The sequence below is a fragment of the Trematomus bernacchii genome, unplaced genomic scaffold, assembly GCF_902827165.1.
Source record: "Trematomus bernacchii unplaced genomic scaffold, fTreBer1.1, whole genome shotgun sequence".
Classification (NCBI taxonomy): Eukaryota; Metazoa; Chordata; class Actinopteri; order Perciformes; family Nototheniidae; genus Trematomus; species Trematomus bernacchii.
In genome coordinates, this window is record NW_022987558.1 from 589495 (window position 1) to 660962 (window position 71468).

General features: G+C 38.0%; 6 protein-coding genes across 8 annotated transcripts; 3 read left to right on the plus strand and 3 right to left on the minus strand.

The window, feature by feature from the left end:
• Positions 1-5894: 5894 nt before the first annotated feature.
• LOC117477266 (carcinoembryonic antigen-related cell adhesion molecule 5-like) lies at positions 5895-17744 on the minus strand. Of its 3 annotated transcripts, XM_034123935.1 has the most exons (14): positions 17568-17744; positions 16580-16897; positions 15985-16266; positions 15398-15661; positions 14265-14543; positions 13842-14108; positions 12854-13132; positions 12431-12697; positions 11508-11780; positions 11148-11411; positions 10281-10386; positions 9570-9616; positions 9433-9473; positions 5895-7755 (listed from the first exon to the last, which is right to left on the minus strand). In XM_034123935.1, the coding sequence occupies exons 1-14, from the start codon at positions 17611-17613 to the stop codon at positions 7531-7533; spliced, it is 2958 nt and encodes a 985-aa protein (XP_033979826.1). In that variant the 5' UTR covers positions 17614-17744; the 3' UTR covers positions 5895-7530. The 3 variants fall into 3 exon arrangements, with proteins under 3 accessions (XP_033979826.1, XP_033979827.1, XP_033979829.1); XM_034123936.1 differs by lacking the exons at positions 14265-14543; positions 15398-15661 and having other exon boundaries at positions 17568-17743; XM_034123938.1 differs by lacking the exons at positions 12431-12697; positions 12854-13132 and having other exon boundaries at positions 17568-17740.
• On the plus strand, positions 17638-21117 carry LOC117477280 (carcinoembryonic antigen-related cell adhesion molecule 8-like). The gene is made up of 8 exons (XM_034123951.1): positions 17638-17744; positions 18114-18517; positions 18793-19071; positions 19274-19298; positions 19480-19802; positions 19900-20157; positions 20497-20603; positions 21085-21117. The coding sequence occupies exons 1-8, from the start codon at positions 17638-17640 to the stop codon at positions 21115-21117; spliced, it is 1536 nt and encodes a 511-aa protein (XP_033979842.1).
• Positions 21118-33184: 12067 nt separating this feature from the next.
• LOC117477282 (carcinoembryonic antigen-related cell adhesion molecule 5-like) lies at positions 33185-42032 on the minus strand. Its single transcript, XM_034123952.1, is given in 13 exon segments — positions 33185-35212; positions 35376-35454; positions 35526-35593; positions 36058-36163; positions 36932-37204; positions 37306-37578; positions 38435-38701; positions 38858-38904; positions 38906-39125; positions 39981-40244; positions 40545-40826; positions 41079-41396; positions 41987-42032. Coding segments are annotated over 12 exon segments (2217 nt in total). The 3' UTR covers positions 33185-35212; positions 35376-35401.
• Positions 42033-44521: 2489 nt separating this feature from the next.
• LOC117477283 (carcinoembryonic antigen-related cell adhesion molecule 5-like) lies at positions 44522-47817 on the minus strand. Its single transcript, XM_034123953.1, has 5 exons — positions 47565-47817; positions 47215-47361; positions 46343-46606; positions 44932-45204; positions 44522-44835 (listed from the first exon to the last, which is right to left on the minus strand). Exons 1-5 carry the CDS (start codon positions 47815-47817, stop codon positions 44522-44524), a joined length of 1251 nt encoding a protein of 416 aa, XP_033979844.1.
• Positions 47818-48249: 432 nt separating this feature from the next.
• LOC117477268 (carcinoembryonic antigen-related cell adhesion molecule 5-like) lies at positions 48250-53837 on the plus strand. The gene is made up of 10 exons (XM_034123940.1): positions 48250-48514; positions 49186-49503; positions 49792-50070; positions 50396-50659; positions 51356-51628; positions 51725-51997; positions 52314-52413; positions 52513-52580; positions 52654-52732; positions 52896-53837. Exons 1-9 carry the CDS (start codon positions 48469-48471, stop codon positions 52704-52706), a joined length of 1674 nt encoding a protein of 557 aa, XP_033979831.1. The 5' UTR covers positions 48250-48468; the 3' UTR covers positions 52707-52732; positions 52896-53837.
• A 6994-nt stretch (positions 53838-60831) lies between these two features.
• On the plus strand, positions 60832-67812 carry LOC117477267 (carcinoembryonic antigen-related cell adhesion molecule 5-like). Its single transcript, XM_034123939.1, has 10 exons — positions 60832-60935; positions 61362-61676; positions 61767-62042; positions 62639-62908; positions 63290-63568; positions 63763-64023; positions 66605-66707; positions 66807-66874; positions 66946-67024; positions 67202-67812. The coding sequence occupies exons 1-9, from the start codon at positions 60872-60874 to the stop codon at positions 66996-66998; spliced, it is 1689 nt and encodes a 562-aa protein (XP_033979830.1). The 5' UTR covers positions 60832-60871; the 3' UTR covers positions 66999-67024; positions 67202-67812.
• The last annotated feature ends 3656 nt before the right edge of the window (positions 67813-71468 follow it).

The following is a 71468-nucleotide window of genomic DNA, read 5'->3' on the forward strand; positions in this document are numbered from 1 at the left end:
AAACCCCTAACCTATTGCAAAGCCAGCTTATATTGACACAGACCACTGCAGGGTGGCCCAACACATCATGAAGAAAGGGAAGAAACACACTCTGGTGAAGAGTAGGACTATGAGCCAATATATAAGATGTATATATATGTGTGTGTGTGTGTGTGTGTGTGTGTGTGTGTGTGTGTGTGTGTGTGTGTGTGTGTGTGTGTGTGTGTGTGTGTGTGTGTGTGTGTGTGTGTGTGTGTGTGTAGTATCAACGTACTTATTTGTTAGAGTGATCCTTTAAAGGAGAGGTGTCATGGCCATTTCCACTGATCATAATTCCATTGTTGAGGTATACTAAAATAGATTTATACTGTGCATTTTTCCAAACTCACATTGGTTTCTCATACAGCATCTCTGTAAACTACTTGTATTCACCGAATTTCACTATTTGCCTTTAACGGCTCGTTGTAGCTCCAAAAGCTCCAGCCCCCACCCTCCCTGTGAGCACAGTGTGCTCTGATTGGTCGGGACGTTGTGAATCGCGCTGAGCTCCGTGGAGGTGTTGCTTCCTTGTTTAGGATACACAGCCAAACACAGCCAAACTCATCCTGAGCACACACAAACTCACATCCGAAGTAAAAACAATAAGTGTGGCTTGATATTGAGTAAGAAAAAGGTTGATAAACGCTGTGAGAATGGGTCTGCAGAGAGAATTTTGCCGCGATCCCAACTGTCTGTTATCAGCCTGCAGCCAGGGAGGAGAAATCAGCTGAGCTGCCTGCTCCCTGCACACAGATGTGTGTGTGAGGAAGTCCGTGGATCGGTCAATTTGGACCAATCAGCGGGGGCTTAACGTAACGGCTCCGCGGACGTAACGTAACGGCTCTTCGGGATTGGTCCATTTCGTTCCGGGTACCGCATGACATCAGGCGGTACCCGGAAGAATCAAATGGGCAGTGACGTATCTCCAACGAGGCGTTTTGGGGAGGTATTTTCTGTGTTAGAGTTTTACTCGCTACAGGGTGTACTTTGAGGGTTTTGACTCTGCACACCGTTTACATGCATAAAAACCTTCATAACACACAAGGGGACGGGTAATAACCGGAAAAGCATGACATGGGAGCTTTAAATTTATTTTGTTGTTAGTCCAATTGTTTCTGTTTTGTTGTGAGCTTGTTATGTTGTCTCATCATACCGGTGGAGGAGAGTTAGCACGTACATTTACTCAAGTGCTGTACTTAAGTAAAGTACAAGTAACTCAACATTTTACTTAAGTACTTCCATTATTAAATGCTACTTTATGCTTCTACTCCATTATATCTCAAAGGTGAATATAGAACTTGTACTCCACTTGATATATCTGACATGCTGTACATGTCACTTGTTAGACACTTTTATTCACAGCGACTTACATACATTACATTCTGTGGAAAACTATTATATCCCACTGCGCCACAGCCTCACTTTAGGTACTTTTTCAGATTGTGCATTAAAAAACATGTGATAAACCTTTAAGGTGATGAATCCTTCAAGATTAAACCAGTGGAATAACTGTTTAATGTACAAAAGGTAAACAATTATCAAATGCTTGATAAGGACAGCTGTAAACAACACTATTAACTCCAATAATGTCATTTATATTATGAGATATAAGATATGAAAGACTGAGGCAGAATGAGTACTTTAACATTAACAGCAAATGTTGCTGTTAAGCCCTCTGTATTTTTCATTTCATTTAATCGTTTATTTGAAGAGGGACAGTGCACATTGATGAACATTTAAAACAAATAATGGTTTAAAAACGTAAACATGCCGGATTTTAGCTTTGAGCTAGTTTCCATCCGTAGTCCCTCACATACAACATTTAAGAACATGACATTTATATACATAGCAAAATAAATACATGATATGCAGAAAGAGCATGAGCAGAGCAGCATATAAGCATTTACCACATGGCAGTACAATGTAGCAGCTACGAAATATAAAGTGCTGTATTTATGCTTGAGTGAGGTTTTAAACACAGGAGTTTTACTTTTAATGGAGTACTTTGACATTAATGTATTGGTACTTTCACTTAAGTTAGGAACTGAATACTTCTCCGACCCCTGCATCATACACTTGTGTCTATTGGGTTTATTTCTGGTCTATACTAAATAAAACAATATACAAGTTCCCTATACTCTTTAAAATAAAGCCTATAATTAAAATACAGGAAATGAGTCAATGGCCTAAGTTACACAACAGCTTCTCAGCAAGCCAACAAAAATTATGTAAAAAAGCTTTAAGGTGTACCATCTGTTAACCGCCTACAGTACATATACAATATAATGTTTGACTCCTCTTGCCTTTTTCTGATGCAGATCACTAAACTAAAAGTTATTTTTTAGCCATCTGGATGTGACATTTGAGTACTGTCATACATGTGAGATGTACTTTGAACTAGAGGAGGTACACTTACGGAAACATGTCCTACTATAACAACATGTATTACAGTAATGATTACTTTTTATTACATTAAAAGATCATTATCACTGGAGATCTCTCTGTGGCAGAACATGGTGAAATGCTTTGAAAGGCAAAACAGTCAAATGTCTGTTTATGTGATAATGAAAATAGAAAGACGAAGGAAACATCCCTAAACAATGCATTTCTTTCACTCATGCAAACCCTTGGTGGAGTTTTAGTGCACCGCCATAAGAGAAGATTGTGTTTCTGATTACGGCTGGTTGACGTAATGTTTACTCATTCATGTTGAACTTTGAATTTATTGCAGTAATTGAAATTCAGTGTCATTACCAGAAATGGATGTGATGTTTGCATAGTATTTGCATACAGCTCTCCCCCCCCCCCCCCCCCCCCCTTTCTTCTCGTCATGATCTTTTTTTTTTAGATATGTTTTAGTAGTTCACATTTGCATGTTCTTGTCATATTCATTTCACACTTACAGTAAGCCGGAAACATGAAAGAAAGTCAGACAGGTGGATGTCATCTCTCGCAAATTATGTTAGTTTAGTTTAGTGTTTTTGTCTTTGTCTAGTGATTTTCCCCTTTATTTTTGAATAGTAACCTTCCCTCTCGTTTCAGATACTCTGACCTCCCTTCCTTGTGTGTCTCCCACACCTGTGATTGTCGACCGCGCCCCTGATTGTTTCCACCTGTTCTCCATTACCTGGTGTATTCATTTTCCTCGTCTCCCTTTGTCCTCCTGTGCCAGTTTGTTTCGTTTCTTGTGACAAACTACCAGCGTATCATGCCAGGAATAATCCCAAGCAGAGCTTTGAGCCACGTCTTGTTGTCTGAGTATTTCGTTATTCATGCTCCTAGTGTTTTTCCTCATTGAGAGTGACTTTGTTTTGAAACTGTTTTTCCTCGTTAAGAGTAATTTAGTTTTTGACCACTGTAGTAGAGCTTTGGTTTGAATAAACCTTTTTTGTTAAAACCTGTGTGAGTCGTGCATTTGAGTTCAAACCCAGTCGTAACAGGGGATTACAAATATTCGTCCTACTGACTTTTCCGTTATCACTTTTTTAAACTAATGACACAAAGTAATTGTCAATAACAGATTATACAATGACTATGAGTAACAGAGGTGACTCTTCACAATAAGACTGTCTCATATTTCCACTGAACTGAATCAACCTCCACAATTCCCCCTTCATTTATGATCCACTATTGACTTTAGGCATTGTATATTCACCCACAATACAAACAGACACCCACACGCTGTTGTGCCATCGGATTATTTCCATGTTCTTTATATTCAGGGGATATACCATAAACTTTGCAAATAAGAAAAATAAAGCCCTCTTTGCCTTTTACATACGTGAGAAAAAGAAACACTGTTTATGTGGGTGGATATCCACATACAGTACACAGCATATATACAGTACAATATCGTTTTTAATCTGAATGAGCACTCAATTTAATACAAATGTGACATGAGAGTTACATACAATGCATTCATTCTTTAGTCGAACATTATTCAAATGTCACTTTGTGAGACATGTAAAGAAATAGCTCAGGTTGAACGGTGAAACAAACACACAATGGTTAATGTGAACAAATCATGATGCAAGCTAAGTCAAGATAAATCATTCATTCAACCCTAATTTACTCCTGAAAACGTTTTAATAGTATATTAAGGATTGTATTATGGTAGCCAGACATACTATAACTTATCTATACATTTCAAAAGGTGGAATCTCATTCCTAAAACATCGTCTTTTAAAAAGAGCTTAAAGTGCACATCATTAATTATGAATTATATGCAGAGTTTATACAATTATGTGGTAAAAAAAATAACTTAAACTGACCACAAACCTTCAAAACAACACCTTAATGTATGGCTTTACTGAATGAAAAGCTACGGTCTCGTAAGATTGTAAATGAAGGGGTGGTTTTTGGTTTTGGTCAGTCCTAATGGAACGTTATACCCTTAAAGTATGCATACAATCCATTCATAACGCCATGATATATTAAATTCCAATATATTTTCAAATATATTTTTAATGGTATTTGAAGCCATAAAATACCTTAACTTCATTTAAGGTTGAACAATGACAGGGATTTGCTTTGATATGATTAAGGTGTGGAAAAGTTTCCTATACAATACTTGCTGACAGTGCAGGTGAAGTGAACCGTGTGAATAACTGACGGGTAGTCTGGTCCACTTTAATGAGTAACTAATGGGGGGAGGGGACACTAGCCAAACACTAATTCATTCATTCATTACCCTTAGTTTAAAAAAAGGGAGTAACTAAAATATAACTTGTGTATATGGTCTTGTTGCATTGATCTGCGTTAACGTGGAGCCGGCTGAAGACTCAAGACTTTGCGTCTAACTGAGGGCTCGCTCTTTCAAGGCACCAACACAACTAAGAAAGGCTCCTTCTATACTCGTTATTTCATGTATTTGGTGTGATCAGATACAGTGCATCACCTTAAAAATAATTGTTATCAGGGCTGCAAAATATATTAACAGAAATGGACAAGTGCAATATCCAAATCTAAGCAAGTGCAATGTTTGGTAAAGGCAAAATATGTGAACATATTCTAAATGAAGTATCGTGTATTCTAATCATGATTAATTACCAGTATACTTGTATTTTGGATGGAGATACAACCAAAACATGAGTGGTGGTGGTGGTGGTTGAAAAATGCATGACAAACTGATAAGAGAAATTGTAGGGTTTTTAACCTTTAGTATTACATGATTTCTGAATTATGAATTCCCACAATTTTCCGACACTTTGCTAAAACTTTGACAAGCTGCCATCACTGAGAGCTTCTTCACTCCTGTGCAACTTCAAGAAACTGGCTATCGCTTGTTGGTCAAAATGCCTTTCCTCCATCTTCACCACACCTAAAGCCAACAGGTGCATCGCAGCAGTTACAGTTGAGGTAGTTATGGCTGCTCACTGATGTCCGCTTATCTCAAGTCAATGCAAAGCGTGTCTCTTGTGCCGATTCCTATGTTATTTTTTGGCTTTTCACTGCCATGTGATTCATGATAAACTGGTAGTTCGGGAGCAACTTTGGGCCAAAATTGATAATGTGAATAAATTGCCCTAATTCTTTTTGTAAACAGGCTGAGGTCTCCAGATTTATCACGAGTGTTTGACATTGACATCTTATCTTAATATAAAAAATTATATATCTTAATTGCTTTATCAGCCAAAATCATGGCACTTCCAAATTGTGCAACCCTTCTGTATTTAATAAAACAGATGTAATCAATACTTTTATACTCACAATTAAATGACAATAGGAGAACAATGCAAAAAAGGTCGCTCCTTATGGATCTACTTAGACTTATTGCCCAAATCTACCATTCCCCTCAGAGCTTTAGTGAGTTTCAGCTCATTGATTAGTTGTTCATTTACCTCTTTATAGTGTCTTCAGAAATAAAAGTAACACTCTTGATGGATCAAATAATCCTTTTATTTGTCAAATAAATCATACAATCACAAGTCCTTGCTTATGGCATTACCATCTTTTAAACCAACGCCAAACATACATTGGTAACTTCAATGGGAACCACCATACCAACCAGTCTGTTCTTTTCTATTAACAAATGTAAATAAACTGTATTTAAGGCCTGAGATAATGTGAAAATCCATACATTGATACTGAATATTTCAAAAAACCAAAACACATTGATTTGTTACAAACTTAGAATTATTTCTTTTAAATGACATATTTACATAAATAATGTATCTATAGACCAAGTCCAAGAGAAAAAGCTCCTGGGAATCATCTTAGATTACTGAATTATCACAAAACACTTAAATAACATTGTAGCAGAGGTGAGAAAATGGAGTTGCTGCATTTAAAATATGCAAATTTAACACTCAGCAGTATCGTCACATTTTACAGTAGATTAAATAATGAAACAGAGCAAAGCGAAATAAGAATACAGAACAGGTGATGTTGAAATGCATAATTGTCCATGTGGGTTATTTGTTAACAATCGTTTGGCACATGCATTCATTAGAAAAAGTTGTGTTTAGACTCTATGCTATAGTCTGACATTTTATAAAACTGAAACAAAGCATAAACGGAACATACTAAGATTTGCATTGAGTTGAGGAAACCGAGAGTCTGCAGCAATGCAAATGTGCTTCTATTTTCTACTAGTGCAATGTTTCACTTCCCTGTTTAACTTCCCTTTTGGCTGCAGGCCTTTCGGGGAAACATGTTGACAGATATTGCACCTTATCATTTTATCACACAGCAACTTTTATTGACATTTACTGTAAATCTTTTCCTGAATTACCCTGATGATCACTTGCGGGATATATTGGCATTTCTTCAAAAGCTAGTTTCCGCATTTCTGTTGGAGGCAGACTTACAGTAAGGCACTTATTGTATACAAAGATATCCTTCATTAACCTTTTTTTCGTTGATGGCTTTTAAGGATTGTTGTGGCTTCACACCTCCCCTATGTGGCATTATAAAGTGTATCTTTATGAAATTAAACTACAATGATTCATCTCTATATTGATCTTTCAACTTGTCCTTTGGACCAACAGATGGAATTAATCTTTCCGCCATAACAATGTCATTATAGTTCACAAATCAAAGAGAATCAATGCCCTGACAAATGATACTGACATTTTAATGAAATAATTTTCAAATAACTGATTTAGCATTTTAATATAAAATAAATATGAAATTGATGTGATCACTGAATATGCATAGGGAGTCCAATATGGCACCACACCGGTATCAAACATTATGCTAAAGCTAACAACAGAGTAGCACATAGTACATTTCCACTCATCTATGTGCACTTTTGATTAACTGTACACAAGAAAGCTATTGTTATGATTGCGAGCTAGTAGGCCTACATTGTGCAGTCTGACCTCAGTCACTGCAATAACTGTCACAAACTGGTTGACCATTAACCCCGGCTAAAGTGCTTTGGAGAAAGCTAACTCAAGGCAAATGAGCCCTCCATCAAAAAAAGAAAGACTGAGAGGGAAGTGAAGGTTTCTCATGTTAGCTGCTTCCAGTGAGACCCCCCCCCAACATTATCCATTGCATCCAGTGTGGTCAGTTCTTGCGAACTTGAGCGTAGAGGTCGGCGATTTCAGGCTGAGGAGCCGGCCTCTTGTTGCGCTGTTGGTGAGCATCGTAGGTTGGGAGTGAGGACGCAGCAGCACGAGGATTGTTGTTCACTCTGACCTCAGCGTAGTCTGACGGTTTATTCTGGTCTCCCATCTGGACTGTTTCCCCGTTATTGTTTTTGGTAAAACTGACATCTGCATAGTGCATCTCCTAGGAAAAAGAAAAAGAAAGGAAATGAATGTAAGATTACATTTACAGTTACATTGGATTGAATCATACCTCAGTGGTAGGCGTCAGCATGTTATCGTCAATAATCAACTCTCTCCAGCTCTAGACTTAAAGAGCAACTTGCAGGGTTTTTTTTATACTACATTTATGCTTAACCTTGCCTGAAAATTTGAATTAAAAAAGTTAATGCAGGATTTGATATGTTTTACGAGACATAAGGGCAGGAATTCAGAGGGGAAAGGAGCCGTTTTGAGCTCTGCTACTAAAAACTGCTTTTTTCAAATGCCATACGTCAAACGCGTCATATTACGTCACATGGGGGAGCAACTTTCTCGGACTCCTTCTCTGCCCAATCCGCAGTAGTAGTTTGTAGTTGGTTTGAGCGGTTGTGTTTTAGTGAGTTGGTATTTTTTCGGTAATTTTACATTGCATTTCACCATTTTTAATCATGGTGAGACTCCAGACGTAGTGTGGAATTGCATTAGGTAACGCGAGATACGGCTGATACTTGTGCATTCGTTTCTGTTATGGATCAGTATCAACAGTCCTGCCAGTAACGTTACTATATTATCAATACTACTTTAGTTATAGCCTGATATATGATAGCTAACTTTACAATGTTGTGATGTGACCGACGTTAGCTAACATTAACTGTAGCTAACGCCGGTCACTCACCAAGACAGCTGCCCTGTTCTCCACTGATTCTCCTCACACCACAGCTCAATTTCTCTCCGATGGCCGTTATTTCTTCTAATCCTTGGCTGCTCCTGGTCTCTTGGCCGCCTAGCAGGCTCATAATGATAAGGTTGTGGTCCGTCATATGCATACGAATATACATTTTCAACCTCTTCTGTGTCAAAACTAGCATTGTGAACCATGTTTATTAATACATTAGACCGGCCGCTCTCCCCCATGTGATGTTACACGCGGGTTGTCTTTTTTTATGCGGAAGTAAAAATGTCTTATAAAAACGACGCCAGATGTCACTGTAGTGTATATTTATGTATATTTTTTTGAAAATCTAGTGTATACATCATTTTCCTACACATTTATTTACTGGGGTCTCTAACCTGCAAGTTGCTCTTTAAGCACCGGAGTACCACAAGGTTCAATACTTGGTCCACTTCTTTTTACCTTATATATTATTGACCTGTCATCTGTCTGTCCTGATGTGGAAACACAGCTATATGCCGATGACACAGTGATATATGTGCATGCCGATACAAAAGGCTGCTGCTAAACTGACCTCTATCTACTTGTCTCTCATCCTTTTTTTATAACTAATGCTGTTGATGTATTGTGATTTTAAAAAGGTGTCTATTATCATCTGGCCGGGGACAACAGCTGGAAATTAGCAATGTTGGCTAAAGCTGCCCCATTTACTGTTTGTTGGGACAGTTGATCAATGGGGACTGTCCACAACACTATAAACAAATAAACTAAACTAAACATCACATTTGATGTAAAAAAAGAAAAAAGGAGGTAATCGTTAACAGGATAAGCTATCTCTATAATGTTGATCTAATGACACATATTCACTTCTTCTTCATTGTGTCAGCTTGATATCTCATTCCTGGTTCAAAGTCTGATGTTCAGCCATGTGTTTACAACATCTCTTAGTAACCAGCAGAGCATGTAAACGACTATGATAACTTTTACCTGACTTCTTGTGTACGCCCCGTTGTCCTGGCCTTCATCTCCTTAAAAACGTGAGAAATAAACAAAGCTTAGAATAACTCAATGAAGGACAAATACCTCTGTGAATAACAAACTCATGTTACACGTAATAGACTTACCCGTTCTGGGGTTAGGGTTTCCAGCAGCAGTATTTTTACCTGGTTTTCTGTTTAGAGAGATCATTAGTCATTAGTCTCAGCAACATAATAATGATACAAGCAGCAATATATCTAGTTATTGGTATTGCAAGCATGATAGAAAAAGTAGTTATTTCTTCATAAGAGCTGCCACTTTAATTTGATCTGCATCTATAGTCCTGAAAGTATTTGTTACGAATGATTTACAAGCAAAGACTTTCAAACAGTAATGTAGAGCTCTATAAGGGTCTCACCATACTTTAACTCATGGTGGTGAATCATATATTCCATCAGAGTTAAATATTTATACCTTACAGAAACAAAATGTTAAACTTTGAAGTTGTACAGTGTTGAAGTGCGGCTCCATTGTGAAATAACACAAACGAGTCATAACTAAAGGGCTTAGGAACATATGGAGAATATATAATAAGAGCAGGCCCTTTGGTGAACATCAACCTTTTGTAGGTTGAGTAAACAAGGTTGTTACACACAATGTCTACACCATTCTGGCTCCACATTTTCTGTCTGATATCTTCCAATGTGCTGATCCTGAATCTTCCTCCTGCCTGGTTTTTGAGTCAAGCTTTTGGGTCTAAACTTGGAGATACTGAGCCATCACCTTTTCCAAACTTGTAATTGAGTATTACTATGAAAATAGGTCTATGTTATATACTTAAGATATTTTCCACTTACTGTTTGTAACAAAGGAAGTACCACACAATAGCAGCTACAACACCGAGGACGACTAAAACTCCGATTACTATTCCAGCGATGCCACCACCCGACAAGCCTTGTGGGCCTTGAATAAAACAGGATAAAAGAACATGATTTTAATATTATTCTGTGAACAGGAACTGTCTCATTATCTCAAAATGCCTGTGGATAAAAAGCTTATTACATTTTTCCCAATAGGATATTTCAAAGCCAGTTATAAAAACCTGTACAATGATTCTGTTAAGAGTTGATTATGTTGTTTAAAATGCATTTTAAATTACCATAAGCCCTCGAGTGCAGGCTCATTTTCTAGTTCCTGTTCTATCGATGGCATTAAAAGAAAACGTATAAAAGCACATAAACACAATTAAAGCACATTAGAACAGAGAAAATAAACAATAGAGCCATCAAAAGAAAAGCACATGCACAAGCGCAGACAAATCCTTATAGGCAACGACAATTAGAAAAAGGAAAACACATAACAACAATTAAAATAAGGAGAGCATCTGATTGTTTGATTTGATGTATAGATTGGAAAAATAGTTGTTATGTTCCTTAGATCTTAAGGTACGTGCTGCCAGTTAGAATAGTAGTTGTACTTTTACTGAAAGGTATTTTACAATCCCCTCCGCTAGTCCTTCTAGTTAACGAGATTTTATTTTGTTTAATGAATGTATTGAACGGAGAGGGGGACAGAGAATTCTTTTTTAAACACATGTAAATTATCTGCAAATTGATCATGTTTCCTTAGTTTAAAATAATCAAAATTGATGACATCAATTTGACTTTTATAAATTGTTTAGAGCCTGCTTACATATGTTCTTACTGACTTTAATGTGCTCCTACCTGGCTTTGTTAGTGTTACAGTCAATTCATGGACCACAGATGAGTTTCTCCTGGTTATATCATTCATCGCTTTACAGTAGTAGTTGCCACTGTCAGATAATTCAGTGTTGTTTTTATAAATCACAGCAGAAGTGTGCATCACTGCCCCATTCAGCGTCCAGGTGTAATTCGCAGTTGGTACAGATGCAGCCGAGCAGGTTAATTTAAATGTGCCTCCAACATGTATCTGACTTGGACCTGTGATTTGAACTGTTTCTGGTCCATCTGGAAAACAGATATTTGGAAGAATTTATTGTTCAATAGTTGACTCAATAATCCGATGTATCATTGTGAACAGTAGAGTTATAGTTTGTTACCTACAGTTAACAATCATGGGGTACTTTGCTTCCTCGCTGCTGAGGGGGTTGCTGATATTACAGGAATAATCTCCTGTGTCGTCTTTATTCAGACTGCTAAAAGACAGCTCTCTGTTGTTGTTGGTGAGGGTCATGTTTACAGTCAGAGTCAGATCTAAGACACCCTTTCTCCACTTTCTGGTAAAGACAGAGCCAGCAGCGTCACAGATTAATCTGAAAGATTTCCCCTCAATCGGCAGGTTTGATGTAGATGTGACAGAAGCGCCGGATACTTTCTCTGTTGGGCAAAAGATCAGGTGAAAGATATAAAAGCAGGAACAAAAGAAGCTGATTTAATGCCTGAGTTAATACATATAAAAGGAACAGTTTATTTTTATAAGATGCAAACATGTTACTACTTCTCCCTGAATAATGTATATAACATGCTGAGTGTCTGACTGCCCTCATTAAAAAAAAATGCACCGCGTTGGACAACCTATAGCTCAGAAATATCATCTATACAAGAAGTACATATCATCACGTGTTCTTAGAAAGATAGTGTGTTAATTAACACACTGAATAACAGAGAAGAAAACAGATTATTGTAGCATTTCTTTGACAACTGAATCAAAACAGTGGGAGTTTAAGGAACTAAACTTTTTCAGGTAAAGAAATAATCACTATTTGAAATGATTTAACTGTTGTTAACAAACCTTTAGGAACACATCCAGAACATATTGAGCAACTGATCTTGCATCAATATGGTTTATTGATGGATTCTCTATATTAGTCTCAAATACTCACAATAGTAGGAATTGAATGCTTTAAGTTAAACAAAGGTTTTATTTTCTGCCTTTTTTTAACTGATATTTTATATTAAGGACAATTGATTTGAGTACACCTTTCTTTTCACACCTATATGCATTAACCCTCTCAATGCAAACTTACCCAGTACAGAAACAACTGAAGGCTGAGACATTTCATATCTCAGAGTTTTGTCGTTGAAGGCCTGACAGCTGTAGTTCCCACTCTGACTGATCTGAACGTTCATCAGACTGAGATCTGATCCAGTATCAGACAGCTGGGCTCCATTCAGAAACCACTTAAATACAGCAGAAGGTCTGGAGTCAGCTGAGCACATCAGACTGATGTCTGACCCGTTCTCATAATATTTTTGTGGCTGAGATATTGTCAAATGCGTTTTTTCAGGACCATCTATGTGCCATACGGGGAGTAAAGAAATGAATTAAAGTAATGCTGGCAGCTTAAAGACAATGTTACGTGACAGCTTAGCTCAGTGTGAAGCCTCATAATACCATCAACTTTAAAGCAATGTGCAGAATCAAATGTATGCACATATGAGAAACTCACAGTAGATGGTGAGGTTTAGTGGATCACTGGTGCCATTACTGATAGGATTAAACACCTGACAGCTGAATGGTCCCTGGTCGTAGCGGGTCACATTAATTATAGTTAAAGTGGAGTTTCCATCAGTGATCTGAACTCTGTCACTTCCTGTAACCTCAGAGCTGCTGTTCAGCCAGAGGAAAGAGAGAGAGGATCCAGAGGAGGAGCAGGACAGACTGACGGAGCTGTTGAACTCCACCAGCTCTGTTAGTTCTGAAGTTACCACAACATTGGAAACAAGTGCTGTGGGTGGAAAACACAGGGGGTTTACACTGACCAGCTTTCTTGCATAAGAAGTTGAGTGGAGCAATGTTTAACCCCCTAACCCTAACCCTAAGGGTACTATGATGTGTAATTAGGGTTAGATGTTAGTTTGACATTTGGATATAAACATGTTGCAGAGCACACAGCACACAGCACACACAGTGACATGTGTTCTCTGCTTTTAACCCATCCTAGTACCAGTAGTCTAGTACTAGGAGCAGTGGGCAGCTATTGTACAGCGCCCGGGAGCAATGGGAGTGGGGGCATGTCCAGTGCCTTGCTCAAGGGCACCATGGCAGGGCAGGAGGTGAACTGGGACCTCTCCAAGTAGCAGTGCACACTCCATATGTTAGGTCTGTTTGGGGACTTGAACCGGCGACCCTACAGCTCACAGTCAAAGCCCCTACTGACTGAGCCACTGCCAGATTAGTAAATATGTTTAATCTTAGCTTGTCACTCCATGTATTTTTGTGTGACTCCATACACTTCTATTCTCAGCCTCAGTTGTTCTTGTAAAAGCAAATATTGTAGAACTTCCTTCGTTGCGAATGCATTGTTTCTTTTTGTAACACAAATGTTTGTGATGAACATTTTTTTAAGACAGTTGCATCTGATGCTAAAGTCACAAGTACTGTACATCCCATTTGTATTTGTTTTCTTTGCACAAACAACTTCTTTTCAAACTTACCCAGTACAGAAACAACTGAAGGCTGAGACATTTCATATCTCAGAGTCTTGTCGTTGAAGGCCTGACAGCTGTAGTTGCCACTCTGACTGATCTGAACGTTTATCAGACTGAGATCTGATCCAGTATCAGACAGCAGGTCTCCATTCAGAAACCACGTAAATACAGCAGAAGGTCTGGAGTCAGCTGAGCACATCAAGCTGATGTCTGACCCGTTCTCATAATATTTTTGTGGCTGAGATATTGTCAAATTAGTTTTTTCTGGACCATCTATGTGGCATACGGGGAGTAAAGAAATGAATTAAAGTAATGCTGGCAGCTTAAAGACAATGTTACGTGACAGCTTAGCTCAGTGTGAAGCCTCATAATACCATCAACTTTAAAGCAATGTGCAGAATCAAATGTATGCACATATGAGTAACTCACAGTAGATGGTGAGGTTTAGTGGAGCACTGGTTCCCTCACTGATAGGGTTAGAAACACGACACTCGAATGGTCCCTGGTCGTACCGGGTCACATTATTTATAGTTAAAGTGGATCCTCCATCAGTGATCTGAACTCTGTCACTTCCTGTAACCTCAGAGCTGCTGTTCAGCCAGAGGAAAGAGAGAGAGGATCCAGAGGAGGAGCAGGACAGACTGACGGAGCTGTTGAACTCCACCAGCTCTGTTGGTTCTGAAGTTACCACAACATTGGTAACATTTGCTGTGGGTGGAAAACACAGGGGGTTTACACTGACCAGCTTTCTTGCATAAGAAGTAGAGTTGAGTGTTTTGAATGTCTAATTCTCCATGGTCAGTAATAATGGCGTTGAACATAAACATGTAAACATGGGAATGTTCAGTTACCTGTGATCCTGCAGTTATTCTTAGTTTATACTTTACAGTTTTTACTGATAGTCTTTTACCAGTAACCGGTCTAACAACGTTGATGCATTGATCATCAGTTAAGCTAGTCACCAGATTATTAAGCATGTTTAAATATTTGATTTTATCCTGTTTCAAAATGTTGCACCAAGCCTAGTACCTGGTGCAACATTTTACCGGTGTCGGCTGACCTTACAGGATATATTGTCCATTAGCCACAGCAACATTTACCTTGGTTATACAACAATTCAAGTTTTTGTTAGCCTAATACTCACTCTGAATGGCAATTTTATATATTTTATCACTGAAAAACTAATTTGAGATTTGAAAGGTGATTTTATCTGTTAACAGAATATTTCTGCCATATTGCTATATCAATGTGTTTAACTATGATTGTCCTGCATTGTGTGTATTAGTTGTATCTGCTCGCCACATATTTTGCTCTGCTGCTGGCCACTTCAGGAAGTATTTTTGTGCGACTTCATACATTTTTATTCTCAGCCTCAGTTGTCCTTGTAAAAGCAAATATTGCAGCACTCTCTAAAGTGGAAGTGCATTGTTTCTTTTTGTCCCACAAAGGTTTTGCACAACCTTCATTTTATCTAAGACAGTTGCATCTGATGCTATAGTCCCAAGTACACCCCATTTTTTTCATCGGTATTTCTTTGCGCAAAAACATATTTTCAAACTTACTCAGTACAGAGATGGATGCAGGCATCGACGTCTCATATCTCAGAGTCTTGTCGTTGAAGGCCTGACAGCTGTAGCTTCCACTTTGATTTATCTGAACGTTCATCAGTTTGTGCTCTGGTCCATCAGACAGCGCGCTACCATTCAGAAACCACGTAAACTGGGCAGGAGGGTTGGAGTCAGCTGAGCAGGACAGGACGATGTCTGATCCTTCCTGATGGTGTTTTTCGGGCGGAGATATTGTCAAATTAGTATTTTCTGGGCCATCTGAATTTAGGGGTAATACAAAAGCAATAAGTTAGTATTCACAACTGCATTATTATAGATATACAAGGATCTTATATTACAGCAAGCATGCAATGAACAGTTTCTAAATATAAGTATCCAATTTACAATGATTTAGTTCAGACTGTGCTGTAGTGTGCAGGGAGGATGTGCTGGATTCAAATAGGAGGGGAAAATGTGTTTTAATATTTTAGAAACCCATGCGTGACCAAAAGGACAACAAAACAAACTGACAATTATCTAAACTCTGTTTGCATTCAGATCTTGTTTGGTAAATATACTGAGCATGCAGGTTAGTAACTCACAGTAGATGGTGAGGTTTAGTGGAGGAGCACTGGTGCCCTCACTGACAGGATTAAACACACGACACCTGAACGGTCCCTGGTCGTAGCGGGTCACATTATTTATAGTTAAAGTGGATCCTCCATTAGTGATCTGAACTCTGTCACTTCCTGTAACCTCAGAGCTGCTGTTCAGCCAGAGGAAAGAGAGAGGGGATCCAGAGGAGGAGCAGGACAGACTGACGGAGCTGTTGAACTCCACCAACTCTGTGCTGCTGGAGGTTACCGTTACATTGGAGACTGGCTCTGTGGGTGAAGCACAACAAAAAACATATTATAAAATTACAGTAGAAAATAAACACTGAAGCCGATGGGAGTGAATATCATCTTAAAATGAAATATTGATTATTCATGGCTCCACATTGAAAGTTTATACACGTTCCTTCCACTAAAAAAAGCAACTAATAAAAATGCAGAAAAAGTTGCTTTTTTCTGCATTTTTATTTGATGATGATAGTGCAAAGAATGAAAAGCCCTATATCATTGTTTACTTGCTCAATCGCTACACCAAACCTGTATTGAGCATAGAAAGAGATGCAACATGTGAAACTTCTCTCACCGTATACGTTCAGTCTTGTGGTCCCTGACTTTGATGGTTCTCCAAGTAGTGAAATGGTAACTGTGTAATCTCCACTGTCATTTAGAGCCAGGTTCCTGAGCTCCAGAGATCCAGTAGACATGAAGAAGGTGATCCTGCCTTCATACTCTGGTTCAGTGAAGTTGTTAACGTTCCAAGTAAATATATCTTCATTACCAAACTTCCAGGTCACTGATTGAAAAGTTGTTCCTGGAGTCAGTGTTATGGTGAACATCACTTTCCCTCCCACAGCTGCATTCAGAGGACCGTCTGGCAACACACCAGCTCCTTCAGTTAAACCTGGAGAGAGACAGTTAGAGGTCATTGGAAAATAAGCCCTGGGACGAAATCCTTCATAACTCCAGTATTCCATAATACTGTACAGTAGCATCAATGTCTAGCTGTTTATAACAATTTCCAAAAAAATGTGGATGCTTGTAAATCTTAAGCATTTAGAAAAGATCAAACGTTTGCCACTTCATTCCCATATTGAAGTCTATAGGCAAAAAGTGTTTTCTTTTCTTTTAGTCTTACAATGAGATCAAATTAGCAAGATACCATTGTGCTATCTATTTGAAAAAGCAACAATCGATCAAAATGTTGATTCACATAATGTTTAATAAAGCTACATTTATGTTTACATACATTTTGTTCACTTTGTATTTGTATAAGTCAGAAAATAAACATCTTGATATTTCCTCAATCACATGCAAAATGCCTTACTATAAGTAAATGTTTTGTTTCAGCAATTAGGTTTTATCAGTCCTGCTTTTGGTCTGCTAACCATGCTGCTTTTGGTCTGCTAACCATGCTGCTTTTGAGTCACAAAATAATGAAAAGTAGACCTCCTGATTATTAGCTAAACTCCTTTCCAAACACTTTTTAACAATTCAGCAATTGTTATAAAGTATAGGAAGTCATAAACATAACAGCAGAAGATGGAAACACTTTTAAAAACCAAGATTCTTACCTGTGAAAGCCAGAGAGACTATCCATAGTAAAGCGAAAATATCCATTGTTGGAACTCTGTGAGATATCAAATGCAGAGGAAATGTCAGCCATCAAACTTTGACTGTCCTGATAAATGTGAGCCTCTTGCCGCTCTCAACATATCAGTGAGGAAATGCAGAACTACCTTCGTGTTGAGGTACAAAGTTTCTGCATAATTAGTCAAACCCTGTGAAGCTTCAGACATGTCCTAAAGCTGCAAGACATCGTCCTCTAGTGGTGTTAAAGTGTTTGCATGCCATACTGATGGTTGATAAAGAGACGTGAATACTACTGTGGTATTAATAATCAGACTACAGCTGATTTACATCAAACATTTGGTGAGGCCTATTTACTTTAGGCAAAACTTTGTACATAATCACTTACGGCATATTCTTTATTAATAATAATATGCATGAAAGAAACTAAGTAGTTGGTATAGATCTATCAATTTTGCTGTTAGACCAAAGAAAACTTGAACATTGAAAACACTCAGGAAGCTTCTTGAATTCTGTATTTCGAACTTCAGAGAGAACAGAGATTATTTTGTCTGCTGCAGTTTTGTGTTTTGTAGAGTTTCTACAGTCGATCCTCTCTCTCTCTGTCTCTCTCCAGGTTTAACTGAAGGAGCTGGTGTGTTGCCAGACGGTCCTCTGAATGCAGCTGTGAGAGAAACAGTGATGTTCACCACAAATCTGACTCCAGGAACACCATTTCAATCAGTGACCTGGAAATTTGGTCCTGAAAATATATTCAGATTCTATGGTAGCAACCTCACTGCACCAGAATATGAAGGCAGGATCACCTTCTTCATGTCTACTGGATCTCTGGAGCTCAGGAACCTGGCTCTAACTGACAGAGGAGATTACTCAGTTGACATGTTTATAGCTGAAGCACGACCACAGTCAGGGAGAACAAGACTGGACGTATACGGTGAGAAAGTTTCACATGTTGCATATCTTTCTCTGCTGAATGAATATGTGCGTAGCGATTGAGCAAGTAAACAATGATATAGGGCCCTTTATTGTTTGCACCATCATCATCAAATAAAAATGTAGAAAATGTTGCTTTTTTTTGGATGGAGCTTGTAAAAACTTTCAATGTAGAACCATGAATAATCAATATATCATCTTAAGAAGAGACTTTAGCCACTTCAGTGTTTTCTTCTACTGTAACTTTATAACATATTTGTCGTGTTTCTCCCACAGAGCCAGTCTCTAATGTAACAGTAACCTCCAGCAGCACAGAGCTGGTGGAGTTCAACAGCTCCGTCAGTCTGTCCTGCTCCTCCTCTGGATCCTCTCTCTCTTTCCTCTGGCTGAACAGCAGCTCTGAGGTTACAGGAAGTGACAGAGTTCAGATCACTGATGGAGGATCCACTTTAACTATAATTAATGTGACCCGCTACGACCAGGGACCCTTCAGGTGTCGTGTATCTAATCCTTTCAGTGAGGGAACCAGTAAGGAAGTAAACCTCTCCATCAGCTGTGAGTCACTAAACATGCTCACTTTTTTTATCTTTCTTTTAATTGCTGTTTTGTTTTCCTTTACATTCAGTTGGCCCATCAATTATTTATGACAATATTTCCTGTGCAAGACTCATAATACTACGATCCCTTAAACTCTCCACTGTTTTGATTCTGTTGTCAAAGATCCTAAAATTAATTAAACTTCTTCTCTGTTATTCAGTCGGTAAATTCTCATTTAACTCAATGTTATGCTCTTCTCATAGAGATTATATTTCTGAGCTACAGTATAGTTATTTAAAACTGATAACCTATAGCAGTCAGACACTCCACACATGATATACATTATTCAGGGAGGAGTAGTAAAATGTTCGCATCTTATAAAGAAGAACTGTTCCTTTATTTGTATTAACTCAGTCATTAAATCAGCTACTTTTGTTCCTGCTTTTATATCTTTCACCTGATCTTTTGCCCAACAGAGAAAGTATCAGGCGCTTCTGTCACATCTCCATCAAACCTGCCGATTGAGGGGAACTCTTTCAGATTAATCTGTGACGCTGCTGGCTCTGTCTTTACCAGAGAGTGGAGAAAGGGTGTCTTAGATCTGACTCTGACTGTAAACATGACCCTCACCAACAACAACAGAGAGCTGTCTTTCAGCAGTCTGAATAAAGAGGACAAAGGAGATTATTCCTGTATTATCAGCAACCCCCTCAGCAGCGAGGAAGCAAAGTACTCCATGATTGTTATCTGTAGGTAACAAACTATAACTTTACTGTTCACAATGATACATTCAGATTATTGAGTCAACTATTGAACAATAAATTCTTCCAAATATCTGTTTTCCAGACGGACCAGAAACAGTTCAAATCACAGGTCCAAGTCAGATACATGTTGGAGGCACATTTAAATTAACCTGCTCGGCTGCATCTGTACCAACTGCAAAATACACCTGGATGCCGAACACCGGGGCGATAGTCAATTCTGCTGTGATTTATAGAAACAACACTGAACTCTATGACAGTGGCAACTACTACTGTGAAGCGAGGAATGATATAACCGGGAGAAGATCATCAGCGGTCCATGAACTGACCGTAACACATACAGGTAGCGAGTTAGTAAGAGCACATTAAAATCAGAAGGAACATATATTAGCGGGCTCCAACAAATTATTATCATTATTATAAAACCGGCACCTTTATAATCAGAATTAAGGAACGTGACATCTCTCAAAATCTTAAACTCAAATCAAACAATCAAACATGCTGTTCTAATTTCTAGAAGTGCTTATGATTTAATCTTTTTTAATTCTCTGTGCCTGTGAGCTTTTGTTTGCTCTTATGTGCTTGTGCTTATTTGTGCCTTTTATCCACAGGGATGATGAAGAGACAGTTCCAGTTACCAGAATGATGTAAAAGTTATGTTTTATCTCCTGTTTTATTTTAGTACCACCAGGCTGTTCGGGTGGTTGCATCGCTGGAATAGTAATCGCTGTTTTAGTCGTCCTCGGTGTTGTAGCCGCTATTGTGTGGTACTGCTTTCATAACAAAAAAGTAAGTGGAAAAGATCTTAAGTATATTACATAAACCTATTTTCATAGTAATACTCAATTACAAGTATGGGAAAGGTGATGGCTCAGTATCTCCAAGTCTAGACCCAAAAGCTTGACTCAAAAACCAGGCAGGAGGAAGATTCAGGATCAGCACATTGGAAGATATCAGACAGAACATGTGGAGCCAGAATGGTGTGGACATTGTGTGTAACAACCTTGTTTACTCAACCTACAAAAGGTTGATGTTCATCAAAGGGCCTGCTCTTATTATATATTCTCCATATGTTCCTAAGCCCTTTAGTTATGACTCCTTTGTGTTATGTGTCATTGGAGCTGGTTTCTGTAGAAATATTTAACTTAGTTTATCTGAAGGAACCACTATAGAACCACATTATCAGACCACTCATTGTAACATACACTTGATCAAAGCTCAAACTCTTGCCATGAGTGACACTTCCCTCTTTTCACTTCTCGTCCAACAGGCCGTTCAGAGGAAGAAGAGCTTCACAACATAATGACAAGGCGGCTCTGAAATGTTATCACATTATTATTTAAAATGCTTTTTCTAATGTGTCAGCAAACTCTTATCATTTACAGTGTAGTAATACCATGAATTTCACATCTTAAAGGTCACCTATTGTGCAAAATCCACTTTTTCATGTCTCTTCTACATCAACATGTGTCCCCTCTGTGTAAAGAGACTCTGAAAGTTTCATGAAAAAGGATTCCCCCCCTTATCACCTGAATCTCCTCCTAGAGCACCATTGTGTGGTGGATCAGTCAACTCCAGCAGAGAAACATGTCCATTTGTGAATTGTAAATATGTCAGAGCGGCTGGTATAAAACCTAATTACATAAAGAAAAATTGATGTAAGGACCAGTATGAATGAATAAATAAATGTATGAATGTTTAAAAACTTAAACTAAGGTATGACTTCATGAATAGACAAATATTTATTTTCCTGTGTAAGTTTCAGCTCTAATGGCCTTTTTTGTTTTTGTTTGTCTATGATTTTTAATGTTTATTTGTGATATGACTGTTGTATTGAAAAGGAATTAAGAGGGATTTTGAGTCCATGAATTCAGTAAAAGAAGAGTGGTAACAGAAAAGATGTCAGAATAACATTTCAACCTAAGTTTCTGGCAATTTATCATTTTGATCTTAAAATGATTAACAGGATAAATGAAATGTTTGGGAGCTGGTGACTAGAGACAAAGTCAAAAGATCACTGAAGTCATTGTACTAATCGTCACAAGTTTAGATATTTGACCATAAAAACTTCAACCACACAGTAGGGCCAGAAGATAAATCAGAAGATCGTCAACTTTTAAGTTTATAGCAACCAATCAAACAGTTTTTTAAATATCTTAGTCCCAATCAAAGTCAGACATTGCCATTTTTTTACTGTTTTCTGGCGCCCCAGCTGCCAGAAGATTTCAGTTTTTTTGCAAACATTTTTTTACAGTGTACTTAAATTCATCTACATTGGAAACTTTTTGACATTTTGAAATGTTTTGATTGCATTCTTGTAATCGATTTACAAATACAAGATGATACATTTTCGAATTTCTCAAGGTGTCTACTTTATGTGCAACAATTAAAGTTTTAGGATATTTTTCACAATGCATGGCTTAATTTGACCCAACACGGAAAACCTCACCCGGCCCGGACACGGAAAGGATTGACAGATTGATATAAGCCACCATTTTACCTGATGTTCCAGTGTATACATTCATGAATAAACCCCTAAATGTTTAGTCGCATCAAACTGTGATGTTACCAGCCCCGACAGCGATACTGGTATTGTTGTTTTCACCTCGTGAGCATTAGTGTGTGTGTCATTTTAAACATATTTGGTGCAAGATGAATATGATAAATATGTTTGCATGCCATACCGATGGTTGATAAAGAGACGTGAATACTACTGTGGTATTAATAATCAGACAACAGCTGATTTAGTAAATAAATATTGAATTTAGGCAAAATTAAGGACATTTCAGGTTACAGCATAATTTGTAAACAATAATAAAATGCATGAAGCAAAAATAATTATTTGGTATAGATTCCGTTTTGTTGTTTGACCAAAGAAAACTTGAAATGATATAACAGCAACCCTGCATGACAATCGTGACCTGAAAGTCGGACCTCTGAGATGAAAGTCTGAATTCTGAGAAAAAACGTGAGAATTCAAAAATAATTCATTTTTTTTCAGAAAATCTCAGAATTCTGACTTTTTTTCACAGGCTGACTGCAGTTCAATTAAAAATTCAAACGTTCTAATGTCATATGCTCATAAGCTACAGTGTAGAAATGGCAATGAAAATCCTAAGTCCCGAGCTTCTCCAACAATGCAACATAGTTATATAAGAAAAAGAAAAAAATACAACAAAAAAAAAGAATGTGTGCAAGAAGTCTATATACATTATACACGTAAATAAAATATGATATATACAAGAACAGAATGTACAATTAAATATTGTACAGTAAAATTAAATTAAACACGGTTTATTATAGTGATAACTATTTAGATAAATAAATTGAAAGATTGGTTGTTCCAATTGCTGATTGGAAGGTTGTGCTAGAGAAAACGTAAATAGATCACTGAAGTCATCAAATAACTTTTACTTTAACCTATGAATTAATTATTAAGGATCTTTCCAAAGATGCTTGTTGCATACCCTGTGAATGATCAAATGTTCAGGTAAACCTTTCAGAGCCATTAAAAATGGGGAAACCCCGTCTTCACAATACTTCCTTGTTTTACCTTATTGAAATCAGCATTCTTTAACCCGAAAGGCAAGTTGAAGGAGTGTGATCTCTTTTCAACCCGGTATCACGGCAAGACGTGAACATGTGACGATCTACCATGCTGGGAGACGTGAATATGTCACGGTTTCGTCCCTTCAAACGTGACAGTTACACGGTATTGTTAACATGGCCGAACCAGTGGAGAAATACCCGGAAGTGCCAAGCAAATGGTCTACCGCGCCTATTGGTCGGTTTTTATTGTCAAAATGAGATGTTTTTAATTGATTTTTTAATCGTCACACTCGATTTCGCCGATTTTCTTGTTGCCCTAGCTGGTCGACACCTCTTTTAGCAGAAACAAAGGCTACATTAATGTATTAAATCGATGTTAATCCATGTGTGTGGATCATAGACTGGTGTGGATGTGGAATTAACGGACGTGACGTTGTGCGATTGCGTTGCCAGGCAACTCTTCAACCCCTAAACATTTTAGAAGGCCTCACGAAATACTTTAATGTAAATCAAAATGTAAATGTGAAGGGATGTGTGTAATGTACTGTATGTGAAACAGACTTACTGTTGATGTGAAATCCGAAAGAAAATTTAAAAATAAAATAATACTTTATTCCGAGTTTGCTTGCTTTTCTCTTTGGATGTCATCACATAACGACATTGTAATACACGGTTCGGCTGCATTTTTATTACATATCTGCCGTAGTTCTGTATTTATAGAGCCCTGATGAGAAGACTTCTGGACAAACAGGAAGCACTGCCGCCAAAACTGAAAACGTGACGTGGATCATAAATATATCAGCAATTAAACAACATCTTACATTTCTTTTCACACAATACGTCTCCTTGCAGTATCAAAACTAATTCGGCTGACTTTTATATTTGATCCAATTGGTAGATAGGCTGTATTTACACCATAACGGTGCACAGCTGATAGAAAGGCACATCTAGTGGTTAAAGCACGTTATTGAATTTTATTATTTTATTATTTTTCACAAAAATTAATCCATCAATAGCAGAAACAGAATTAACTGTCATTAGTAAACCACCCAAAAAAAAGATCATAAGTGGTTTTGTTTTATATATATTTTAAGGATAATAATAGCAATGTAACACTGTCTATGACACTTACTGTATAACACTGATTTGAAAAACATACAGAAAAAACTAATTCACTGCCCTTAATAAAGTATTTAAATATACATTTCAGGTGTGCTGTTTTGTTTAGATCATTGACATCTGGAGCTCTTTTAATGTCCTTTTTAATACGTTTTAACCGTTTGTTTTTTAGTTCTAATTGAAACAAAAAAAAAAACAGAAACGGGTCGTTTTTTTGTTTTTCAATTTTGCCCCAAAACCAAAAAACGGAAATTCAGCTCGTTTTTTCGTTTTTCTGTTCTTACTGTTAAAACAAGTATACCACTCAATGTTTCGTTTCCATAGGTGGGTGGGTCTCCAGTGCCTCCTTGCTTCGGATTGGCTAGTTTGCCCTATGCTTGCGCTGTACTCTTCAAAATAAAGGTTCTAACTCTTTGCCTTTACACAGTGCAAAAACGACAAGCTTCTGCTATCTTTGATGAGCGATAACATTATTTTTGGCCATACGTTTTTCATAAGACTGATGAAGTTGGAATCAGTTGTAGTTACAACTATCCCAAATACTATGAAATACTTTTACTGTGTAGTTCTTGATACTCTCCTGTCAAAGTCCCCTCCATGGTACAACAATGCCTGTCTTGCTGCTATATGTGACGAGCAATACAAATACTTTTAAGTTCGAAGACTGATCATTTTGGACTCAGTAGTTAGACTACTAGCGCAAAGACTATAAAATACTTTTATTTTGTACTTTCAGAGAAATCCTCTGTCAAATTGTCCACCCTGAATACCCCATGCAGATGCTCCTGTTGTCTGTCAAACACAAGCAGAAACATTACTTTCCAAAAATGGAAAGTTATCTTGGTCCCGCTCCCCACGTGAAAAACAGGGTACGTTTAGTGCTGCTAATGTAATGAAAATGGCTAGTAGTGTTTTATTTAAATGGATATTTAGATAGTCAACTAAGAAACATAAAGTACTTGAAACGCACATTTTGGTAACAATTTTGAATATGATCATTTTCTTGAGCTTTAAACTCCTGGGGTCAAAATGACCACCAAGGATAGAGGGTGTAAAGCAAATGTGAAGATAAAGGAGGGTTAAGAATACATTATATAGCAGTTTTTTGTTTTACAATATCCTAAAGTCTATTTTTAACAAACTATTGAGTTGGCTTTTTCATTACATTTAAAATATAAATTGTACCTAAAATAATACGGAGTGAGCAGGGTATACATATTCACACCATATGCAATCATAGGATATTTTTAGTTCGAAAGATATTTGTCCAAATTGACTAAAAAATAGTACAAATGCAAAACATAAAAAAAGAAAATGTTTGGTGAGTGAAGTCCAAAGCCGTATTATAGATTATTTGATTGTGTAATTACAAGGTGAGAGAAAATAAATCCAAATTGTCCTATTAAACTTGTATTTTTCTCAGAAAAACCTTTTCTAAATTAAAGTAAATTATTTAAAAAGGTTGAATAGTTGAAATTGAATGTAAACTGTGTCAAACACCACTCCTGAAATTGACTTTGGTTGAAGTTTATTATAATATTGATATTATATAAAGATCTATATATATAACATTGATTAAGCCTTACGGGTCCCTTTTAAAATATATATATATATTGTGTAATGTTCTGGGCTTACAGTGCCTTATTTTCAATTTGAAAACACATGGCAATTTTATTAATACAGCAGATGAAAAGATTTGCAATTCTTCATGGGTGTCATTGGCTCTCTAGATAAAGGCAGTATCTGTTTGCTAACCTCAGATATTGATTTATTTAAATAAGTGACCTTTGAATACATATTGCAAACATAGCCTTAAAAAGGTGCAGGAAAAGGACTTGAAATATTACTTAAAGACTGGACTTTTTAATTCAGTCAAGAGAAGAGAAAAGAGAAGAAAGGAAAGAAAATTGTTATCAGGGGTTATTAATGAGAGACATAATATGGCTAGGGAGGCTGTGGCTGATCGTGCGTTGATCTTTGGATCAGGGGGGCACTGGTTCAATCCCCACTGCAGTCAGCATGTCGTTGTGTCCCTGGGCTTCACCCCAAATAGCTCCTGTGAGGATTGTCCACAGTATTAAGTGTATGTAAGTCTCTTTAAGGTAAAAGCAACTAACTAGTGACATGTAGAGGTCAGTGGCACTCAGACTCTACAGGGGTCATTTTTTGATCATGGGGCATCACCCTTGGACAGCATCAGGACAATATCTCTATGGAGTCAGACACTGAAAGTGTGCTGGAGGCTGATGCGTTGACTGGGACTGATGGAAAGATGAGGCTGATGAGACTGAAGAATCTGCGAGCAACGAACTAGGGGCAGAGAAATAATCATATTTTAACCCTTTAATTGCCAGACCAAGAAGAAATCTATGGACAAATTATTTCTTTGCATTTTTTTATCAAATAGGACAAATAACCACAAACCATTTTTATTTGTTTTACTGACTACACAGTTTTGTTTTTATGAGCCTCTACCAACTGGTCGAGCTGGTCAACAATCATCATATAGTACAGTATTTGTATGCATCAAACTCAAATAAAACACAAACTCAAATACATGTTTTTCTTTTATGGAAGATGAGCAATATATACAACCAGATATATTCATAAAAAATAATAAATTATTATTGTAAAACAAAAAAGAAATGGAAAAAAGTAATGGAAAGTGTTTTTCATTATAAAAAGTTTGGCCTAACAACAAACAACTGGCCTAACAGCAAATGTCTATATCCTGTGTTGGCCTAACTTGCTCATCTGTGTGCAACTTTGGGCTGCATTTCATGCATGAAAGGTGCTATATAAATTATTATCGCTCTTTCACTCTGAGACTCATAAGGCAGTACTAGATTTAGTAATATTACCATGAATCTAGCCATTTATTTACCATATTTTATTGGAAAACATCTCTGAAACTCTGAAAAAGTCATATTGCTAGTTTACCATAAAAGGCCAATTCGACCAGTTGGTTGAGCATATTTTCAAAAAAGTAATTACACAATTGTTACAAAAATGTTTTGTGCATCAAGTTATATAATTCTGTTCAGTAAGTGCTCTGACACTAAAATATGTCAAAAATGATATGAACCTTCCAAAAGTTGACCAAAAAGAGTGATTTCTTCAGAAGTGATTTTTAGCATGCCAACTTTCTCAGTTGAAGCTAGCTGAAGGGCTTTCTGTTCGAACCACAGTGACATCTAGAGGTTGTTTTGTGCATAACATGTCAACAACAGTTCTGGTAAGGTAAACCTTTTAGAGGCATAATTATAGTAACACCCCGCCCACAAAGGGCTGCCTTGTTCTGTCTTATCTGAAATAAGCAAAGCAAAGCTGAAGGACTGTGATCCCATGTTTAGGTTGTTTGATGATAATGCAGGAAAACATGGAAAAAGCTGTGATACACTTCATCATCCTGGGAGTCATCTCAGGTGAGCTCTTTCTATTTAGTTCTAGTAACGACTGAATTCTGTATCCAAAAACAAATGGTGAAGGCGGCCCCTCTAACCCCTCACAAAAGGAGGAAAATGGTTTAGTCCTCCCCGCACTAGTTGTCCTTAAGCCCCGCCTCCCAGCCGCTGAGTCTCAGCCGCTCTCGGCTCTGTCACATGAATGCAGGAGGGAAAATAACCCTCTGTTATGTCTTCCTTATTGCAATAGTAATTGTGATATGTGTGCACATGTAGGCCTACGTTTTAAGTTGTGGCTATAGGCTGTTGCTGAGTAAAGCAAAAGTAATGTAAAGAGTAATGTAACAAAGTAAAGTAATATATTACTTCTTTTTTTTTGGAGTAACGACCCCATCACTGCTGTTGGGGCTAGTAACATCCCAGTTTGATACGACTAAACATTTAGGGGTTTATTTATAAATTAAGACATGTGTTAAAAATGTCATGTACATACTAGAACATCAGGTACATTGGGGAATGTCCAAAGGCCTTTTAAAATCAAGTATACACAACCATGGTTTAACCACTATTATACGGTGGCCGACAGGTACAAACGCACTACAATGATAACAATACAAAAGAAAAGCTCATCATATTAAGCATTCAAGGTTAAGATCTTTCTATGTCAATATGTTTGACAAAATAATGAGCCATGCTTTGTGAAAAATATCCTAAAACTTGAATTGTTGCACATAAACAAACATTTTGTTGCACATAACAGGGATGCAAACTTGTCACCTTTCGGCGAAATTCGCCGTTTTGAATCCAAAATAGGTCGTTTGTGTGATTCATGTAGATCTGCAATAAAAATATTTTTGGGTTATGGGGGGGTCTGGGACCCGGAGTAATCTGCGGCCGCGAGCTGTTATGTGCCATCATGACACGCATGGTGTTCTTTTTTTTATATATTATAATGAAGCGCGAGCTGTGTGCTCGAGTCTTCCTGCCTGTCGGCTCTGCTCATGGATGTATAATAAGGCTCTGCTGCTCCGGGATGAGGGTCTAGCTTCAGCAGCTACATTACCTACGGGTGCGTTCGTTAATATTAACTGTGCGGTCCGGAGTCACTGTGGCACAGACTGGACCACTGGTGAACAGCTGTTAGAACGGGCCGTTCAGGTGTTCAGATCAGAGCTCCCTGTCGGAGCGGCAGAGCGTGATGTGCACTGAAAAGTGTTCCTGTCGCAATATTATCGTTGAGCTAGCTAACTAGCATACATTGTCACTATCTGCTAACGTTAGCTTTAGCCTTCGTTTTCAAATAGTTTTTTTCATAGGCTATAAACGGAGGTGGTATAAGTATATTTATTGTACTTGAGTAAAAGTAGAAGCACTCAGATCTTGTACTAGAGTAAAAGTAGAAGTACTCAGGTCTTGTTCGTAAAAGTAGAAGTATTCAGGTCTTGTACTTAAGTAAAAGTAGAAGTACTCAGGTCTTGTACTTGAGTAAAAGTAGAAGTAGAAGTCCTGCATTCAAAATGTTCCTCAAGTAAAAGTAGAAAAGTATTCTCATCAAAATATAGTTAAAGTAGCGACAGTAAAAGTACTCATCGTGCAGATTGGTCCATTTCAGAATAATATATATGATATGTTTTATAATGATTGATCATTAAAGTGTTCTCAAAGCTGGTAAAGGTGCAGCTAGTTTGAATGACTTTGTATACTGCAGGATAGCTTGTGAATTTACTCCAGGTGGAACTAAAGTCTGATTTAACACTTGATTATATTTCACATCATTCATCCACATCTGTAAAGTAACTAAAGCTATTAAATACATGTAGTGGAGTAGAAGTACACCATTTACCTCTGAACTGTAGTGGAGTAGAAGAACAAAGTAGCAACACATTGAAATACTTAAATAAAGTACAAGTATCTCAAAATTGTACCCAAGTATAGTACTTGTTGAGTTTATGAACTTAGTTACTTTACACCACTGGCTATACAGATAGAAAGACTAATGCTGCGTTCACACCGGACGCGATGCGAATATTCGCTTCGCTCTAATCGCTTCGCTCTAATCGCTCCTATCGCATCGCTCTAAACGCTGGAGTTTCACCGCGGCTGCCAGCTGTGTTTACTCGCATCATTCAAACAAGACGCGCTGGCTCGGGAGCTACAACTACAACAAATGAACATATTTTACCGTGATTAAATTGTAATACACGTTTCTAAATGATGCCGAAGTAACACCATACTGATACCGGTTAGTAACAACCATGAATTAATGCTTTGACAAGTCTGCAGACAAGACGGCAGGCAAAACACCTTTTAAAATGCTTGTTTTCTGAATGAAGATCGGGTCGACCAGGCTAAGCTAACGTTGTCTATGCTCATTCCACACTCATAACAACGGCCTACAGACATAAATAAAGCAGCGACTGTATTCGCCATGGCACAGACAGTCTGTGGTTTGTACTTGTTTAACTTTTGTCCAGTTTCTGAATAGATATGAGGAGCTGTGAGCTCTGTGTGCTAACTGCTAACAGCTAACGACTGATGTTGTGTGGTTGAACGTCAGTGACGGCAGCTGAGATCCTCACCGCTGATTGGCTTCCGCGAGAACGCGTCACGTGAATTTGACGCTCGAGTTGAAAAAATTGAACTCTCGCGTTTAACGCGGCACCGTTCAATCGCCTCAATCGCGTGATTCGCGCCGCGTCCACCGCTTCATGCGCGCCGTCGGAGCGAATTCGCGTCTGTCCGCGTCTCTGCATTGACTTTACATGTAATCGCGCCGCCCCCAAACATCGCATCGCGTCCGGTGTGAACGCAGCATAAGCCTTGCACAGAGGCATGAAAATACATTTTCAAAATGCTCAACAGTGCTGCCAAAATTATAAACTGACTGCTACACAATTCAAATAAATGCTTTTATACATTTCTATTAGATGTGACTCTTTGGCGTTTCTGTTATTATTAACTGCTTTAGTTGTTCTGACTGCTAAAATCCTAATTTTAAAGCCGATATTCCGTGGGGTCGGGGGGCTCTGATCCTTGTCACCTTTTTCATACCTGATGAGTTTGCATCCCTGACATAAACAAACCTTTTGAGAAATTCGAAAATGTATCATCTTGTATTTTTAAATCGATTACAATAATGCAATCAAAACATTTCAAAATGTCAAAAAGTTTCCAATGTAGCTGAGTTTAGCTAGTTTGGGCTGTTGTAGAGGGTCTATGGCAATGTCTGACTTTGATTGGGACTGAGATATTTAAAAAATAGTGTGATTGGTTGCTATAAACTTAAAATGTGACGATCTTCTGAATTATCTTCTGGCCCTACTGTGTGGTTGAATTTGTTATGGTCAAATATCTAAACTTAAATGTGACGATTAGTACAATGACTTCAGTGATCTTTTGACTCTGCTCCAAACGTTTCATTTATCCTGTTAAACATCTTAAGATCAAAATGATAAATTGCCACAAAATTAGGTTTAAATGTTATTCTGACATATTTTCTGTTACCACTCTTCTTCTACTGAATTAATGGACTGAAATTCCCTCTTAATTCCTTTTCAATGCAACATTGTTATTACAAATAAACATTAAAATCATAGACAAACAAAAACAAAAAAGGCCATTAGAGCTGAAACGTACACAGGAAACTAAATATTTGTCTATTCATGATGTCACACCTTAGTTGAAACATTCACACATTTATTTATTCATTCATACTGGTCCTTACATCAATTTTTTAAATTTAATTAGGTTTTATACCAGCCTGTCTGACATATTTACAATTCACAAATGGACATGTTTCTCTGCTGGAGTTGACTGATCCACCACTCGATGTCACTGTTGTTATGTTGCATTAGTTGTAAGGTTGCATAGTTCTCAACATCAACTTACCATAATGCTTTAAGATAAAGGTTAGTTTACTTATATAGCACATTTCAGACACAAAGGCAATTCAAAGTGCTTTACAAAAAGAGAAATCAATTATTGAACTAAATAAATTGATCAAAAAGACAATTCATAAAAGAGATAGAAATTAGTTAAACTGTAATTGTAAATACACATAATGCTGAAGGAGTGCTGAAGTGCAATATTAAATCATATTTAAATGACCTCGGGGAAAACAGCATAAAAAGCAAGGTGTTCAGCCTTGATGTTAATGAACCCAGGGTTGGGGCCGACCTCAGATTCTCAGGACACTTGTCGTAGTTTCCAGAAATTGTGTTGTCTGTTTTTACAATGGCGTTAGCTATTTTAGCAGTTAGCCTCTCCACTCAACTTCATCCTTACCTTGGTTGGTGATTGGCTAATGGTTACACAAGCCAAAAAATCGTTATGACATCATAAAGTGGCCAAAATCTGATCAGCTCATTTTAAGACAGGACAAAAAGAGAGATAATCTTTGTTCCTGAAACTTTCAGAATCTCTTTACACAGACTGTAATGTTGATGTACACTGTAAGAAACGTACCGTGAAATTCACAGTATTTAACTGGCAGCAATTGAGAAGTTACTTCTGTAAAATGAATTACAGTAAGTAACTTGTCAATTGTTGCCAGTTAAATACTGTAAAGGTAATCACAGTATTTACAAGTTTTTATTTAAAGTAACAGTGTAAAATGAAACACAGTAACTTCCAAGTACTGTATTTGTGTTTACGGTAATAGTGTTTTAACTGTAAAATGCAACACAGTAATATTTAATTACTTTATTTTTTGTACAGCAGTAGTGTTATAGCTGTAAAAATAAAACACAGTAATTTCCAAGCATTGTATTTTTGTTTAAGGTAATAGTATTTTAACTATAAAATAAAACACTGCCATTTAAAAAGTACTGTATTTTTGTTTATGGTAATGGTGTTTCAACTGTAAAATAGAAACTTTAATGCTATCATTTTAAGTTACAGTATCAGTATTGTAACTGTAAAACAATTTATTATTGTGTACTTCATGTCATGCTGGTAATTTACATATTAGCAGAAATTCTTGACACAGTTTTAAAGCTCACCAATAACTGCAGGGAGACAGCAAACAATACATTTTAACAATGTATTCTTAATTGTTGAAGGGTATCAAGACCATGTAGTTTCTTGTGCTAAATGATAAATATTTTCATCCATAAAACAATCAATATTAATATCCAAAAACATGGAGATTGCATTTTTAAAACAGTGGCGATAACAAAACACAAAAAATATGAAGCCATTTCTTCTGCCAAGCCATTTTAGAGACGTGCTGTAGTTGAAAAGGTGTCACGACCTCGACACAAACTGGAGAACCCAAATGCACGACCCAGAGACACAGTCTTGAATGTAACAAAAATTGTCTTTTTAATGTCATTGAACAGAAAATCCCTCTTAACAGAGTAAGTACTGGAATAACAAAATAAACGCTCACAAGGAGGAAAAAACTAAGCATAATAAAAAGAGAACTTAAACTAACAAAACCTAACAAGACTGGAAACGATCCTCTCTTTGCTGAGGCCTGGCACGACCACACGTGGGAACAAACACAAACTGACACAGAACAGGGGAAGACCGGAATATTTAAACATGAGGTGAGTGGGAACAGGTGGAAACAATCAGGGGCGGGGCAGACGCTGACGATGGCGGGAAAACACACAAAGGGAGGAAGTAACAGGGCCTGAAATGAGAGGGAAGAGGGAAGTACAAAATAAAACAGGAAATGGAAAACGAGACACGACATGAAACACGGGGACTTAACTAGAGATGAATGACATAAATAGACAGACCTGACATGACGTGAATAAACATGAAAACCTGACTAAACATGAAATGACGGACATAATACATAAACATAACTAACACATTTGACGAGACACAACAAAAGGCACTGTTTGGCAAATACATTATCACTATTCTTAGATAATACACAATATTTGAAAACACTTTGAATACAAACAACCAAATGCATGCAGGAATGGACCCTGTACTGAACTTACAAACCTTACACGTGTAAGACATTTTGATAAGCTAGCCAAGTACAGTTAGCTTAACTTGCTTTTTCACTAAGCAGCCTGACTGTCAAACTTTGGCTACGGTTACATAAATTAACTGACAAAATTGTTTATATTAGTTACTTTCTTTGTCTCTTGAGTTACCATGCAAACTGGTCAAGACCACTGACGGAAGTAGTTTTGAAAAGTAATAAGTGGTTCTGTCTTTTACATGTAGGATTCAGCCCCCGTTGTATTGATTTGTTTTAAAATGAACAGACACTTGAGTCATTCATTTGTAGTGATATAATAATTGTGGGATTTCTATTGCATCCACTTCATCTGCAACGAAGAACGCCAACGCAATTTCCGCCATTGCAAACCGAGTCAAGCCGACTCCGAGCTGTCCGACTTCAGGCGAGCTTTTTGAGACCTCCCCCAGCTGCAATCGGCTATTCTCGTCTACTTTCGAGGCGAGCCGCAGCTCATCTCAAACAAGCCTATTTTTTTCTGTTGACCGTTTTTGTCCCTATAGTTTGTCGTTAGTTTTTGTTTATTAAATATTGTCAGACTATATTACTTCGGTGTGGACTTTCTCTTTGAAAACGCGTCACAGCCTATAGCCAAACTTAGCCTCTCGGCGACTCAAACTGGACTGGGAATTGAGCCGCCACAATAATAATAAAATTGATGATTATTACCTTACTTTTGTCTATTTTTATTCCTCTGTGTTGCGTTTTTAAGGTGCAATGCCAAGACACATTCTTTGTATGAATCAGCATCACATTTGTAGTTCTTCCGGTTTGCAAAGACATACGGTCTTAAAAATATATATCTACTAAGTATATACAGTATCTAGTATAGCCAAACTAGTAATTACACTGCATCAAGATTATGTATATTAAGAAAAATATGTTGGTTTATTTAAGATATTTTAGATATTTTAGCTATTCTAGAAATGGGGTTTTTCAGTTGGTTCTTTCTTTTTTGGTTACTGTGATCTTCTACAGTACATTGTTGGTTACTGTGATTTTATACAGTTGGGACGTTACTACTGCTATTTCTACAGTAACTCCAGAGTTGCTGTAATTTTTGGTTGGAAACACGGTATTATACTCTAAAATGGTATACAGTCATTTACTGTGCACAAACACTGTAAATAACTGTGGATTTCACAGCCATTTTTTACAGTGTAGAAAAGACATGATAAAGTGGATTTTGCATAATAGGTGACCTTTTAAAATGTGAAATTCATGGTATTACTACACTGTACATGATAAGTGTTTGCTGACACATTAGAAAAAGCATTTCAAATAATGTGATAACATTTCAGAGCCGCTTTGTCTTTATGTTGTGAAGCTCTTCTTCCTCTGAACGGCTGTTGGACGAGAAGTGAAAAGAGGGAAGTGTCAAAGAGCTTTGATCAAGTGTATGTTAGAATGAGTGGTCTGATAATGTGCTTCTATAGTGGTTCCTTCAGATAAACTAAGTTAAATATTTCTACAGAAACCTTTGAACATATATCATATCTTAAAACGTACCTTTAGCACAAAGAAGACGGCTGAGTCTATTCATTCTCGTATATTGCTGAAGTGTTCTCATACACAGCCTCTTCTAGTTCTAGGAGGAAAGAAAAGTGTTAATACCTTATTTTGAATACATATGTACAATTTGATCACATGAATACTAACCTTTATTATCAGATGGTGGTTCAGCTTTGTTGTTGTTTCTGATTGTGGTTCTGCTTTGTTGTTGTTTTCTAAAAAGCAATGATAAAATATAGACATGCAAACAGATCAACTCAATTCAAACTGTTACTTTTCATTACACAGACTGCAGTATAGATGTTCAACTTACTTTGTGTTATAAATGTAGTACCCTCCACCGACAGCTCCAATGACACATAACACAAAGGAGTCATAACTAAAGGGCTTAGGAACATATGGAGAATATATAATAAGAGCAGGCCCTTTGTTGAACATCAACCTTTTGTAGGTTGAGTAAACAAGGTTGTTACACACAATGTCTACACCATTCTGGCTCCACATGTTCTGTCTGATATCTTCCAATGTGCTGATCCTGAATCTTCCTCCTGCCTGGTTTTTGAGTCAAGCTTTTGGGTCTAGACTTGGAGATACTGAGCCATCACCTTTCCCATACTTGTAATTGAGTATTACTGTGAAAATAGATTTATGTTATATACTTAAGATCTTTTCCACTTACTTTTTGTTATGAAAGAAGTACCACACAATAGCAGCTACAACACCGAGGACGACTAAAACACCGATTACTATTCCAGCGATGCCACCACCCGACAAGCCTTGTGGGCCTTGAATAAAACAGGAGAAAAGAACATGATTTTAATATTATTCTGTGAACAGGAACTGTCTCATTATCTCAAAATGCCTGTGGATAAAAAGCATATTACATTTTTCCCAATAGGATATTTCAAAGCCAGTTATAAAAACCTATACAATGGTTCTGTTAAGAGTTGTTTATGTTGTTTAAAATGCATTTTAAATTACCATAAGCCCTCGAGTGCAGGCTCATTTTCTAGTTCCTGTTCTATCGATGGCATTAAAAGAAAACGTATAAAAGCACATAAACACAATTAAAGAGCATTAGCATAGTGAAAAGACCAAAAGAATTGAGACATCACAAGAAAAGCACATGCACAAGCGCGGACAAACTTTACTGCAAGGACAATTAGAAAAGGAAAACACATAATAACAGTTAAAATAAGGAGAGCATGTCTGATTGTTTGATTGTGTGATTTATAGATTTAAAAGAGTTGATGTTATGTTCCTTAGATCTTAAGGTACGTGCTGCCAGTTAGAATAGTAGTTGTACTTTCACTGAAAGGTATTTTACAATCCCCTCCGCTAGTCCTTCAAGTTAACGAGATTTTATTTTGTTTAATGAATGTATTGAACGGAGAGGGGGCCAGGGACATTTTCTTTAAATACATGTAAATTATCTGCACATTGATCATGTTTCCTTAGTTTAAAATAATCAAAATTGATGACATCAATTTGACTTTTATACATTTTTTAGAGCCTGCTTACATATGTTCTTACTGACTTTAATGTGCTCCTACCTGGCCCTGGCTCTGGCTCATGTGTTACGGTCAGTTCATGGACCGCTGATGATCTTCTCCCGGTTATATCATTCCTCGCTTCACAGTAGTAGTTGCCACTGTCAGAGAGTTCAGTGTTGTTTCTATAAATCACAGCAGAATTGACTATCGCCCCGGTGTTCGGCACCCAGGTGTATTTTGCAGGTGGTACAGATGCAGCCAAGCAGGTTAATTTAAATGTGCCTCCAACATGTATCTGACTTGGACCTCTGATTTGAACTGTTTCTGGTCCGTCTGGAAAACAGATATTTGGAGGAATATAAAACTTGTTCAATAGTTTACTCAATAATCTAAAAGTATAATTGTAAACGTTAAAGTTATAGTTTGATACCTACAGTAAACAATCATGGAGTACTTTGCTTCCTCGCTGCTGAGGGGGTTGCTGATATTACAGGAATAATCTCCTTTGTCCTCTTTATTCAGACTGCTAAAAGACAGCTCTCTGTTGTTGTTGGTGAGGGTCATGTTTACAGTCAGAGTCAGATCTAAGCCACCCTTTCTCCACTCTCTGGTAAAGACAGAGCCAGCAGCGTCACAGATTAATCTGAAAGAGTTCCCCTCAATCGGCAGGTTTGATGGAGATGTGACAGAAGTGCCTGATACTTTCTCTGTTGGGCAAAAGATCAGGTGAAAGATATAAAAGCAGGAACAAAAGTAGCTGATTTAATGCCTGAGTTAATAAATATAAAAGGAACAGTTTATTTTTATAAGAAGCAAACATGTTACTAATTCTCTCTGAATAATGTATATAACATGCTGAGTGTCTGACTGCCCTCATCTTTTTTTTAAATGCACCGCGTTGGACAACCTATAGCTCAGAAATATCATCTATACAAGAAGTACATATCATCACGTGTTCTTAGAAAGATAGTGTGTTAATTAACACACTGAATAACAGAGAAGAAAACTGATTATTGTAGCATTTCTTGACTGAATCAAAACAGTGGGAGTTTAAGGAACTAAACTTTTTCAGGTAAAGAAATAATCACTATTTGAAATGATTTAACTGTTGTTAACAGACTCCGGTCAGGTAGAGACCAGTCGCAAGTCAGCCTTGCTCAAGGGCACCATGGCAGGGCAGGAGGTGAACTGGGACCTCTCCAAGTAGCAGTGCACACTCCATATTTAGGTCTGTTCGGGGACTTGAACCGGCGACCCTACAGCTCACAGTCAAAGCCCCTACTGACTGAGCCACTGCCAGATTAGTAAATATGTTTAATCTTAGCTTGTCACTCCATGTATTTTTGTGTGACTCCATACACTTCTATTCTCAGCCTCAGTTGTTCTTGTAAAAGCAAATATTGTAGAACTTCCTTCGTTGTAAATGCATTGTTTCTTTTTGTAACACAAAAGTTTGTGATGAACATTTTTTTAAGACAGTTGCATCTGATGCTAAAGTCACAAGTACTGAACATCCCATTTGTATTTGTTTTCTTTGCACAAACAACTTCTTTTCAAACTTACCCAGTACAGAAATGACTGAAGGCTGAGACATTTCATATCTCAGAGTTTTGTTGTTGAAGGCCTGACAGCTGTAGTTCCCACTCTGACTGATCTGAACGTTCATCAGACTGAGATCTGATCCAGTATCAGACAGCAGGGCTCCATTCAGAAACCACTTAAATACAGCAGAAGGTCTGGAGTCAGCTGAGCACATCAGGCTGATGTCTGACCCTTTCTCATAATATTTTTGTGGCTGAGATATTGTCAAATACGTTTTTTCAGGACCATCTATGTGGCATACGGGAAGTAAAGAAATGAATTAAATTAATGCTGGCAGCTTAAAGACAATGTTACGTGACCACTTAGCTCAGTGTGAAGCCTCATAATACCATCAACTTTAAAGCAATGTGCAGAATCAAATGTATGCACATATTAGTAACTCACAGTAGATGGTGAGTGGAGCACTGGTTCCCTCACTGATAGGATTAGAGACACTCGAATGGTCCCTGGTCGTAGCGGGTCACATTATTTATAGTTAAAGTGGAGTTTCCATCAGTGATCTGAACTCTGTCACTTCCTGTAACCTCAGAGCTGCTGTTCAGCCAGAGGAAAGAGAGAGAGGATCCAGAGGAGGAGCAGGACAGACTGACGGAGCTGTTGAACTCCACCAGCTCTGTTGGTTCTGAAGTTACCACAACATTGGTAACATTTGCTGTGGGTGGAAAACACAGGGGGTTTACACTGACCAGCTTTCTTGCATAAGAAGTAGAGTGGAGTGTTTTGAATGTTTAATTCTCCATGGTCAGTAATAATGGCGTTGAACATAAACATGTAAACATGGGAATGTTCAGTTACCTGTGATCCTGCAGTTATTCTTAGTTTATACTTTACGGCTTTACTGATAGTCTTTTAGCAGTAACCGGTCTAACAACGTTGATGCATTGATCATCAGTTAAGCTGGTCACCAGATTATTAAGCATGTTTAAATATTTGATCTTATCCTGTTTCAAAATGTTGCACCAAGCCTAGTACCTGGTGAAACATTTACCGGTGTTGGCTGACCTTAGAGGATATCTTGTCCAATTAGCCACAGCAACATTTACCTTGGTTATACAACAATTCAAGTTTTTGTTAGCCTAATACTCACTCTGAATGGCAATTTTATAAAAATGTTTATCACTGAAAAACTAATTTGAGATTTGAAAGGTGATTTTATATGTTCACAGAATATTTCTGCCATATTGCTATATCAATGTGTTTAACTATGATTGTCCTGCACTGTGTGTATTAGTTGTATCTGCTAGCCACATCTTTTCTCTGCTGCAGGTCTCTCCAGGTAGTATTTTTGTGCGACTTCATACATTTTTATTCTCAGCCTCAGTTGTCCTTGTAAAAGCAAATATTGCAGCACTCTCAAAAGTGGAAGTACATTGTTTTTTTTTCTCCCACAAAGGTTTTGCCTAACCTTCATTTTATCTAAGACAGTTGCATCTGATGCTATAGTTACAGGTACACCTCATTTTTTTCATCGGTATTTCTTTGCGCAAAAACATATTTTCAAACGTACTCAGTACAGAGATGGATGCAGGCATCGACGTCTCATATCTCAGAGTCTTGTCGTTGAAGGCCTGACAGCTGTAGCTTCCACTTTGATTTATCTGAACGTTCATCAGTTTGAGCTCTGGTCCATCAGACAGCAGGTCTCCATTCAGAAACCACTGAAACTGGGCAGGAGGGTTAGAGTCAGCTGAGCAGGACAGGACGATGTTTGATCCTTCCTGATGGTGTTTTTCGGGCGGAGATATTGTCAATTTAGTATTTTCTGGGCCATCTGAATTTAGGGGTAATACAACAGCAATATGTTAGTATTCACAACTGCTTTATTATACAAACAAGGATCTTATATTACAGCAAGCATGCAATGAACAGTTTCTAAATATAAGTGTCCAATTTACAATTATTTAGTTTGAACTGTGCTGTAGTGTGCAGGGATGATGTGCTGGATTAAAATAGGAGGGGAAAATGTCTTTTAATATTTTATAAACCCATGCGTGAACAAAAAGACAACAAAACAAACTGACATGCATTCAGATCTTGTTAAGTAAATATACTGAGTAGGTTAGTAACTCACAGTAGATGATGAGTATGTTTAATGGATCACTGGTTCCCTCACTGACAGGATTAGATACACGACAGCTGAAGGGTCCTTGGTCGTAGCGGGTCACATTAATTATAGTTAAAGTGGATCCTTCATCAGTGATCTGAACTCTGTCACTTCCTGTAACCTCAGAGCTGCTGTTCAGCCAGAGGAAAGAGAGAGAGGATCCAGAGGAGGAGCAGGACAGACTGACGGAGCTGTTGAACTCCACCAGCTCTGTGCTGCTGGGGGTTACCGTTACATTGGAGACTGGCTCTGTGGGTGAAGCACAAAAAACATTTTATAAAGTTACAGTAAAAGAAAACACTGAAGTGGCATGATTATTCATGGTTCCACATTGAACGTTTTTACAAGCTCCATCTACAAAAGAAAGACACTTTTTCTAAATTTGTATTTGATGATGGTGGTGCAAAGAATAAAGGGCCCTATATCATTGTTTAATTGCTCAATCGCTACGCACATTTTCATTCAGCAGAGAAAGATATGCAACATGTGAAACTTTCTCACCATATACGTCCAGTGTTGTGATCCCTGACTGTGATCCTTCTCCAGTTATTAAAATGTTAACTGAATAATCTCCTCTGTCAGCTTGAGTCAGGTTCTTGAGCTCCAGAGATCCAGTAGACCTGAAGAAGGTGATCCTGCCTTCATACTCTGGTGTAGTTTTGTTGCCCTCAAAGAATGTAAATATATCTTTAGCACCAAACTTCCAGGTCACTAATAAAAAAGTTGTTCCTGGAGTCAGTGTTGTGATGAACATCACTGTTTCTCCCACAGCTGCATTCAGAGGACCGTCTGGCAGCACACCAGATCCTTCAGTTAAACCTGTAGAGAGACAGACAGAGGTCACTGCAAAATAAGCCCTTGGACCAAATCCTTCATAACAGACCAAAACAAAAACATAACATTATTTATTCCATAATACTGTATCAATGTCTAGCTGTTTAGAATAATTCACAATGAAATTAGGATGATTGTACATCTTAAGGAATTAAAATAGATCACAATTTTGGCTAGTAAACTTCAATATGGGAATGAAATCTTACAATGATATCAAATTAGCAAGATACCATTGTGCTATCCATCTGAAAAAGCAACAATAGATCAAGATTTTGATACATACATTTCCTTCACTATATATATGTATACATGTCTGAAAATAGATATCTTGATATTTCCTCAATCACATGGCAAAGGTCTTTGTTTGCGCAATTCATTTGTATCAGTCATGCTTTTTGTCTGCTAACTATGCTGCTTTTGAGTCAAAAACGAAAGAAAGAAAAATCCCAATTATTAGCTACAGTAAACACCTTTCCAAAAACCCTAGAACTCAGCAATTATTGTAAAGTATAGGAAGTGTATCATTAACACCCACAGCAGAAAATGGAAACACTTTTAAAGACCAAGATTCTTACCTGTGAAAGCCAGAGAGATTATCCATAGTAAAGTTAAAATATCCATTGATGTATCTTTGTGAGATATAAAATGCAGAGGAAATGCCAGCCGTCAAACTTTGACTGTCCTGATACATATATGTGAGCCTCCGGCAGTTCTGAATATATCAGTGAGTAAATGCAGAACTACCTACGTGTTGAGGTACAAAGTTTATGCATAATGAGTTAAAACCACTGAAGCTTCAGTCTCTAAAGCTGCAAGACATCGTCCTCTAGTGGTGTTAAAGTGTTTGCATGCCATACTGATGGTTCAAGGTTCAAGGCTTTTATTAGTCATACTACCTAGCTACAGTGTAGTTATGACGATGAAAATCTTAGGTCACAGGCTCCTCCAATAGTGCAACACAATAAAATAATAAATTAAAAAAAAATAAAAAAAATAAAGAGACGTGAATACTGTGATGGTAATAATAATAAGAAGACAACAGCTGATTTAGTAAACGTCAAATATGTGGTGAGGCCTATTTACTTAAGGGAAAACCTCGAACATAATTGCTGATGGCCTATTTTTTATCAACAATATTATGCATGATGCAAATTAAGTAGTTGGTGTAGATCTATCATATAGTTGTACTGTTAGACCAAATAAAACTTGAAATTATATAACAGAAATTTCACATGAAAATCATGGCAAACTACAGTAATGATGTGCAGTCGTGAATATTGTCCCAATTTGCAGAACAATATAATAAATTCACAGGGCATTTAGAATATTTCCGTTTGATGGAGAAGTGTGACCTTAAAAAATAAGAGCCTTGGTTTTAAACATTTATGCTTTAACAAGATTACACATGATATACTGTAAGTCAGATGGGTTGCTGTATAAGGAAGAAGATTAGAGCCGCATGTGAAAACATTTTATTTTTGTTTAGTTCCCCCCAGCACCAGTATGCATAAATAAATGCACAATGTTAGATTTTCTGCTTGCTTTTGGTGTTTGCATTTAAGAATTAAGAATAACAGTTAAAAATGTATATTGGAGAGGATACTATATTATAGTCTGGGAAATTATAAAGTAAAAAAGCAACAAAAGAGAAATCAGAATAATCTAAACTAGTGGTTCCCCAAGTGGTCCGCGAAGGCATTGCAAGTTACTTCTTTATTATTTTTTATTTTGTACAGGCTAAAGACACAAACATGGACATAACAATAACATAAAGGAGATGACATTCCCATCTCAGACAAAAACAAAACAAAAACAGAAGAAATAAAGATACAGTCAGTAGGACCACACTTCAACATTTCACAAACAAAAATAGGTTGACAACCAAATACCACACAACATGGCAGGCATATTTATTGTTCCTTTAATCCCACTCTTCGTTAGAGCTCATTATTTCCCATTTCATGGTGTGATGAGCCTTTGATTTTTTTGTGGCAATAATCTTTTTCAAAATAAATTGTATTTTTTATCTACTCTTCAAACACCTTAAAGTGGACCTATCATGCTATATTTGAATAATATTGTATAGGACCATACCTATATAAGGCATATTTATACTTTTTTTTTTTCAAAATACCAAACAGATCATGCATTTTAGCCATGCCTCATTTCGCTCAATTTGAAAAATGTTAGCTCTGTTTTTGCAAGGGTTGATTCAGTGAGAACAGCACCATCTACAGGCCTGGCATATGTACTACAGCATCTCCAGCGCTTTCGAACGGCAATGGCCGTGGCTGTCTCCTCCTGATTGGTGAAGTTGGCCCAATAGCCGTAGCGCCACTGTCCTGACGTCAGGACAGTGTTCAAATCTGGATCAGTTTTTATCAGATCCGTTGCAGCCCCTTTTTTGAGAAGGGTCTAGCTGCGGCCGCGGCCAGTACACGACACTACACGACACGCCCACTACACGACACGCCCACCTGACACGACACTACGGTGGCTGAGAGACATTACCGTACATGGCAGATTAAAAGCGAATTGACGACACTGACGCTGACGCAAGGATATTTAAGGAGACATGAGGTTTACAGAGAACAGACAAACAATATGGCGCACCGAGTACAGGTAATTAACGTATTGTGGTTTTAGATATAATTACATACTATTTATTTAGGTTCTCGTTTGTTTGTCGATGTGGCTGTTTAGCGCAGTGTAATTGTGTTTATTTTGCTAATTTGTATTTTAAATATTAAATGTAAAGGAATGGAATACATATATATATACATATATATATATATTAGGGCTGTCAAGTTAACGCGTTAATAACGCGTTAACGCAAAAAAAAATTAACGCCACTAATTATTTTAACGCGATTAACGCATGTGTATTTTTTGTCCTCGGCCGCCGTAGTTTCAGAGCGCATGGAGTTTAAAATACCATCGACAAGCTGATGCTGACAGCCCCGCTCCTACCGCCCGCTTGTGGCAGACCACACTTCCACGCTCACTGGCAGGCCCGGACTGGCCATCAGGAGGACCGGGAGGGAGTGTGTATGTGTGGTGCGACTCGCGCGAGAATTGTTTCAAACAATGATGTAAACATTTTATTTTATTTTATTTCCATTTTTTAGAGCCTGTTTTTAATGTGCTCCTACCTGGCCCTGGCTCTGGCTCATGTGTTACGGTCAGTTCATGGACCGCTGATGATCTTCTCCCGGTTATATCATTCCTCGCTTCACAGTAGTAGTTGCCACAGTCACAGAGTTCAGTGTTGTTTCTATAAATCACAGCAGAATTGACTATCGCCCCGGTGTTCAGCACCCAGGTGTATTTTGCAGTTGGTACAGATGCAGCCGAGCAGGTTAATTTAAATGTGCCTCCAAAATGTATCTGACTTGGACCTGTGATTTGAACTGTTTCTGGTCCATCTGGAAAACAGATATTTGGAAGAATGTATTGTTCAATAGTTCCTCAATAATCTGAACGTATCATTGTGAACAGTGGAGTTATAGTTTGTTACCTACAGTTAACAATCATGGAGTACTTTGCTTCCTCGCTGCTGAGGGGGTTGCTGATAATACAGGAATAATCTCCTTTGTCCTCTTTATTCAGACTGCTGAAAGACAGCTCTCTGTTGTTGTTGTTGAGGGTCATGTTTACAGTCAGAGTCAGATCTAAGACACCCTTTCTCCACTTTCTGGTAAAGACAGAGCCAGCAGCGTCACAGATTAATCTGAAAGAGTTCCCCTCAATCGGCAGGTTTGATGGAGATGTGACAGAAGTGCCTGATACTTTCTCTGTTGGGCAAAAGATCAGGTGAAAGATATAAAAGCAGGAACAAAATAAGCTGATTTAATGTTAATACAAATAAAGGAACAGTTCTTCTTTATAAGATGCGAACATTTTACTACTCCTCCCTGAATAATGTATATCATGTGTGGAGTGTCTGACTGCTATAGGTTATCAGTTTTAAATAACTATACTGTAGCTCAGAAATATAATCTCTATGAGAAGAGCATAACATTGAGTTAAATGAGAATTTACCGACTGAATAACAGAGAAGAAGTTTCATTAATTTTAGGATCTTTGACAACAGAATCAAAACAGTGGAGAGTTTAAGGGATCGTAGTATTATGAGTCTTGCACAGGAAATATTGTCATAAATAATTGATGGGCCAACTGAATGTAAAGGAAAACAAAACAGCAATTAAAAGAAAGATAAAAAAAGTGAGCATGTTTAGTGACTCACAGCTGATGGAGAGGTTTACTTCCTTACTGGTTCCCTCACTGACAGGATTAGATACACGGCACCTGAAGGGTCCCTGGTCGTAGCGGGTCACATTATTTATAGTTAAAGTGGATCCTCCATCAGTGATCTGAACTCTGTCACTTCCTGTAACCTCAGAGCTGCTGTTCAGCCAGAGGAAAGAGAGAGAGGATCCAGAGGAGGAGCAGGACAGACTGAAGGAGCTGTTGAACTCCACCAGCTCTGTGTTGTTGGCTGTTACCATTACATTGGAGACTGGCTCTGTGGGTGAAACACAAAAAAACATTTAATAAAGTTACAGTAGAAAGTAAATAATGAAGTGGATTGGAGTGAGTCCCATGTTTAAGATTAGATATTGATTATTAATGGCTTCACATTGAAAGTTTATACACGTTCATTCCAGTATGCACCAAGCCTAGTACTTGGTGAAACATTTTACTGGTGTTGGCTGACCTTACAGGATATCTTGTCCAATTAGCCACAGCAACATTTACCTTGGTTATACAACAATTCAAGTTTTTATTATCCTAAAACTGCATTGTTTCTTTTTGTCCCACAAAGGTTTTGCACAACCTTCATTTTATCTAAGACAGTTGCATCTGATGCTATAGTCACAGGTACAACCCATTTTGGTACTTCTTTGCACAAAAACGTATTTTCAAACTTACTCAGTACAGAGATGGATGCAGGCGGAGACGTCTCATATCTCAGAGTTTTGTCGTTGAAGGCCTGACAGCTGTAGCTTCCACTTTGATTTATCTGAACGTTCATCAGTTTGAGCTCTGGTCCATCAGACAGCAGGTCTCCATCCAGAAACCACTGAAACTGAGCAGGAGGGTTGGAGTCAGCTGAGCAGGACAGGACGATGTCTGATCCTTCCTGATGGTGCTCTTTTGTCTGAGATATTGTCAAAATAGTATTTTCTGGGCCATCTGAATTTAGGGTAAATACAACAGCAATAAGTTAGTATTCACAACTGCTTTATTATACAAATATAAGGCAAGGCAAGGCAAGGCAAGTTTATTTATATAGCACCTTTCAACACAAGGTAATTCAAAGTGCTTTACAAAAATGGAAGACATTTTAAAAATGGCATTTAAAATCAGTCATTAAAAAGAAAAGATAATAAAATAAACATTAAAAGAAAAAATACATGGATAAAAGTTAAAAGTTACAGTGCAGTTTAAGATGTGAATAGTTCAATTAAAAGCAGCGGCAAAAAGAAAAGTCTTCAGCCTGGATTTAAAAGTAGTAAGAGTTGCAGCGGACCTGCAGGCAAGGAACTTCTATTGCATAGCAAGCATGCAATGAACCGTTTCTAAATAGAGGTTCCTGATTTACAATGATTTAGTTCAGACTGTGCCGTAGTGTGCAGGGATGATGTGATGGATTCAAATAGGAGGGGAACATGTGTTTTAATATGTTATAAACCCATGCATGAACAAAAGGACAACAGAAGAAACTGACAATTATCAAAACTCTGTTTGCAGCCAGATCTTATATGGTAAATATACTGAGCATGCAGGGTATGGTAACTCACAGTAGATGATGAGTAGGGTTAGTGGAGCACTGGTGACCTGACTGACAGGATTAGATACACGGCAGCTGAAGGGTCCCTGGTCGTAGCGGGTCACATTAATTATAGTTAAAGTGGATCCTCCATCAGTGATCTGAACTAAAGTCTCATCTTAAGATGATATATTGATTATTCATGGTTCTACATTGAAAGTTTTTACAAGCTCCATCCAAAAAAAAGCAACATTTTCTACATTTTTATTTGATGATGATGGTGCAAACAATAAAGGGCCCTATATCATTGTTTACTTGCTCAATCGCTACGCACATATTCATTCAGCAGAGAAAGATATGCAACATGTGAAACTTTCTCACCGTATACGTCCAGTCTTGTGATCCCTGACTGTGGTGGTGCTTCAGCTATAAACATGTCAACTGAGTAATCTCCTCTGTCAGTTAGAGCCAGGTTCCTGAGCTCCAGAGATCCAGTCGACATGAAGAAGGTGATCCTGCCTTCATACTCTGGTTCAGTGAGGTTGCTACCAAAGAATCTGAATATATTTTCAGGACCAAATTTCCAGGTCACTGATTGAAATGGTGTTCCTGGAGTCAGTGTTGTGGTGAACATCACTGTTTCTCTCACAGCTGCATTCAGAGGACCGTCTGGCAACACACCAACTCCTTCAGTTAAACCTGGAGAGAGACAGAGAGAGAGAGGATCGACTGTAGAAACTCTTCAAAACACAAAACTGCAGCAGACAAAATAATCTCTGTTCTCTCTGAAGTTCGAAATACAGAATTCAAGAAGCTTCCTGAGTGTTTTCAATGTTCAAGTTTTCTTTGGTCTAACAGCAAAATTGATAGATCTATACCAACTACTTAGTTTCTTTCATGCATATTATTATTAATAAAAAATATGCCGCAAGTGATTATGTACAAAGTTTTGCCTAAAGTAAATAGGCCTCACCAAATGTTTGATGTAAATCAGCTGTAGTCTGATTATTAATACCACAGTAGTATTCACGTCTCTTTATCAACCATCAGTATGGCATGCAAACATATTTACACCACTAGAGGACGATGTCTTGCAGCTTTAGGACTTGTCTGCAGCTTCACTGGGTTTGACTAATTATGCAGAAACTTTGTACCTCAACACGAAGGTAGTTCTGCATTTCCTCACTGATGTGTTGAGAGCGGCAAGAGGCTCACATTTATCAGGACAGTCAAAGTTTGATGGCTGACATTTCCTCTGCATTTGATATCTCACAGAGTTCCAACAATGGATATGTTCGCTTTACTATGGATAGTCTCTCTGGCTTTCACAGGTGAGAATCTTGGTTTTTAAAAGTGTTTCCATCTTCTGCTGTTATGTTTATGACTTCCTATACTTTATAACAATTGCTGAATTGTTAAAAAGTGTTTGGAAAGGAGTTTAGCTAATAATCAGGAGGTCTACTTTTCATTATTTTGTGACTCAAAAGCAGCATGGTTAGCAGACCAAAAGCAGCATGGTTAGCAGACCAAAAGCAGGACTGATAAAACCTAATTGCTGAAACAAAACATTTACTTATAGTAAGGCATTTTGCATGTGATTGAGGAAATATCAAGATGTTTATTTTCTGACTTATACAAATACAAAGTGAACAAAATGTATGTAAACATAAATGTAGCTTTATTAAACATTATGTGAATCAACATTTTGATCGATTGTTGCTTTTTCAAATAGATAGCACAATGGTATCTTGCTAATTTGATCTCATTGTAAGACTAAAAGAAAAGAAAACACTTTTTGCCTAGTAGACTTCAATATGGGAATGAAGTGGCAAAAGTTTGATCTTTTTTATATGCTTAAGATTTACAAGCATCCACATTTTTTTGTAAATTGTTATAAACAGCTAGACATTGATGCTACTGTACAGTATTATGGAATACTGGAGTTATGAAGGATTTTGTCCCAGGGCTTATTTTCCAATGACCTCTAACTGTCTCTCTCCAGGTTTAACTGAAGGAGCTGGTGTGTTGCCAGACGGTCCTCTGAATGCAGCTGTGGGAGGGAAAGTGATGTTCACCACAACACTGACTCCAGGAACACCATTTCAATCAGTGACCTGGAAGTTTGGTAATGAATATATATTTACTTGGAATGTTAACAACTTCACTGAACCAGGGTATGAAGGCAGGATCACCTTCTTCATGTCTACTGGATCTCTGGAGCTCAGGAACCTGGCTCTAACTGACAGTGGAGAATACTCAGTAACCATTTCACTCCTTGGAGAACCATCAATGTCAGGGACCACAAGACTGAACGTATACGGTGAGAGAAGTTTCACATGTTGCATCTCTTTCTATGCTCAATAAAGGTTTGGTGTAGCAATTGAGCAAGTAAACAATGATATAGGGCTTGTCATTCTTTGCACCATCATCATCAAATAAAAATGCAGAAAAAGTAGCTTTTTTTAGTGGAAGGAACGTGTATAAACTTTCAATGTGGAGCCATGAATAATCAATGTTTCATTTTAAGATGATATTCACTCCCATCGGCTTCAGTGTTTATTTTCTACTGTAACTTTATAAAATGTTTTTTGTTGTGCTTCACCCACAGAGCCAGTTTCCAATGTAATGGTAACTTCAGAACCAACAGAGCTGGTGGAGTTCAACAGCTCCATCAGTCTATCCTGCTCCTCCTCTGGATCCTCTCTCTCTTTCCTCTGGCTGAACAGCAGCTCTGAGGTTACAGGAAGTGACAGAGTTCAGATCACTGATGGAGGATCCACTTTAACTATAAATAATGTGACCCGCTACGACCAGGGACCATTCAGCTGTCAGGTGTCTAATCCTGTCAGTGAGGGCACCAGTGCTCCACTAAACCTCACCATCTACTGTGAGTTACTAACCTGCATGCTCAGTATATTTACCAAACAAGAACTAGTTGCAAACAGAGTTTAGATAATTGTCAGTTTGTTTTGTTGTCTTTTTGTTCACACATGGGTTTATAACATATTAAAACACATTTTCCCCTCCTATTTGAATCCAATATATCCTCCCTGCACACTACAGCACAGTCTGAACTAAATCACTGTAAATCAGGAACCTCTATTTAGAAACGGTTCATTGCATGCTTGCTATGCAATAGAAGTTCCTTATATTTGTATAATAAAGCAGTTGTGAATACTAACTTATTGCTGTTGTATTAACCCTAAATTCAGATGGCCCAGAAAATACTATTTTGACAATATCTCAGACAAAAGAGCACCATCAGGAAGGATCAGACATCGTCCTGTCCTGCTCAGCTGACTCCCACCCTCCTGCCCAGTTTCAGTGGTTTCTGAATGGAGACCTGCTGTCTGATGGACCAGAGCTCAAACTGATGAACGTTCAGATAAATCAAAGTGGAAGCTACAGCTGTCAGGCCTTCAACAACAAGACTCTGAGATATGAGACGTCTGCGCCTGCATCCATCTCTGTACTGAGTAAGTTTGCATTGAGAGGTTTAATGATGTGATAAGAAAGGTTTACTCACATCTCTTTTCCTTACTGTAAAATATCAGTTAAAAAAAGGAACCTTTGTTTAACTTAAAGCAATAAACTACTATTGTGAGTATTTTGAGACTAATATAGAGAATACAAGTACAATAAATAAAACATACTTTTGCAAGATCATATGCTTGATATGTTCTCGATGTGTTTCCTACATTTTTAATAACAACAGGTAAATACATTTAAATAGTTTTTATTTCTTTAATCTTTGAAACAATTACATTCGAACAAATGGAAAGAAAAGTACCTTAACAATTTGGATTCCTTTAACTCCTACAGTTTTGATTCATTTGGAAAATAAATCCTACAATTAATGAGAAGCCGTTTTCTGTTTTCTGTTTCTGTTAGTCAGTGTGGAAACTGACAAAATATATTCCTAAGAATAGAGTTGTATATATATTTAGTTATAGAGTATAGATGATATTTCTGAGCTATAGGTTGTCCAAAACTGTGCATTAAAAAACAAAAACTGTTGGCAGTCCGACACTCAGCATGTTGTATACATTATTCAGGGAGAAGTAGTAAAATGTTTGCATCTTCTGAAGAGGAACTGTTCCTTTAACTCAGTCATTAAATCAGCTTCTTTTGTTCCTGCTTTTATATCTTTCACCTGATCTTTTGCCCCACAGAGAAAGTATCAGGCGCTTCTGTCACATCTCCATCAAACCTGCCGATTGAGGGGAACTCTTTCAGATTAATCTGTGACGCTGCTGGCTCTGTCTTTACCAGAGAGTGGAGAAAGGGTGGCTTAGATCTGACTCTGACTGTAAACATGACCCTCACCAACAACAACAGAGAGCTGTCTTTCAGCAGTCTGAATAAAGAGGACACAGGAGATTATTCCTGTATTATCAGCAACCCCCTCAGCAGCGAGGAAGCAAAGTACTCCATGATTGTTTTCTGTAGGTAACAAACTATAACTCTACTGTTCACAATGATACGTTCAGATTATTGAGGAACTATTGAACAATAAATTCTTCCAAATATCTGTTTTCCAGATGGACCAGAAACAGTTCAAATCACAGGTCCAAGTCAGATACATGTTGGAGGCACATTTAAATTAACCTGCTCGGCTGCATCTGTACCACCTGCCAAATACACCTGGACTCTGAATGGGACAGTGATACACAATTCTGCTGTGTTTTATAGAAATGACACTGAATTATCTGACAGTGGCAACTACTACTGTGAAGCGATGAATGATATAACCGGGAGAAAATCATCAGCGGTCCATGAACTGACCGTAACACATGAGCCAGAGCCAGGGCCAGGTAGGAGCACATTAAAGTCAGTAAGAACATAATTATCTTAGCGGGATCCAAAAAATGATTTTCATTATTATAAAACCGGCACCTGTATAATCAGAATGAAGGAACGTGACATCTCTCAAAATCAAACAAGCTGTTCTAATTTCTAGTAGTGCTTATGATTTTATCTCTTTAATTTATCTGTGCCTGTGAGCTTTTGTTTGCACTTATGTGCTTGTGCTTATTTGTGCCTTTTATCCACAGGGATGATGAGATGAAGAGACAGTTCAAGTTACCAGAATGATGTAAAAGTCATGTTTTATCTCCTGTTTTATTTTAGTACCACCAGGCTGTTCGGGTGGTTGCATCGCTGGAATAGTAATCAGTGTTTTAGTCGTCATTGGAGCTGTCGGTGGAGGGTACTACGTTTATAACACAAAGTAAGTTGAAACATCTATACTGCAGTCTGTGTAATGAAAAGTAACAGTTTGAATTGAGTTGATCTGTTTGCATGTCTATATTTTATCATCGCTTTTTAGAAAACAACAACAAAGCAGTAACACAATCAGAAACAACAACAAAGCTGAACCACCATCTGATAATAAAGGTTAGTATTCATGTGATCAAATTGTACATATGTATTATAAATAAGATGTATTAACACTTTTCTCTCCTCCTAGAACTAGAAGAGGCTGTGTATGTAAACACTTCAGCAATATATGAGAATGTATAGACTCAGCCGTCTTCTTTGTGCTAAAGGTACGTTTTAAGATATGATATATGTTCAAAGGTTTCTGTAGAAATATTTAACTTAGTTTATCTGAAGGAACCACTATAGAACCACATTATCAGACCACTCATTCTAACATACACTTGATTAAAGCTCTTTGACACTTCCCTCTTTTCACTTCTCGTCCAACAGGCCGTTCAGAGGAAGAAGAGCTTCACAACATAAAGACAAAGCGGCTCTGAAATGTTATCACATTATTTTAAATGCTTTTTCTAATGTGTCAGCAAACACTTATCATGTACAGTGTAGTAATACCATGAATTTCACATTTTAAAAGGTCACCTATTATGCAAAATCCACTTTATCATGTCTTTTCTACACTGTAAAAAATGGCTGTGAAATCCACAGTTATTTACAGTGTTTGTGCACAGTAAATGACTGTATACCATTTTAGAGTATAATACCGTGTTTCCAACCAAAAATTACAGCAACTCTGGAGTTACTGTAGAAATAGCAGTAGTAACGTCCCAACTGTATAAAATCACTGTAACCAACAATGTACTGTAGAAGATCACAGTAACCAACAATGTACTGTAGATAATCACAGTAACCAAAAAAGAAAGAACCAACCGAAAAACCCCATTTCTAGAATAGCTAAAATATCTAAAATATCTTAAATAAACCAACATATTTTTCTTAATATACATAATCTTGATGCAGTGTAATTACTAGTTTGGCTATACTAGATATTGTATATACTTAGTAGATATATATTTTTAAGACCGTATGTCTTTGCAAACCAGAAGAACTACAAATGTGATGCTGATTCATACAAAGAATGTGTCTTAGCATTGCACCTTAAAAACGCAACACAGAGGAATACAAATAGACAAAAGTAAGGTAATAATCATCAATTTTATTATTATTGTGGCGGCTCAATTCCCAGTCCAGTTTGAGTCGCCGAGAGGCTAAGTTTGGCTATAGGCTGTGACGCGTTTTCAAAGAGAAAGTCCACACCGAAGTAATATAGTCTGACAATATTTAATAAACAAAAACTAACGACAAACTATAGGGACAAAAACGGTCAACAGAAAAAAATAGGCTTGTTTGAGATGAGCTGCGGCTCGCCTCAAAAGTAGACGAGAATTGCCGATTGCAGCTGGGGGAGGTCTCAAAAAGCTCGCCTGAAGTCGGACAGCTCGGAGTCGGCTTGACTCGGTTTGCAATGGCGGAAATTGCGTTGGCGTTCTTCGTTGCAGATGAAGTGGATGCAATAGAAATCCCACAATTATTATATCACTACAAATGAATGACTCAAGTGTCTGTTCATTTTAAAACAAATCAATACAAGGGGGGTTGAATCCTACATGTAAAAGACAGAACCACTTATTACTTTTCAAAACTACTTCCGTCAGTGGTCTTGACCAGTTTGCATTTATAAAGAATGCACAAATTTGTTTAATCGTTAATGTCAGATATGTACTGGTAAATACATTTGTTCCTGCTCAAGATTAGATTCAACTTTATTGTTATTGCACATATTACAGGTACGAAATGCAGTTTAGCTTCTAACCAGGAGTGCAAAAAGCAGTAAAGTGAAAAGTAATGTACACAATAAAATATAGAATGAATTGAATGATGAACAAATAAAAGTGAGGGGTATGAACAACAGGACACAGGAATGGTTTCAATAAACTGGGTTTTTTATTTACCCAAAAGTCCACAGAAAACATCATAAATCAATAATTTCTAATAACTAGGCCTATAAAAAGAGATCAACAGAAAGTACCTCAAAGAAACATGGCATCAACTTAAAGGTAAGTTTGAGAAACCGGCTCGAGATACACTTCTTGTTATATTCCATGGAACATCTCGATAGCAATGAATATCTGAAGTGCTTTGACAAAAAATCCATTAAAATAAATCATCTGTGGAAGCCGTAATACTGTAAAAAGTACGACCAATCATTTTAGCCGGCCCGGCTAAAATAACTGGATGGCCTACCTGCCTGTCAGCCTTCCATCTGTGCACAAACTTATCTCGTGCCCTCATTGGTCATGTGTGCGTTTGTGTGTGTTGGAGGAGGGGCTCTATAAGGAAGTGGCAGATTTTCTCCGGTTGTGTATTTTCAAATTCTAGCGATCTCGAGCCGGTTTCTCAAACTTACCTACCCCACCTTTAACAGGTGTTAACTCAACAAACTGACCTGCTACAAAGAAAAACCAAGGAACCTATATAGTGGCTTGGCCAAACCAAGTTGAAACCAAGGGATAATTAATAGTAACAGAAAACACAAAGGACACTGACAAAACCCAAATCCCCCCTTTGACATGGAAGCAGGTGGTTTGTCCCAATCTGTCCCACTCCTTGCAGTATTTATGAGTCCTCAGCACTCGGCCACGCCCTTTGCTGAACCAGGTAGTAACCTCCCCCAATGGACATGGTAACTCAAGAGACAAAGAAAGTAACTAATATAAACAATTTTGTCAGTTAATTTATGTAACCGTAGCCAAAGTTTGACAGTCCGACGTCAGGCTGCTTAGTGAAAAAGCTAATTTAGTACTTGGCTAGCTTATCAAAATGTCTTACATGTGTAAGTTTTGTAAGTTCAGTACAGGGTCCATTCCTGCATGCATTTGGTTGTTTGTATTCAAAGTGTTTTCAAATATTGTGTATTATCTAAGAATAGTGATAATGTATTTGCCAAACAGTGCCTTTTGTTGTGTCTCGTCAAATGTGTTAGTTATGTTTATGTATTATGTCTGTCCAGGGGCGGACTGGGACTACAAATCAGCCCGGGACTCTCGACCGGCCCACTTCGGTACCGCCGGCCCACCTCGGTAAATTAACGGGGGGGGGGGGTGCTAGTGCATTATCCGAGCGGCCCACCTCGGTGCCGCAAGTAAATACCGCGAGGAAATTGTCGACGGGGGGGGGGGGTGCTAGTGACTTATCCGAGCGGCCCACTTCAGTACCGGCCCATCGGGATTCGTCCCGAACGTCCCGATGGCCAGTCCGCCCCTGTGTCTGTCATTTCATGTTCAGTCAGGTTTTCATGTTTATGCACGTCATGTCAGGTCCAGGGGCGGACTGGCCATCTGTAGAATCTGGAGAACCACAGAACGGCCGGTCGTCAAGGGCCGTTGACGGCCGGCCAGCCCTTTACATTTTTTTTTTAAAGTCATCATTTAAGTTGCGCTTACGGCCGACAGAGGGCGACAGCGGCCGCTAATGCAGTTGTGTGGTTCTTATCTGTCAAATAATCACACACGAAGAAGAAAAAAGACCGGCCACACGAAGGCCCTCGCGCGGAGGGTCCGCCACATTACGTGCTGTTCCAAACCAACGAGTGTGGAGCAGTGTGGAGGGGGAGTGGGTTATCAAGCCCTCAAACAGCGAGTCTGCAGCGGTGGAGACCGGTCTCTACCTGACCGGAGTCACGCTGTGTGTGTCCGTCAGGTAACACGCTGTTTACAAACAGTTCCAGCAAACATCCACTGATAAACTCGCAGGTGATGCTTATAAATGATGCATATAAATGTCGCAAATTGACAGACCTTTTTGGCAGCAGCGCTGCTACAAGCACTATCAGCAGCAGCTTAGAACAAGTGCAAGATGATGAAGAGAATGATGAGGGCGCGAGTTCAGATATACAGCCAGCCTCCTGCGTTCATGATGATGGACAGAGTTGAGCTGGTGGCTTCCCCTGTTTTTTTGGATTGTAGTTATAATTTTAATAAATAAATAAAAACACTTCGTTTAGTTTCGGTAAATATTCTGCCGGCCCATCTCTCCCCCATTCTCAATTCCCCATCCCCCATTTTACAAAGAGTGAAACAGCGCCCCTCTAGATGTTATGGTGAAACAGTAGATTGCACTCTGTTGCGAGAGGAGGCTAGCCGAAATTGGCTTCCCTTGGTGAAAAGAAATTGAGGGATTGACCAATCAGATGAGGCTCACATCATGCCTCACAATCCAACCAAATCGCATCAACTTCAGTTCGCCCTTAAAAAGTAGCAAGCAACTGAAGCAAGTGCAATTATGGAGGGTGAAGATTTGGATTATTTCATAACATTTTTTTTTACTAAACTTCCACTACTACAGCAGCAACTCAAAATGAAATCTGATGACAGGCCAATGCCCAAACTGGAGCTGTGTACAGAGAGGAAAAAAGGAGCGAATCGGACGTAAAACTTTAAATAATAAACAGCGGATTTCTAACATTTGACATTTCATGTGGCCGGACTGGGTCAGTTTCCAGGGCTGAATTTTTGTCCCAGTCCGCCCCTGGTCAGGTCTGTCTATTTATGTCATTCATCTCTAGTTAAGTCCCCGTGTTTCATGTCGTGTCTCGTTTTCCATTTCCTGTTTTATTTTGTACTTCCCTCTTGTCTCTCATTTCAGGCCCTGTTACTTCCTCCCTTTGTGTGTTTTCCCGCCATTGTCAGCGTCTGCCCCGCCCCTGATTGTTTCCACCTGTTCCCACTCACCTCATGTTTAAATATTCCGGTCTTCCCCTGTTCTGTGTCAGTTTGTGTTTGTTCCCACGTGTGGTCGTGCCAGGCCTCAGCAAAGAGAGGATCGTTTCCAGTCTTGTTAGGTTTTGTTAGTTTAAGTTCTCTTTTTATTATGCTTAGTTTTTTCCTCCTTGTGAGCGTTTTTTTTGTTATTCCAGTACTTACTCTGTTAAGAGGGATTTTCTGTTCAATGACATTAAAAAGACAATTTTTGTTACATTCAAGACTGTATCTCTGGGTCGTGCATTTGGGTTCTCCAGTTTGTGTCGAGGTCGTGACACCTTTTCAACTACAGCACGTCTCTAAAATGGCTTGGCAGAAGAAATGGCTTCATATTTTTTGTGTTGATTTGTTATCGCCACTGTTTTAAAAATGCAATCTCCATGTTTTTGGATATTAAAGGTGGGGTAGGTAAGTTTGAGAAACCGGCTCGAGATCGTTAGAATTTGAAAATACACAACCGGAGAAAATCTGCCACTTACTTATAGAGCCCCTCCTCCAACACACACGAACGCGCACATGACCAATGAGGGCACGAGATAAGTTTGTGCCCAGATGGAAGGCTGACAGGCAGGTAGGCCATCCAGTTATTTTAGCCGGGCCGGCTCAGATGATTGGTCGTACTTTTTACAGTACTTCCACAGATGACATTTTTTAATGGATTTTTTGTCAAAGCACTTAAGATATTCATTGCTATCGGGATGTTAAGAGCATTCCATATATAACAAAAAGTGTATCTCGAGCCGGTTTCTCAAACTTACCTACCCTACCTTTAATATCGATTGTTTTATGGATGAAAATATTTCTCATTTAGCACAAGAAACGACATGGTCTTGATACCGTTCAACAATTAAGAATACATTGTTAAAATGTATTGTTTGCTGTCTCCCTGCAGTTATTGGTGAGCTTTAAAATTGTGTCAAGAATTTCTGGTAATATGTAAATTACCAGCATGACATGAAGTATACAATAATAAATTGTTTTACAGTTACAATACTGATACTGTAACTTAAAATGATAGCATTAAAGTTTCTATTTTACAGTTGAAACACCATTACCATAAACAAAAATACAGTACTTTTTAAATGGCAGTGTTTTATTTTATAGTTAAAATACTATTACCTTAAACAAAAATACAATGCTTGGAAATTACTGTTTTATTTTACAGCTATAACACTACTGCTGTTACAAAAAATAAAGTAATTAAATATTACTGTGTTGCATTTTACAGTTAAAACACTATTACCGTAAACATAAATACAGTACTTGGAAGTTACTGTGTTTCATTTTACAGCTATAATACTACTACTGTAATACAAAATAAAGTAAATGCTATTAACTGTGTTTCATTTTACAGTTAAAACACTATTACCGTAAACACAAATACAGTACTTGGAAGTTACTGTGTTTCATTTTACACTGTTACTGTAAATAAAAACTTGTAAATACTGTGATTACCTTTACAGTATTTAACTGGCAACAATTGACAAGTTACTTACTGTGAATTGAATTACAGTAAGTAACTTGTCAATTGTTGCCAGTTACTTACTGTGAATTTCACGGTACGTTTCTTACAGTGTACATCAACATTACACTCTGTGTAAAGAGATTCTGAAAGTTTCAGGAACAAAGATTCTCTCTCTTTTTGTCCTGTCTTAAAATGAGCTGATCAGATTTTGGCCACTTTATGATGTCATAACGATTTGTTGGCTTGTGTAACCATTAGCCAATCACCAACCAAGGTAAGGATGAAGTTAAGTGGAGAGGCTAACTGCTAAAATAGCTAACGCCATTGTACAAACAGACAACACCATTTCTGGAAACTACGACAAGTGTCCTGAGAATCTGAGGTCGGCCCCAACCCTGGGTTCATTAACATCAAGGCGTAAAACCTTGCTTTTTATGCTGTTTTCCCCGAGGTCATTTAAATATGATTTAATATTGCACTTCAGCACTCCTTCAGCATTATGTGTATTTACAATTACTCTCTTTAACTCATTTCTATCTCTTTTATGAATTGTCTTTTTGATCAATTTATTTTGTTCAATAATTGATTTCTCTTTTTGTAAAGCACTTTGAATTGCCTTTGTGTCTGAAATGTGCTATATAAGTAAACTAACCTTTATCTTAAAGCATTATGGTAAGTTGATGTTGAGAACTATGCAACCTTACAACTAATGCAACATAACAACAGTGACATCGAGTGGTGGATCAGTCAACTCCAGCAGAGAAACATGTCCATTTGTGAATTGTAAATATGTCAGACATGCTGGTATGAAACCTAATTAAATAAAGAAAAATTGATGTAAGGACCAGTATGAATGAATAAATAAATGTATGAATGTTTCAACTAAGGTGTGACATCATGAATAGACAAATATTTAGTTTCCTGTGTAAGTTTCAGCTCTAATGGCCTTTTTTGTTTTTGTTTGTCTATGATTTTAACGTTTATTTGTCATAACAATGTTGCATTGAAAAGGAATTAAGAGGGAATTTCAGTCCATTAATTCAGTAGAAGAAGAGTGGTAACAGAAAATATGTCAGAATAACATTTAAACCTAATTTTGTGGCAATTTATCATTTTGATCTTAAGATGTTTAACAGGATAAATGAAACGTTTGGAGCAGAGTCAAAAGATCACTGAAGTCATTGTACTACTACTTGAATAGCCCTTATTTATATCATTAAATCCTAAACGTTTTTAAATGCGCTAAAAGCCGAAAACAGAGGGTTATTTTCCCTCCTGCATTCATGTGACAGAGCCGAGAGCGGCTGAGACTCAGCGGCTGGGAGGCGGGGCTTAAGGACAACTAGTGCGGGGAGGACTAAACCATTTTCCTCCTTTTGTGAGGGGTGAGAGGGGCCGCCTTCACCATTTGTTTTTGGATACAGAATTCAGTCGTTACTAGAACTAAATAGAAAGAGCTCACCTGAGATGACTCCCAGGATGATGAAGTGTATCACAGCTTTTTCCATGTTTTCCTGCATTATCATCAAACAACCTAAACATGGGATCACAGTCCTTCAGCTTTGCTTTGCTTATTTCAGATAAAACAGAACAAGGCAGCCCTTTGTGGGCGGGGTGCTACTATAATTATGCCTCTAAAAGGTTTACCTTACCAGAACTGTTGTTGATCATTTACACATTTTACAGTGTACGCAACAAGCAATTTATAAAAAGTTACACACTGCCCAACAGCGATACTGGTTTTGTTTTCCCCTTGTGAGCATGTGTGTGTGTCATTTTAAACATATATGGTGCAAATGCAATCACAAAACTTTATAAAATGTGTTGTTGAAATGAAAATAAAGGTAGAGTATAAAGATGGTCTTAGTCCAAACCAGGTGGGAGAAGAGCCACTCCACAGCCCTGGTCAATCTCTGCATCATGTCTGGTGTGACTCCACAGCACCATGGTATCTACATAATAAAAACTCAGCTCTTTTACGAGAGGCAATTTTTCAATTACTTCTGAAGGATAATTTATAAATTGCTTGCTGCATACGCTGTCAATGATCAACAACATTTCTGGTAAGGTAAACCTTTTAGAGGCATAATTATAGTAGCACCCCGCCCACAAAGTGCTATCTGTCTTATCTGAAATAAGCAAAGCCGAGCTGAAGGACTGTGATCCCATTTTTAGGTTGTTTTATGTTATTGCAGGAAAACATGGAAAAAGCTGTGATACACTTCATCATCCTGGGAGTCATCTCAGGTGAGCTCTTTCTATTTAAAGTGTTTGTTCATTTATTTATCAAAGAGAAACCAATAATTATTGACAGACAGTAAGTTTCTCTCTCTGTTGGAATCTGTTTCCCTGTGGTAAGAAATGTGTCTATCATAAGGGAGGGGGTTATGCCGATGTTTCTGAGAACCCAAACCTACTGTGAAAACATGTCAACTACTTCAGCTGTTTAGTAACTTGAAGATTGCCCTGACTTTATTCACAGGGTTTGTTTGGTTTAAGAGCTGAAAGTAATTTAGAAATACCATAAAACAAAAACTTAGCATTGAAAACGGTCTTTTCACATCCAGATAAACTGTTTATGAGCTTCCTCAGAGTACAAATATTACTTTGTCTGCTGCAGTATTGTGTTTTGAATGATTTCTAAAGTAGGTCCCTCTCTCTGTCTCTCTCCAGGTTTAACTGAAGGAGCTGGTGTGCTGCCAGACAGTCTGAATGCAGCTGTGGGAGGGAAAGTGATGTTCACCACAACACTAACTCCAGGAACACCATTTCAATCAGTGACCTGGAAATTTGGTGCTGAAGATATGTTTACTTGGAATGTTAAAAACTTCACCGAACCAGAGTATGAAGACAGGATCACTTTTATCATGTCTACTGGATCTCTGGAGCTCAAGAACCTGAGTCTAAATGACAGTGGAGAATACTCAGTATCCATTTTACTACCTGGAGAACGACCACAGACAGGGACCACAATACTGAACATAAAAGGTGAGAGAACTTTTCAAATGTTGCTTCTCGTTTAGTTCTATGAATTTACGAGGTAGTGGCAAATATTTGTTGTTTGTGCTTCACCCACAGAGCCAGTTTCCAATGTAACCGTAACTTCAGAACCAACAGAGCTGGTGGAGTTCAGCTCTGTCAGTCTGTCCTGCTCCTCCTCTGGATCCCCTCTCTCTTTCCTCTGGCTGAACAGCAGCTCTGAGGTTACAGGAAGTGACAGAGTTCAGATCACTGATGGGAACTCCACTTTAACTATAAATAATGTGACGCGCTACGATAAGGGACCATTCAGCTGTCAGGTGACGAATCTTGTCAGTGAGGGAACCAGTGATGCAGTAACCCTACTCATCATCTGTGAGTTACTAACCTTTATTTTTCCCTCAAATCCCAGACAATTAAAAAAGTCTTTATATTGAGTCAGGGTTCAGAATGTCATCATGAGTACCTTTTCCCTCAATATTAACATTACTTATCTGCCACATTTGGAGGCATATTTATTTTAAATTGTTTCGTTTTCTTTTATTCATACTGTATGTGAAATGTAATAGTTTTAGAAGAAATAACATTTTTGGTTCCTGGTACAGTATGTCAATAAGTTAAAAGTCAACAAAAAACATTATTTATCTGTGGTATGGTTGGGAGATATGGATGTTTATAAAATATCTCAATATAGATATTAATATAATAATCTACGGGTGACATATGGTGCTTTCAAAACATATTTATACAATGAGATATTTAATAAATTATCATAAGTAATGTGGATGTGAGTACAAACATATGATAAATCATTTAGACAATTCCACCACCTTACTGCAACACAGCAGTAATGTTATGATTTCGGTAGAGTATCAATATATTGCCCAGATCTTATGTGTGATATTTTTCTTTGCTGCCGTTTACTCGCTATAATTTATGGGTAACCATATTTTTTTGGTTTTCTGTCACAGTTGGCCCAGAAAATACAAATCTGATAATATCTCCATCACAAGAATACTATGACGAAGGATCAGACATCATCCTGACGTGCTCAGCTGACTCCGGACCTCCTGCCTTTGTTCAGTGGTTTCTGAACGGAGCCCTGATGTCTGATACTGGATCAGATCTCAGTCTGATGAACGTTCATATCAGTCAGAGTGGGAAATACAGCTGTCAGGCCTTCAACAACAAAACTCTGATGAATCAAACATCTCGGACTGTAGCTGTCTCTGTACGAAGATGTAAGTTAAGGAGAATGACTTCTTGTTGATCAAATAAGTAGCATTTTTAGCTGTTAAAAGTCAACAATGTCACTTAAACTACCACCAAAAATAAACAATCTGAAAATACAATTGCCAGTTCAATGCCAGCCTGACAAAATATTAACAAAAGCTGAATGTCTCTCTGTTGTGCATAACAGTTTGTATAATGCCAAAATAGTGTTTTTGGTCCTTGTACAGACGTCATAACCTGATAAGTGAGAGAGTATCTCCTCTAGTGGCAATGTGAAGCCAGAGGTTTTTATATATCTGGATTGATTTCCAGCTACTGCAGGGTTTTATTCTTCAGTACCTTTATGAGGTGGTGGCAAATATATGATATGTTTTGTGTTTCACCCACAGCACCAGTCTCCAATGTAACAGTAACCTCCAGCAGCACAGGGCTGGTGGAGTTCAACAGCTCCGTCAGTCTGTCCTGCTCCTCCTCTGGATCTTTCCCCTCTTTCCTCTGGCTGAACAGCAGCTCTGAGGTTACAGGAAGTGACAGAGTTCAGATCACTGATGGAGGATCCACTTTAACTATAACTAATGTGACCCGCTATGACCAGGGACCCTTCATGTGTCATGTGTTCAATCTTTTCAGTGAGGGAAACAGTGCTCCACTAAACCTCACCATCTACCGTGAGTTACTAACCTGCATGCTCAGTATATTTACCAAATACAATCTAGATGCAATCAGAGTTTAGATAATTGTCCGATTTAAGTGGTTTTACCTTGTTTAGTTTTATTCACGCATGGGTTTTAAATAATACAAAACATATCCTTGTATATAAACAATGCAGTTGTGAATACTAACTTTTTGCTGCTAAATTCAGATGGCCCAGAAAATACTATTTTGACAATATATCCGACAAAAGAGCACCATCAGGAAGGATCAGACATCGTCCTGTCCTGCTCAGCTGACTCCGGACCTCCTGCCCAGTTTAAGTGGTTTCTGGATGGAGACCTGCTGTCTGATGGACCAGAGCTCAAACTGATGAACGTTCAGCAAAACCAAAGAGGAAACCACAGCTGTCAGGCCTTTAATGACAAAACTCTGAGATATGAGACGTCTCAGCCTTCAGTTGTTTCTGTGGGTAAGTTTGAAATAGGACGGTTAGTGGAAATAGTTGAAGATCGTGTCTACTAGCATAATATCTGTTGGTTAAAAGATTTACTCAAAATGATGTGTCTTTATATTAAATTAAAAAGCAATAAGGTCCTATACTTCGTGCCCTGCAGACAGACAACGTGTCTAGCCGTTTAATATAAAGGAAAGTTTAGGAGATAAAGAAACATATATTTGGCCTTAAGGAATTTGTAGAAAAAGAGTAACGTCTCAGCCTTCAGTTGTTTCTGTACTGGGTAAGTTTGCATTGAGAGGTTTAATGCATACAGTACAGGTGTGATAAGAAAGGTGTACTCAAATCAATTTGCCTTAAAATATGTATTAAAAAAAAAAGTAAGATAGAGAAAACCTTTGTTAAACTTGAAGAGATAAATTCCTACTATTGTGAGTATTTTGTCAAATCAAATCACAAGTCCAAGTCAGATACATGTTGGAGGCACATTTAAATGAACCTGCTCTGCTGCATCTGTACCACCTGCAAAATACACCTGGACGCTGAAAGGGACAGTGATACACAATTCTGCTGTGTTTTATAAAAATTACGCTGAATTATCTGACAGTGGCAACTACTACTGTCAAGCGATGAATGATATAACCGGGAGAAAATCATCAGCAGTCCATGAACTGACCGTAACACATACAAATCAAATCAAATCAAGGTTTATTTATAAAGCACATTTAAAAGCGATTTTTGGTCGGGCCAAAGTGCTGTACATGTAATAAATACAATCACATAAAAACACATTTCTATAATCACAATAAAAGACAATAAATTACAACAGATATTTAAAAATAAAACACAGGGAAAAGTCGGGAGTCGTGCTCCGCTCTGACTAAAAGGCCAGGGAGAAGAAGTGTGTCTTAAGAGTAGATGTAAAAACCCCTAGGGTCTGGGCCGACCTCACGTGGAGGGGCAGAGTGTTCCAGAGCCTCGGGCCAGCTGCTGCGAAGGCTCGGTTCCCTCGGGTTTTGAGCCTGGTCGTGGGCACTACCAGCAGCAGCTGGTCAGCAGACCTTAAAGCTCTTGTTGGGGTGTAGCGCTGGAGGAGTTCGGCTATATAGGCCGGAGCCAGCCCATTTAGTGCTTTAAAAACAAATAAAAGGAGTTTAAAATCAATTCGGAACCGAATTGGAAGCCAGTGCAGTGAGGCCAGAATTGGGGTGATGTGGTCACGCTTTTTGTGGCCAGTGAGTAGACGTGCAGCTGCGTTCTGGACTAGCTGCAGGCGTTTAATTGACGCCTGGTCCATACCCATGGACAGAGCGTTGCAGTAGTCCAACCTTGAGGTAACAAAGGCATTAATAACCCTTTCCAGGTCCTCAAACGATAAAAACGACTTAGTCTTGGCCAATAGTCGTATTTTAAAAAAGCAGGTTTTGACTACGCTGCTGACCTGCTTATCGAATTTAAAGGCGCTAGTGAAGGTCACTCCAAGGTTCGTGACAGAGGGGAGGATATTATTTTTGAGGGAGCCCAGAATATCAACCTGGGAGGCTAGAGGTTGGGGTCCAAAAAAGATAACCTCAGTCTTGCTCTCATTGAGGTTGAGGACATTTTGGCTCAGCCAGGATTTGATCTCTGCTAAGCAGTCCATCAATAGCTGTAATGAGTTAACATTTGAATTGAGTGGCAGATAGATCTGTACATCGTCGGCGTAGCAGTGGAAGGGGATGTTCTGTTTTGTGAGAATTGAACCTAGGGGCAGTATGTACAGTAGAAAAAGGATGGGGCCCAGAATCAAGCCTTGGGGAACCCCACAGGTAAGAGGGGCTTTAGCAGAGGAGAAGGCACCTAGCTGCACCGAGAAGCTACGGTCTGTCAGGTAGGACCTGAACCATGCAAGGGCAGAGCCTGTGATGCCAGCGGACTGTTCAAGCCGTGACAACAGGATGCTATGGCCCACAGTGTCGAAGGCAGCTGTCAGGTCTAACAGCACCAAGACAGCTGGGCTACCTGAGTCGGCGGCTAGGAGCAGATCATTAAAAACTCTTAAAAGGGCTGTTTCAGTACTGTGCATGGGTTTGAAGCCAGACTGAAACTTTTCATGGATTCCATGCGTGGTTAAAAAAGACTGCAGCTGGGCGTAGACTACTCGCTCCAGGGCTTTTGATAAAAAAGGTAGCTGGGAGATGGGCCTAAAATTAGCGAGAATGGAAGGGTCGAGATTTTTCTTTTTAAGTAGTGGCTTAACCACGGCATGTTTGAAGGCAGTGAGTTAGTAGTAAGAGCCCATTCAAATCAGAAGGAACATATCTTAGCGGGCTCCAAAAAATCATTATCATTATTATAAAACCGGCACCTGTATAATCAGAATTAAGGAATGTGACATCTCTCAAAATCTTAAAATCAAATCAAACAATCAAACATGGTGTTGTAATCTGTAGTAGTGCTTATGATTTTATCTTTTTAAATTCTCTGTGAGCTTTTGTTTGCTCTTATGTGCTTGTGCTTATTTGTGCCTTTTATCCACAGGGATGATGAGATGAAGAGACAGTTCCAGTTACCAGAATGATGTAAAAGTCATGTTTTATCTCCTGTTTTATTTTAGTACCACCAGGCTGTTCGGGTGGTTGCATCGCTGGAATAGTAATCGCTGTTTTAGTCGTCATTGGAGCTGTCGGTGGAGGAGGGTACTACGTTTATAGCACAAAGTAAGTTGGAACATCTATACTGCAGTCTGTGTAATGAAAAGTAACAGTTTGAATTGAGTTGATCTGTTTGCATGTCTATATTTTATCATTGCTTTTTAGAAAACAACAACAAAGCAGTAACACAATCAGAAACAACAACAAAGCTGAACCACCATCTGATAATAAAGGTTAGTATTCATGTGATCAAATTGTACATATGTATTCAAAATAAGGTATTAACACTTTTCTTTCCTCCTAGAACTAGAAGAGGATGTGTATGAGAACACTTCAGCGATATACGAGAATGAATAGACTCAGCCGTCTTCTTTGTGCTGAAGGTACGTTTTAAGATATGATATATGTTTGTTCAAAGGTTTCTGTAGAAATATTTAACTTAGTTTATCTGAAGGAACCACTATAGAACCACATTATCAGAACACTCATTCTAACATACACTTGATCAAAGTTCAAACTCCATTAGTGACACTTCCCTCTTTTCACTTCTCGTCCAACAGGCCGTTCAGAGATAAGAAGAGCTTCACAACATAATGACAAGGCAGCCCTAAATGTGATCACATTTAGGGCTGTCTGGACAGCATATCAACAGACTCTAGCAACGGCGCATATGATTATACAATCAGACAAGTGCGATAAAAAACATAACCCTATGAGAGACGTTCTGCAGCAGGTCTGGATTTAAAATGTGTCCGACAGGCTGGTATAAAACCTAATTAAAGTAAACAAAAAAAAAGTTTAAAAGGATGTAAGGACCAGTATGAATGAATAAATAAAAGAATGAATGTTTGAACTAAGTTTCGACATCATGAATAGACTAATCTTTAATTTCTTGTGTTAGATTCAGCTCTTATCTTATGGCCTTTTCTTGTTTTTGTTTGTCTGCGTTTTTTGAATGTTTATTTGCGTTTATGAATTTAGTTTTGAAAAGGTATTGAAAAGGAATGTTGATACCATCAATTAAAGGTCCCATGACATGCTTTACAATTTATTACCCGTCCCCTTGTGTGTTATGTAGCTTGTTATGCATGTAAACGGTCTGCAAAGTCAAAAACCCTCAAATTACACCCTGTAGCGAGTAAAACTCTAACACAGAAAATACCTGTCTATGCTGCCCCAGAACGCCTCGTTGGACATTTCTCTTTTTCCATTTTTTTCTTCCTGGTCTAAGTGACGTAACGACGACCAAATGGAACAATTGGTCCAAATGGACCAATCCGTGGAGCTCCTCACACACCAGGATCCCTTGGCGTCACTATCAAACGCAGTGGGGGGACCTTTGGCGTCGATTTTCAACTATCAGGGAGTCCCATTGACTTGCATAGAGCTCCCTGAACGTTGGTAATAGACGAGTTGGGATCGCGGAGAAACACTCACTCAGCCTTAGCTCCAACAAGGCATTTAGGACAGAGAGTGAATACACATACTATACAGAGATGCTGTATGAGAAACCAATGTGATTTTGGAACATTGAACAATGTAAATATATTCTAGTAAACCTCAACAATGGAATTATGATCAGTAGAAATGGCCATGACATGGGACCTTTAAGTAAAAGAAGAGTGGTAACAGAAAATATGTAAGAATAAAATGTCAAACTAATTATGTGGCAATTTATCATCTCGATCTTAAGATGTTTAACAGGATAAATGAAACATTTTGGATTTGGTGTCACTAGAGTAAAAAAATTGTAACTTCATAGCAAACAATCAAACAATTTTTTTAATATCTTAGTCCCAATCATTTCACACATTACCCTCTACAACGGCCAAAACTACCTAAACACAGCTACATTGGAAACGTTTTGTAAATGTGAAATGTTGTGATTGCGTTCTTGTAATCGATTTTATTTTCAAAACACGATACATTTCTGAATTTCTCAAGCTGTCTTGCCATCAGGTCTTCAAGGTGAACACATTAAAGTTTTATGATATTTTCACAAAGCATGGCTCATTATTTTGTTTTGTTATTTATGAGCCTATATTCCTGCTACTGCAGTATTTGGGAATTTTCCTAGAACATTTTAACTATCCAGAATATTTGATATTGTTTATATTTGATATTGTTAATTCTCTATTCCACTTTTTAAGTATTTGTAATTGAATGTCTAAACACGCTGCTGCTTCTGCCACCATATAAGTAGTGGTTAAACCATAGTTGTGTATACTTCATTTTAAAAGGCCTTGAGATTATTGAGATTCCCCAATTTTCCTGAAACCTGCTATCTGTTATGAATGACACAAGGCTCAGGACCCAAACGCACGACACCAGAAACAGGTCAGGATTAACAAAGTATTTAATAAAAAGGCAAAAACACAAAACACTCACTAGGAGGATCAAAACTGAGAAACTATAAGATCAAAAACGCTAAACAAAACAACTACTTGGATTATCAAAAACGTAACACAAAGTGTCTATCAAAAATATACTTAGCAAGGTCAAGGGATGACTAGCAGACTTGGTGAGACAAGACAAACTGGCACAGGGGGAGAAGCAGACTCTGGGTGTTTCTCAATGTCGAGGAAAGCTGCTCCAGAGCCACTATTTCAAGGATACTACGTCATCGAGTGCCGCCGAAGGACTGTTCCAATGTCCAGGATACTTGGAATTCTACCGAGGCCGGCGTACTTCGTTGCGGGAAATTTCGAGGCTGCACATGTGTATCCTGAAGGAATAATACATATGTATAATATCAGTTAAAATAAGTGCTTAAACATAGCAATGTTAACTATGTTTAAGCACTTATTTAACTGATATTATACTGTACATATGTATTATACTCTTATAAGATGTATGTAGATAGTATAAGAAATGTGCAGAATATGACAGTTTAATGGCGGAGGTATACACACATATTGAAAATCTTGAAATCTTGAATGGGATGTGCAAAATAGTCATTATATACAGTCTTTAATTAACTATTAGTAGAGAATGACGACGAGTAAAGAATATACTTTATAGGGATCCTATTAATATCTAATAATAAACAATAAAATGCAATAACGTGCTTTAACCAGTATGTGTCCCTTTATATCAGCTGTGCACCGTTATGGTGTAAATACAGCCTATCTACCAATTGGATCAAATATAAAAGTCAACCGAATTAGTGTTGATACTGCAAGGAGACGTATTGTGTGAAAAGAAATGTAAGATGTTGTTTAATTGCTTATATATTTAAGATCCACGTCAAGTTTTCAGTTTTGGCGGCAGTTGTTCCTGTTTGTCTAGAAGTCTTCTCATCAGGGCTCTATAAATAGACAACTACGGCAGATATGTAATATTTAATGCAGCCGAAACGTGTATTACAATGCCGTTATGTGATGACTTTCAAAGAGAAAAGCAAGCACACTCGGAATAATGTATTATTATAATTTTTTTAAATGTTTTCGGATTTCACATCGCATAAACACCAAATCCCAGCGTGCATTGCGGTTAAACCATCCAATAATCGAGCTGAGGATCTTGCCTACGTCTGTTTCCGGTTTCGTTTATGAACGATGTATTTTGTTGTACACACATTCCTTCACATTTAAATTTAAATGTACATTAAAGTATTTCGTGAGGCCTTCTAACATGTTTTTAAATATAACTACGGTTGTAGTTGAAGAGTTTGTAAATTAACATGAACCGAAGCTGTTGCCTGTTGCAATATACAGTCTATGGTTGCTACAGAGGATTGTGGGTAATGTAATGTCTTCGGCCATCCAAAACTCATAGAAAACTACTTGTTTCTCAGAATTGAAGGGGAAAACGTGACAAAAGCATTGGACACTAAAACCTATCAATGTCGTTTAATTAACAAGGATAATCTGGTGTTTTTGAGTTGATGAGTAGTGGAGATATCACTGTCAAATCAATCGACAGTTAGGGGAATACTTACTCCCGGGTGTACAATTCTCCGTTATCCAATGGGAATGGACGGTCACATTGCCTTTAACAGCCGCCGACACAAACGAATGCCGTGCTTCCATGAGTGTCAAATCCCGCCGCAGATGGGAATACATTGCAATCAGTTGAAAGCTATTTGCGTCCGTTTATGAAGCTGAAGGAGCCTAGGAGCGTCCCAACTGCACGCCACGGGACCCTGACCAAGCGTAGCTCCTGGACGTTTAGGGAGTGAGAGTGTGTTGGATTATCCTTGTTAATTACACAACATTGATTGGTTTAAATTGTGTACAATGCTTTTGTATTTTTCCCCTTCGATTCGGAGAAACAAATATTTTTTCGGAGTTTAGTGTGATTGGTTGACCTCCAACTGCATTCCATATGAAAAAAAACGTTTCGTAAAAGATTAAATCATACTTTATTCAGCAGTGCTTGCTTTACTCTTTGAAAGTCACCACATGAATGCATTGTAATAAATGGTTCGGCTGCATTAAACATTACACATCTGTCGTAGTTCTTTATTTATCTACAGAGATCGGGCCTCAGAATAGACCGGAAACTATTCTTTTACCGTTCTGTTTTAATTTCACAGTTGACAGCTATTTGCGTCCGTTTATGAAGCTGAAGGAGACTCGGCGCGTCACAACTGCACGCCAAAGGACCCTGACCAAGCGTTGCTATTGGACTATCAGGGAGTGAGACTGTGTTGGTGCAAAAAAGGCTTTAAACTGCACCTTGTGTATGAAAAGTGCACAAATAAAACTCAAATCAGAGCAGACTGGGCTCTGGTTTCAGACAGAGGGTGAAAAGAGGTGCTGCAGCACAGGCAGTATGAGAAAAATAAAGAGCTTTTTGAACATTAAAGCATGGAGACATGTCACA

Bases quoted from the DNA above. Each gene is read 5' to 3' on its own strand.
- LOC117477266 (XM_034123935.1), bottom strand. From the start codon at position 17,613: ATGGATATTTTCGCTTTACTATGGATAGTCTCTCTGGCTTTCACAG. The intron at 14,544-15,397 runs GTAAGTTTGAAA...TTCCACCCACAG, and splicing joins TGCATCCATCTCTGTACTGA to CAAATGTTACCAATGTTGTG. The intron at 7,756-9,432 runs GTAAAAGTTATC...TCTTTTTCCTAG, and splicing joins GGGCGTACACAAGAAGTCAG to GAGATGCACTATGCAGATGT.
- LOC117477280 (XM_034123951.1), top strand. From the start codon at position 17,638: ATGCAGAGGAAATGTCAGCCATCAAACTTTGACTGTCCTGATAAATGT. The intron at 18,518-18,792 runs GTGAGAAAGTTT...TTTCTCCCACAG, and splicing joins AACAAGACTGGACGTATACG to AGCCAGTCTCTAATGTAACA. The intron at 19,072-19,273 runs GTGAGTCACTAA...TCTGTTATTCAG, and splicing joins AGTAAACCTCTCCATCAGCT to TCGGTAAATTCTCATTTAAC.
- LOC117477283 (XM_034123953.1), bottom strand. From the start codon at position 47,817: ATGTTCACCACAACACTGACTCCAGGAACACCATTTCAATCAGTGACC. The intron at 47,362-47,564 runs GTGAGAAAGTTT...TATCATCTTAAG, and splicing joins CACAAGACTGGACGTATACG to ATGAGACTTTAGTTCAGATC. The intron at 45,205-46,342 runs GTAAGTTTGAAA...TTTGCCCAACAG, and splicing joins TGCATCCATCTCTGTACTGA to AGAAAGTATCAGGCACTTCT.
- LOC117477268 (XM_034123940.1), top strand. From the start codon at position 48,469: ATGGATATGTTCGCTTTACTATGGATAGTCTCTCTGGCTTTCACAG. The intron at 49,504-49,791 runs GTGAGAGAAGTT...CTTCACCCACAG, and splicing joins CACAAGACTGAACGTATACG to AGCCAGTTTCCAATGTAATG. The intron at 50,660-51,355 runs GTAAGTTTGCAT...TTTGCCCCACAG, and splicing joins TGCATCCATCTCTGTACTGA to AGAAAGTATCAGGCGCTTCT.
- LOC117477267 (XM_034123939.1), top strand. From the start codon at position 60,872: ATGTTATTGCAGGAAAACATGGAAAAAGCTGTGATACACTTCATCATC. The intron at 62,043-62,638 runs GTGAGTTACTAA...TTTCTGTCACAG, and splicing joins AGTAACCCTACTCATCATCT to TTGGCCCAGAAAATACAAAT. The intron at 63,569-63,762 runs GTGAGTTACTAA...TGCTAAATTCAG, and splicing joins ACTAAACCTCACCATCTACC to ATGGCCCAGAAAATACTATT.